Here is a 71,336-nt window from a genome sequence, read left to right as displayed (position 1 = left end):
AGTTCGAACCCGGGAACTCCGGATCAGTAGCCGAGCGCCCTAACCACTGAGCCACCGCGGCGCACAACCGGCTCCATGGGTCAGTGGAGACCTAAATCTCGCTTTCATGCATGTGGCGCTGGTGTCGAACTGCAAAAGAATGCTTTGAATGCGTTCCCCACATTGGATAGGCAGCGCGCCCTCCCTGCCACCCTGGGAGGTGGCACGCAGTTAATGGTTGATCGCGAGATATTGATCAGCAAACGAACGCAGCGGCTTAGCTATTGCTGCAGTGCCGCATGTCAGCCACAACGCTGTCAGCGCTATTGCATTCAGGCCACATCTCTCTCCCACCACTGCCACATGCATAATAATAATTGAATGAGGCGTCCGCATATCCATATCCAGGCAGCCAGTTATGCGCCCTTCCTTTGTTCAACTCCATCGTCGTCTAGAACTTTGTCAACGCCAAGAACACAGTGAACGCCGACACCTTTCGCTTTGTATACCCTAGATTAACTGAGCTAATCCACATTAATTTTTTGCAGTTGCATGCCAACGCCACTTTACATGAAAGCGAAAGTGAGGTGTCCACTGACCCAGGGAGCCATTTGTGCGCCTTTCCTTTCGTAAAAATGAACGGCCTCCAGGTTTTCAACACCAATGCACCAAATGAGCGCCGGCGGCTCACTTGTTTTGCTCGGTTTTGAGGAAAGGAAATGGAGAAGCAACTGTCCATATCTCTCGGTGGACGCTAGATCGAATGGATAAAGGCGGGATGGAAACAAGAAAAAAGAAAACTTGAAAATGAATTTTTAAGAAAGGTGTGGCGCGACGCAGCGGCGGAACACCTATGGCTCGGTGCAACTAGTGGTTCATGCGCAGTAGTGACTAGACACGCTTACCCGAAATGGGCCGCTGGCTATAGTCTAGCGTAGCTCTCACTACAAAAGATTCCATCCGCCTTTGACACAACACCACATCACTCAGCAAAACGCATAGGTGGCGCATTACACAAGGAAGGGAGGCGGCCGTCTGCGGGGACAATCCGGCATAAAACAAAAATATTAAAGACAGATATAACACAGGATATGAGCACAGCAGGCGGCTCTCCCTCCCCTGTGTTCATGTCATTTGTCACTCGTTTTACGTAGTGACTCGCTGGAGAGATTGTGTTCTGTAGCCGAGTACAATGCGAGCCATGACTTGTTGAATTGTTTGCAGACGTGAACATATATTTTCAAATTCTTTCATCCGTCGCATTATCGGAAACTTCCGCAAGCTGTTAACTTCAACTGTGTTGAGCGTTGCTTATCTCTCTACTCGGTACCTCCACCAAGCAGCATAAGTATAGTTTTTTCCGCCCAGTGCATGGCTTTCTTTCTACATGAATAATTCCAATAAGTTCGTTGTGTCGCCTCCCAGCCTCCACGTGGCCAATGAAACGCTGAGCAGTATAATTCAATATATGCAAATATTCATTGTTTGTTCTTCTTGTGATATTTAGCGTGCTTATAGAGAACTGTACTATTGTTGTTTTTGATAGTGCCACGTTTATTTGGTGTACTAGCTTTAACAAAATATTTTCAAATAATGTATTGTAATTGCAGTTGGTAATTTTCACCTGTATTCTAGTGCATTCTTATGGTGTTGTATTGCCTTAAGTATTTTGTATATTTGTTGCATATTTTCAGAGTAACGTGTGTAACGATTACTGCAGTCTGATGCTTGAATTTTAATAAAGAATGTTTTGGATACAACCATGTGTCTCCTCACGGGATTAAACTTAGTGATGCAAACGAAGCCTAGCTTCAGAAGGATCGACATCTGAGCTGCGTTGTCTTTTCTACGTTCTTGTTCGTTTTGAGTGCACTAAACTTTTCCTTAAAGCCTAGCCTTTGCTGAAACGAGAATGCAGATATTAATCACAAAGTGAACATATATGTTGGTGTTTACAACCGCACGCGTTTCATCAAGTTTTGTTGTTTTCCTCATAATAATAACAACAATAATAATCCCGTTGATCGCACTTCGTTCTTTTTAATTTGGTGGAATTAAAATGAAATGGCATATTTTCCAGTAGCGCAGCAGGCTACAGGGTGTTGTCGGTATAGGGAAAGGGGGCCTGCATGCGCATTAGCCCAGGGCCCCATTTTTCTTATTCCGGCCCTGGAATCGCACACAGCGCTCCACAACCCACCCAATGGACCACCGGTGTCCAAAGAATGAACGAAGGGCGTCTGCTACCAAACGTTAGGACTTCCGATGGAGGCCTATAGTTTTATCCCGAATACGAACTACAGACATCCCTGGGACCATCCCATGCAAAATAAAGGCGGCCGAATGAACGTCCTACGTACGTCCACGCCGGACATTCAGACGTCCTTCGGATCCCAAAATTAGGATATAAGTTCCCGGATACGTCTATAGAACGTCCCTTCCCGCATTTGACGCGCGCATGACATCCACTAGTACGTCACCACAGTTCGGATGCTCATACCACCATCGATGAACCCAATTCCTACCGTCATCAGCCAGACGGCCGGAAACGAACATTTCTTGGACCATTTTATGGCAGCTGCTAAAACAAATACGGTTGAAAGCTGTAATTCCTTGGCATTAGCTGAACACCCAAGGAAGAATTAACATGCATACAACTTTCTCAAAAACTCTGAGACGACTGCAGTCTGCTGCATTGAAGAAATGCGAAAGCATTAGCGGTGGTGGCTGCTGGTGCGTTTAGGTGCTTCGTTTGTACCACTAAGTACTTTCTTTGTACGACTAGGTGGTTCCTTTGTACGACAAGGTGATTCTTTTTTACAACTATTCGCTTCTGTTTCTTCTCCTCTTTCTTCTACTTCTGCTTCTATGCCTTTGAGTTGAATATGAAGTCATTTTTATAAGTTCCGTTAGAAGGGTCCCCAAAACTCACGCGTAAGCTTGAAGGTTCAACACGACTTTAATGTGCAGCGAAACGGGCGTAAGTACGAGAGTGGCAATATATGTGCTTTTTCCAAATTAAGATTCTATCCGCAGTTGCTACACCGCAGAACACAACGCCCCACATCACTCCAGCAAAACGGGTATGTGACATATTAATGACTGGATGTAGTCCTCAGCGGGAGAAATCTGGCAGAGTGCAAAAAAAATTAGGACAGCGATAAAAGATGGGTACTGCAGAGAGCCTCCTTCTGTCCTCGTCTTGTCTGCCACATAGCTCTTTTACCAGAGTGACTTAGTGCCGAGATTGAGTTCTGAAGGCCGAGTGAAACATAGCCATCACTTGTTATAGTCTTTACATGCCTGAAAACTAATTAAATTAATTCGCACGCAACAGCATCCTAATATTATCCAAACTTAACTTTACCTATGAAATGCGGTGTTTATCCCCCTATTGGCTATGGCCATCAGGCCACTTAAGTCAATTTTTGTTGCCTTTCTGGCTGCTGTGTGAAGTGTGTTTGGATAGTGGCTTTCCTTTATTGCATATTCCAGTACTGATTTTCTTCAGAATACAGTTTGTGCAAGTATACGCCTTTCACAACCTGCCCCTTCAGGTCAGAGTGGTGCTGGCAACAACTGGGCCAAGGGCCACTACACCGAGGGTGCTGAACTGGTGGACTCGGTGCTCGACGTTGTGCGCAAGGAGGCGGAATCCTGCGACTGCATGCAGGGATTCCAGCTGACCCACTCCCTGGGCGGTGGTACTGGATCTGGCATGGGCACACTGCTCATCTCGAAGATCCGTGAAGAGTACCCCGATCGCATCATGAACACCTACAGTGTAGTGCCCTCTCCAAAGGTGTGTGACATTATCTGCAGGACCCAATTTCAGCATCTTTGAAACAAAGCAAACATGACATTTCGGCCTTGCTTTATAAGGCGCCTTCCTTGAATTTTGATTAGTCGGTATGCACAAAGTTCTGATTCTCTTGCTGCGGCTACCTCTAGGTTTCGGACACTGTCGTCGAGCCCTACAATGCTACTTTGTCAATGCATCAGCTTGTGGAGAACACCGACGAGACCTACTGCATCGACAACGAAGCACTCTACGACATTTGCTTCCGGACGCTGAAGCTCACGACTCCCACCTACGGAGACCTTAACCACTTGGTTTCTGCAACGATGTCGGGTGTGACCACATGCCTGAGGTAAGTATTTCTCAGCTTCGTTCAAGGGGTCACTTAAGCGCCTCATGCATGTTCATAAAGAGCCCAAAGAGGTCGACACCATCCGCCGAATTGCTAGTTCCGACGGCAGTGATCGGTTCAATATGGAACAAGCACTGCAAAGACTGCGGTCGCCAAGGTCTTTTACAAAATATTTAGAGTAATACATTACAGCTAATCTCCATGTATGAAGTGCATGTGGTGGCAATATTTTCAGAAAATACAATGACGAGCAAGAAAGCAAATAAAAGCACCCTCACCGTCCGCATAAAAACTAACAAACACCGCACCTGCTATAGCCAGCCAAGCAGCTGCTCAAGGAAGCTTTGAAAAGCACTTCAAGGAAAGTGAATTCGGCAGCGGCAGCAATAACGAGAAGGCGGCTGTCGTCGGGAATAATGGAGCGGCGCCTAATCTACGGCATGCGATTGCACACATTGGGAATAAAATGGCCGTGTTTAACCACTGTACCTCAAAAAACCCATGAGGCGAAAAGGTAAATTAAGGCCTCGCGCTGTAAATGATGAAAAACTACTCTGTTCAAAAGCAAACATCTCAAATCTCTTGGAAATAATTTAGGTGTGTGTCAGTGGAGAATACTTTTTGAACTTTTTCTCCTTTATAAAGCGCACATTTATCTCGTTCAGCTCCTTAATCCTAGCGTACAGGACCTCCATATAAAGCATCACGTACATTGAAATCAGTTATCCCCGTTTTCTCTTTGGGAAAAGGGAATACAAATTCCCACGTTTTGGTATGGAAGTTTTCCTTCGATAAATAGTGGCACTTTCTGAGGACGTTGGGAGCAGAGTACAACATTAGCCTGCTGAGCAGTCAGTATGGAATAAATACTGGTTGCCATTGTTGGGAGATGGTGGTTTAGGGCCTGGAGAACGATCACATAATTCTAAAGTGCCACGACAACCGGCAGACCGGTGAAGTTAATACCCATCGATGTTCTCCTAATGTAGTAATTTGTATAACCTTTGAAGCTGGATACGAAGCAGTGACCACGTGAAGAATCCATTTTTATTTTTTGTGATTTTGCCAATGAATCGAAACCAGCAACCGAAGAAATCATGTTATCTTACTGAAGCTGGTTTGTTTCTCCGCCGTTGTAATTTGGCTGAGGCAAATAACAGGCATGCAGTTTTAATGTTCTCTAGAACAGACTGGCAAAGTGTAAACTATGTCACTTCTGAAATTTTCATGAGTTCGTTCTTTCATTGGGCTTCGTTGTCTGCACTGGCGTGAAGAGAACTGAATTTCAAATTTGATGACCCGATATTCAAAAGCTTTGAATGAACAGCGCGCAACAATCGCGACATTCTACAAGATGCCTCCACTGACCGTTGTAGCTGCTCCACAATCTTACCACAATCTTGTTCTGACTGTTCCCAAACAAGAGCGCCCAACATACCTCTAAATTCTCTCTCCCCTTGTGAATTAAGCGGGCTTCTAATCAGCACCGTCCCATTCCTCACAGATTTCCTGGGCAGCTGAATGCTGATCTTCGCAAGCTGGCCGTTAACATGGTGCCCTTCCCTCGCTTCCACTTCTTCCTGACTGGATTCGCTCCACTCACGTCCCGCGGCTGCCAGGAGTACCGGGCTCTGACTGTGCCGGAGCTGACGCAACAGATGTTTGATGCCAAAAACATGATGGCTGCTTGCGACCCCCGCCACGGTCGTTACCTGACAGTTGCTGCAGTCTTCAGAGGCCAAATGAGCATGCGGGAAGTCGATGACCAGATGCTCAACATCCAGAACAAGCAGTCGAGTCACTTCGTTGAATGGATCCCGAACAGCGTAAAGACAGCTGTCTGTGACATACCGCCTCGAGGTCTGAAGATGTCTGCTACTTTCATTGGGAACAGCACAGCCATTCAAGAGATTTTCAGGCGGATCTCCGAGCAGTTTACAGGTGACCATCGTGTTTGATTTGAAAGTGCTTCTTAAAAGCACATGCTTTCATTGTAGGTACCCATTGCTGTCGAGTTTCTGGGACAGCGCATTTTCGGGGACAGTTCTAGGAGTGTGACCCGGCCTGCTTGATATATTATTTTTTTTTTGCAGCTATGTTCCGCCGCAAGGCCTTTCTGCATTGGTATACTGGAGAGGGCATGGACGAGTATGAGTTCATCGAGGCAGAGTCCAACTTGAACGACCTGGTGTCAGAATACCAACAGTACCAGGAGTCCACACCTGAGGACGAGGGGGAATTCGAGGAGACCCAGGCAGAGGCCTAGTTTTTTGTGTGCAGCGCTTTTTTCTTTCGCTTTACAATAAAGTGTTTGTTTGTCATGGATCCTTCTTTTTGAGCCAGGTGCTTGTGCACTTTAGTATGTCGTAGGCCCGGACTGCGTCACAAGGATGGTCTTGCAAAGCAGCTAACCCTTACTGTATTGCAATGTGCGCACATCTGTAAATAGCCGTGTGACTGGCGTTTTCGACATTTTGACAAACTCTAAACTCTGTTAAAAGCTTCTCATCGAACCACTTTTAGAGCGAACGCAAGGTGATCTTAAGGAAAACAAGTTTTGATGAGCTATTATTGGTCTCGGATACTTCCTGTCAGATGATGTGGCAAATTCTCTGTGCTGTCGAAACTGATATGAGACGAGCCGGTTTTTAGAACATCGCTTCGGAGAATACATTTTGCTTATTATTCTCAGTGTTATTTGACTGAGTTTTTTTGTCGTATTATCTAGCCATCATCTTTTGTTTCATATTTTTACGATTTTTAACAAAAACATCAGTGACGGGATCTTCGTCAATACTAGGACGATCGTATCACTTTCCTTGAGAGGCTCTTCTACTTGAGGGAAGGAAAACACGATGAGAAGACGCCGACAGGACATCGAGTAGCATTTGAGGCTGCTTGAACAATTCATTGTTCAGCGATAGTCGAGCTCCTCGGGGCTGCTGAACCTGTAGCGATCGAACCACAAGGCCCATATCTCGTTCTTCTGTGAGCGGCATAGCCCTAACCCGGGACGCAGCGCAGAAAGGTTCGTCGCCAAAGGCTTTGGCGATTCGCCACTGTGAGGAGCCCTCAATCCTTAATACTCAACGAACATTACCCGTGTTGAATTCGGCGCTATTGATTCAGAATCCCTTAGCGTGGTGTCCACAGAAACTGAGGGTAGGTGCTTTGGAAGCCACGCGAGCTTTCGTGATCTGAAAGCCCTATGGTTGGAAGCGGGAGCGATATTTCCGGCGAGGGCCTGGCGTAAACAGCTCTTTGTCTCTATAGCAGTTTAGCGTCAGCATCACCAGCTCTTAACGCGATAGCGGTAAAGGCCCCGTTCACCCGAAAATCCAGTGCCGATGTTCGTGTTTTCGGTGTTGTGAGTGAAAAATCGCAAGATCTTGATTGCCCAGGTATTGAATGCCCAGGTATTTTTGGATGCAAAGTAGAGAACGACCGTTTGCATATATGGTAATTAACCGATTGCGCTACCGCGTTATACCCTTAGGGCGGAGCTTAAGTGATCCTTCCAAGTTTTGCATGGCAGGTATGAAAGCGCTTCCTGATGTCCCTGAGGGGCGCAAGTATGTCTCCGTAGTATGTTTGCATTACAGGATAGGTTCCCACTTCGTCGACTACCGCTTGGTTTTATGACCGCGAGCTGTGGCGTTCGTGATTTGATTCCCGGTGTGTAGAGCCCATGTCATGGTAAGTGGTTCTCAGCTGGTAACCCCATGGCGGAATATTTGGGAAGCCTTCTCGATGGGGCTACCGCTGGTGTAATTACGACTGATTGTCTGCGACTCGACGTTACTGTGAAGGATCTGTACCATCTGTTGTCGTCGGCGACTGCGAGGATTTTCGTGGTCAAATAGCATCCAGGTCGCGGCAGTGTAACGCGAAATTCGGCGACAACTCGTGCACTGCTGGATTGGAACTCGTTGCATTTTTATCGCCTTACCGTAATATCCGGTATACAGTCCGCACGCAGTGTATAGTCCGCAACGCACAATTTTGGCTGCATATGGATTGTAAAACTTTTATTTCCAACAGTTTGAGAGGCTTTAGGACCCTCGCCTAAACGACAGCCAGAATGTCCTGACTTGTGGCGGCGTATTCGGCCAGTTGTACGACACTTGTCTGAATCATCAGATCGGTGCTGAATAGGAGAGCCTCCCATTGGTCAAGCGACAGACATTTTTTTCCCTCCAGGGGGGCAAAAGGGCATTTCCAATATATATGGTTGAGATCCGCGTTGTGGTGACATAGCTTGCACACATTTGAATATTGTGACGGATAATCAAGTCTACACATAACTGGGTTCTGGAATGTATGAGTCTGGAGACGGCTGCCAAGAAGAAAAATACTAGACTTTCCGCACCCGTTACATACACTATCAGAATCAGGCGTGCGAACAGCTCATAAAATTATATTTGGCGCAGTTCAAGTATCACAAAACGTGTCAATAGAGTAAGCTACGCGAATTTTGTGCCACATTCAGCGATGCTGAAAAAGAAAAAAATGCTGTGCAGTGCATATATACAGATGGTCTGCAAAGCGCAAAATATAAATTTTTTTATCATGTATAACTCGCAGACTGTATACCAGAAACAATAGTATATGTTACAGAATTTCTTCTGCCCCTCCCCCTAAAAGAGCCGCTTTCTATATATATATATATATATATATATATATATATATATATATATATATATATATATATATATATATATATATATATATATATATATATATATATATATATATATCAAATTCTTTCTCAGTATACAGGAAATGTTAGGCATCTCATGGCAAGGAAATATGCTACAGATTAGAAATTACGACCTACACTGCGCTCATCATCCTCGTCCGTAGCGTTTTCCTCGTTCCATTCACTGACAAGCAGAAGGCACTCCGAGCGTATGTAAGTTCTAAAGCTTCATTTGGGTAAGCACAACGATTTAATGACTCAAATAACATTTATTTACTTACATTCAGCCGCATAAACGAACTGTTCGATCAGTGTTTATATTTTTTACCGGCAAGCTCATGATTCACCCAAAGATGAGGAAGAGCAGGTTTGCGACGATCCGCGATGTGTTCATCTCTAAAAACTCAAATTTCCTTTAAATAATATAAGGTACACTTTTTACGCACTTCTTGGCCTTCGACGGATTCTGAGCTGACCCCTCTTTATGGGAGTGAGTCATTAACCTTGCGAGACCAACGACAACCAAAGACGGTTGACCACAAATCACCTACTCCTTCAGTGCAGATGCCCGCCGCGGTGGCTCAGTGGTTAGGGCGCTCGACTACTAATCCGGAGTTCCCGGGTTCGAACCCGACCGGGCCGGCTGCGTTTTTATGGAGGAAAAACGCTAAGGCGCCCGTGTGCTGTGCGATGTCAGTGCACGTTAAAGATCCCCAGGTGGCCGAAATTATTTCGGAGCCCTCCACTACGGCGCCTATTCATTTCTTCTTTCACTCCCTCCTTTATTCCTTCCCTTATGGCGCGGTTCAGGTGTCCAACGATATATGAGACAGATACTGCGCCATTTCCTTTCCCCCAAAAAACCAATTATTATAATTATTCAGCGCAGATCGGGTTTTGGGTAGGTGTCGCATTTATAAATATACCACCGCAGAACGTAAGCCCATGTTACGGCAGAAGGGAAGACATTACGACAAATCCATTGCTCTCCTCACTGTAGTCGCGTCTCTTTTTGTGTACTCACTTCGTTTTTACAATTCGTGAGTATCGTTACAACAGATCCTGGTTGGACGAGCGTAATGGAAACGCCTGCTCGATGCTGCGGCACCTTGGATGCCTTAACCCGGGAAGCAATGCGCAAGCTGTGCAACATACTCTGAAAAGCTGTTAAAATTGTATGTACTGAATTTCGCGAGAGAGGGGTCACAGTCGTGTTCTCACAAAAAAATACTCAGCATATTTAATCCAGGTAATGAACAATTTCGAACGTAAGGAGGCCCGTACCAAATCGCACTCAGCTTGCCACCGTTACAAATGCTGGTAAGGAATTGTCTGGTTTGCTGCTGGGGCCTGATGTTTAATTCACAGGAAGTTATTTTAAACACCTGTTTTGATGCACAGCACGGAAAAGGCGCAAATGCAACCATTTTTCGCTTAATTCTGTACACTAGGTATGCGGATATCCATGGCTATTGAGGAAGGCTCCAATTTTGTTCCTCTTACGTTATGTTAAGGTCTGTTTACACGATGAACCCCATATCGGAGACGCCGCAGTGCCTTTGGCGGTCGTCTGCTGATACCAAGGTCGCCAGTTCGATTCCTGCCGCGGCGGCCATATTTCGATGGAAGCGTAATACAAAAATACCCGTGTGCTGCAGTGACATGTGGCGCATGTTAAGATCCCCATTTGGGCTAAATTATTCTCCAGCTCTCCACTACGGTGTTCCTCATACCCCATGTGTCGGTTCGAGACGTTAAACTCGACAATTACTAAAAAGAAAATCTGGAGACCAGTTTTTGTGTCTCGAAACAGGCTTCGCGTGACTTTCTACTTTCAGTTCGTTAAGTTCGCGCCTGGCCCGTATCTGGCCTGGCCCCGGTTGATGATGATGATGATTTTGGCCTCTGGTTGAATGGTACGTACCCACGGTGGGGGAGTGAGTGGACAGGGTACATTGGCCCCGGTTATCTGCGCACCAGGGGTTCCAGCAGAAATTCCGATATCCTTTTTTCTGACGGCGGACCCCGGATCCTTGGCTGCCATGTTGGTGAACGTCGCACAGTGAAAGGTGATGCGCATGTCTAATCCTGTTATCAGCACCTGTGATGCTGGAGGTCGGAGCAAGCGGCTGTAAGTGGATTAGGCATACGCACGGCCTGTCGCCGTGCTACGTTCACCAACATCAGGCAACTGTCCGCGGGCAGTGTGCATGCCTAACGCACCGAAAGCAGAACTCCGCCCGGACCAAGGAACGGCAAGAGGCCCGTATTGTGAATCCACATTTACTAAAGAATTGCATGATCCATCAAAAGTATCGAACATTACACCTAGTAAAATCACTGCCCGGATGAACAATTTCTGCGCAAATTGTCTGTGTTAATCGCTTGCTGTTCACCAGGCATATATTGGCGCATAGCCACCCAATCTGAACCTGGCAACGTTTGGCAGAAGGTTAGGTGGGCGGATGAGATTAAGAAGTTTGCAGGCATAAGGTGGGCGCCGCTGGCAAAGGACAGGAATAATTGGAGAGCCATGGGAGAAGCCTTTCTCCTGCAGTGAGCGTAGTCGGGCTGATGACGACAATGATGATAATGACCCACCCAAACCCCCAACCCAACCTCTCATACCACACCCAACCCCTTGCTCCCAATGGGAAGCCACTGTTTCGAGAGCTCAAACCAGGATGACCAGCGCAGACTGATCGACCAGGCAACCCCGATTGGAACAGATAATGAGGCCCTGGACTCAGGTCCCTAACCTCTTGGGGCTACAGTCAGGCTGCTGCTGCTGCTGATGATGATGAAGTAAAGTTTTCCAATCGGTCGGTAACATTCAAACTTTAGAACCGACCGCACGCGCACAAATCGAAAGGCTAGAAAAGTGAAAAGATTATGCTGCAGAATGCACATTAGTTCTTTCGAGCGAAATCAACTTCGAGCACCGAGAAAAGAAAGTAGAAGAGGCCGAGTTCGCCCCTGGAGCCAGTTGAGAGAACCCCGTTGTGCCGGAAGCTTTGCGAAACGAAAAATAGTTCGCGTTGTATGGCGCATATCCTTTACACGGCATCCTGTACGTGAACTGAAGGCCTTATATATAAGCTCTGAAACGCATTTACCATGGCAGGAACAGGCTGCGGCACTACTTTATGCGCTATTGAGTTGACACGCGTGCACATAGGAACAGAGTTGAGGAAGAAGTGAGCGTTGATGCGGCGCAAGGCTACAAATACGTGGACCCTTGACCCGGGCAGGCAGTCGGCATCTTGACAGCTTAGTCTCGGAGTGGCATCGAACATGCGCGAGATAGTCCACATTCAGACAGGCCAGTGTGGCAACCAGATTGGGGCGAAGGTAAGCCACCTCTACCACCTCGCGGGTTATTTCACGGCTCAGGGGATCGCGGTTGCCTTTCGGTCCCAGTGCCGGTCCCGGCGCTTTTTACGTTGGTGATTACGTTGCGTCCTAAACGCCACGTACTGGAATCTCGTTTCAGGATACGGGCGAAAGCAGTTGCCTGTAAAGCAGTCGCGGCTTTTAGCAGACGTACTGCTTTCGTTCTAAGTTGTGGCCTTTTTGCGTTGGACAATGTTGAGCCCTAGCTAATGCTCATCGAAGGCTCTTGTTCTTGACCACTCCTTTCGCTCTGACCTTTTAATTACTGCTCGCGCTTTGAGAGCGTTGAGATATTGTTGTGTTATGGCATATAGCTCAGACTTTATTCCCGGTTGTAAAAAATTCGAGACAATCGGTCTTGGCGGTGAGGTGACATGGAACAGTTTTATGGCAAATGACTGCCGCAAAGCGATCGGCGAAGATTCTTTGCCGGAATTTTTTTTCGCGCGACCTAGTTTTCGCGTATGATGCAATCCAAAAGCCTCAAGCGATCTTAGGCCCTTCCGGTTTTCCGCCATCAGCAAGACACATGGCGGGTGAGAATCGATGGCAGTTGACGAGTTGACTACAAAAACCAGTTGACAAGTGGAACTGTAGCAGTTATATGTTGCTTTCGCTGTGAATTACAGCCTCTAAATATGATTTGACTGCCGCCACTGCGCGATGTGACGCCACTCTAATTACTGAAATCTTTTCCCGTCTGCAGTTTTGGGAGGTGATTTCCGATGAGCATGGCATCGATCCGAGCGGGGCGTACCATGGTGATTCGGACCTCCAGTTGGAGCGCATCAATGTCTACTACAATGAGGCCTCCGGTACGCGTCTGGCTGTATTTCGGTTGATAATTTCACTTTGAAGCTTCCCCGTCGAGTTTATCTTGCCTTGCGGCTGTTTCGCACTGCTAAGCATTAGGGAAATTTTCCGGGCCGTTTGGCACATGACTTCAACAGAAACAGCAAGCGAAAGACAAAACCGAACGCTGTGTGTATGGTTGTCCCTTATTCTCGCTCCTGCCTTAATAGCGCTGTTTGTGCTGTTAAGCTGATATCTGGCCTGTCAATGGAGCTTCTTCAACGGCAGGCCTTTGCTCTTCAAGCTTTAAATTCTACAACCGACCGCGCAAATCTAGTCAGGTCAAAGTGCAACGCCTAGTGACCTCTTCTGCTTGCGGCATGTTATGCTAGGCCATTGCAGCTTTTGACGTTGCATTGCCACAAGTCCCGCAGGGATTAGATTGAAGGTTCTTGACCAAAGCCTTTTTTCTCATAGGCAATGAATGTTCACAACGCGAATGAGTTTGGAATAATAATAATAATAATAATCATAATTGGTTTTGGGGGAAGGAAATGGCGCAGTGTCGGTCTCATATATCGGCGGACACTTGAACCGCGCCGCAAGGGAACGGATAAAGGTGGGAGTGAAAGAAGAAAGGAAGAGAGAGGTGCCGTAGTGGAGGGCTCCGGAAAAATTTCGGCCACCTGGGGATCTTTAACGGGCACTGACATCGCACAGCACACGGGCGCCTTAGCGTTTTTCCTCCATAAAAACGCAGCCGCCGCGGGGGGGTTCGAACGCTGGTTCTGAATTCCCTCGTCAGGTTTGACGAGGACATAGTACGTCTCCCCTCTACTACGTTTCCTCTTGCTGCAGTGAGTTTGTAAGGAGTTTTTAACTCTATGTATGCTAATACCGCCGCTGTGCTTCATTTGGAAGGGACTCGATCATGACATCCATGATTCGGCGGACGCATTTCTATGGAGGCGAGACCATAAAGAGCCGTGTGTTCTGCGATCTTATTGCGCGTAAAGTAACCCGAGGTGGTGCAAATTTATCCAGAGGCCGGCACTACTGCGTTGATGACAGCCCATGTACAGAATTCGGAATGTTAATCCCATATAGGACACCGTTTGTTTAGTAATACGGAACAGAATCGAAACAGGAGTCGCAACAGGACGTTAATGTAGTGACATCATTTTGATCCATCTCAATTTATCTATCAACATTTCACCTTCTGTTTTTCTGCTGAAAGATATTTAAATATTTTATTATTAAATATAACTGGATCATCTGTTTAAAGGCCGGGAGGTGGCGGAAGGGCCTAGTAGTGCCGCTTTTATTTGCTATGACACCTACAGTTGGTGCGCTCCATTTCCTTTCTTTAACTGGCTTTGTTGTGACGCAGGTACTTGTAATAACTACACGGTATCTTTGTTGCCGCTAAGTGATATTTATTTTTTGTTTCAGAAGGTAAATACGTGCCTCGGGCCATCCTGGTTGACTTGGAGCCGGGAACCATGGACGCCGTCCGATCGGGACAGTTTGGACAACTCTTCCGGCCGGATAACTTTGTGTTCGGTAAGGGGCTTCTCGGCTTAAAATCTACTACATAAACGCACCCACAAGAGCGCACAGTGCAGACTAATCTTTAAAGCGCACAACTGGCTAAATTTGTACCCACATCTCTGTACGCACAGCGAATCCTCGCTCAGTATAATCCAGTCCGAGTGGCAGTCAGTTTAATACAGCCACGCAATCAAGTACTTCGAGTGTGATCTATGAGCATTCTCATCAGTTCCTTGCGAAACCTAGGCCGCCAAGATAGAGACGCAAGCTTGGTGCTTCATCAAGAATGTAGTGCGCCGTGAAAAGAGCATATTACGAGGGAGGCAACACATGGGCCATTTCGAAAATAAATTGAATCGGAATTAGCTCCGTTAATCGAGGATATACAAGGCAAAAGCTGTCGGCGTTCAATGTGTTCATTGACGTGGACACCGTTCTAGACGCTTAAGGAAGTGCGTAAACTGGCTCCCCGGGTCAGTGGACGCTTCACTCGCCCTTCGAGTTACGTGACGATGGTGAAGACATGTGGGCTGCATACATTAATAATAATTGGTTTTTGGGTAAAGGAAATAGCGCAGTATCTGTCTCATATATCGTTGAACACCGAACCGCGCTGTAAGGGAAGGGATAAGGGTGGGAGTGAAGAAGAAAGGAAGAAAGAGATGCCGTAGTGGAGGGCTCCGGAATATTTTCGACCACCTGGGGATCTTTAGCGTGCACTGACATCGCACAGCCCATTGGCGCCTTAGCGTTTTGCCTCAGTAAAAACTCAGCCGCCACGGTCGGGTTCGAACCCGCGAACTCCGGAGCAGTAGCTGAGCGCCCTAACCACTGAGTCACCGCGGCGGGTCTCTGAATACATTAGCACTGATAACTTCGTGGTGGACACGCGGCACTGCAGTAATAGGCCGCAGCGTTCATTGGGTGATCAACCTCTCGCGATCATCAACTGCAACCTGCCACAGAGGAAGGGTGGACGCGCTGCATATCCAAAGTGCGGAAGGCAATCAAATTGGGTTTTAAAGTGAAGGCTTTACTGGCCGCAAACTTGCTATTTCGCCGTGGCGATGCTCCGAGGAAGCACATAACGTCACAACGCGCGGTTCACCGCGCATATTTCTCTCTTTCTCGCTCCCTAGTCACTACTGAGCATGCGCCACTAGTAGCACCGAGCCACAGGTGTTCCGCCGCTGCGCAGCGCCATGCCTTTCCTCAAAATCCAACTTTCAATTTTCAGTTTTCTCTTTTTTCTTTCCCTCCCTCCTTTATCGCTTCCTTTACGGCGCGGTTCGGGTGTCCACCGAGATATGTGAGACTGTTACTGTGTCATTTCCTTTCCTCAAAAACCAAAAAAATCTAGTCAGCCGACGGCGTTCATAGTTCATTGGCGTTGACAACTTTGAAAAGGCCGTTCATTTTCACGAAAGAAAAGGCGTAATAATAAATGTAATAATTAGTTTTGGGGGAAAGGAAATTGCGCAGTATCTGTCCCGTATATCGTTGGACACCTGAACCGAGTTGTAAGGGAAGGGATAAACGAGGGAGTGAAAGAAGAGGTGCCGTAGTGGTTGGCTCCGGAATAATTTCGACCACTTGGGGATCTTTAACGTGCACTGACATCGCACAAGACGCGGGCACCTTAGCGTTTTTCCACCATAAAAACGCAGCCGCCGCGGTCAAGTTCGAACCCGGGAACTCCGGATCAGTAGCCGAGCGCCCTAACCACTGAGCCACCGCGGCGCACAACCGGCTCCATGGGTCAGTGGAGACCTAAATCTCGCTTTCATGCATGTGGCGCTGGTGTCGAACTGCAAAAGAATGCTTTGAATGCGTTCCCCACATTGGATAGGCAGCGCGCCCTCCCTGCCACCCTGGGAGGTGGCACGCAGTTAATGGTTGATCGCGAGATATTGATCAGCAAACGAACGCAGCGGCTTAGCTATTGCTGCAGTGCCGCATGTCAGCCACAACGCTGTCAGCGCTATTGCATTCAGGCCACATCTCTCTCCCACCACTGCCACATGCATAATAATAATTGAATGAGGCGTCCGCATATCCATATCCAGGCAGCCAGTTATGCGCCCTTCCTTTGTTCAACTCCATCGTCGTCTAGAACTTTGTCAACGCCAAGAACACAGTGAACGCCGACACCTTTCGCTTTGTATACCCTAGATTAACTGAGCTAATCCACATTAATTTTTTGCAGTTGCATGCCAACGCCACTTTACATGAAAGCGAAAGTGAGGTGTCCACTGACCCAGGGAGCCATTTGTGCGCCTTTCCTTTCGTAAAAATGAACGGCCTCTAGGTTTTCAACACCAATGCACCAAATGAGCGCCGGCGGCTCACTTGTTTTGCTCGGTTTTGAGGAAAGGAAATGGAGAAGCAACTGTCCATATCTCTCGGTGGACGCTAGATCGAATGGATAAAGGCGGGATGGAAACCAGAAAAAAGAAAACTTGAAAATGAATTTTTAAGAAAGGTGTGGCGCGACGCAGCGGCGGAACACCTATGGCTCGGTGCAACTAGTGGTTCATGCGCAGTAGTGACTAGACACGCTTACCCGAAATGGGCCGCTGGCTATAGTCTAGCGTAGCTCTCGCTACAAAAGATTCCATCCGCCTTTGACACAACACCACATCACTCAGCAAAACGCATAGGTGGCGCATTACACAAGGAAGGGAGGCGGCCGTCTGCGGGGACAATCCGGCATAAAACAAAAATATTAGAGACAGATATAACACAGGATATGAGCACAGCAGGCGGCTCTCCCTCCCCTGTGTTCATGTCATTTGTCACTCGTTTTACGTAGTGACTCGCTGGAGAGATTGTGTTCTGTAGCCGAGTACAATGCGAGCCATGACTTGTTTAATTGTTTGCAGACGTGAACATATATTTTCAAATTCTTTCATCCGTCGCATTATCGGAAACTTCCGCAAGCTGTTAACTTCAACTGTGTTGAGCGTTGCTTATCTCTCTACTCGCTACCTCCACCAAGCAGCATAAGTATAGTTTTTTCCGCCCAGTGCATGGCTTTCTTTCTACATGAATAATTCCAATAAGTTCGTTGTGTCGCCTCCCAGCCTCCACGTTGCCAATGAAACGCTGAGCAGTATAATTCAATATATGCAAATATTCATTGTTTGTTCTTCTTGTGATAATTAGCGTGCTTATAGAGAACTGTACTATTGTTGTTTTTGATAGTGCCACGTTTATTTGGTGTACTAGCTTTAACAAAATATTTTCAAATAATGTATTGTAATTGCAGTTGGTAATTTTCACCTGTATTCTAGTGCATTCTTATGGTGTTGTATTGCCTTAAGTATTGTGTATATTTGTTGCATATTTTCAGAGTAACGTGTGTAACGATTACTGCAGTCTGATGCTTGAATTTTAATAAAGAATGTTTTGGATACAACCATGTGTCTCCTCACGGGATTAAACTTAGTGATGCAAACGAAGCCTAGCTTCAGAAGGATCGACATCTGAGCTGCGTTGTCTTTTCTACGTTCTTGTTCGTTTTGAGTGCACTAAACTTTTCCTTAAAGCCTAGCCTTTGCTGAAACGAGAATGCAGATATTAATCACAAAGTGAACATATATGTTGGTGTTTACAACCGCACGCGTTTCATCAAGTTTTGTTGTTTTCCTCATAATAATAACAACAATAATAATCCCGTTGATCGCACTTCGTTCTTTTTAATTTGGTGGAATTAAAATGAAATGGCATATTTTCCAGTAGCGCAGCAGGCTACAGGGTGTTGTCGGTATAGGGAAAGGGGGCCTGCATGCGCATTAGCCCAGGGCCCCATTTTTCTTATTCCGGCCCTGGAATCGCACATAGCGCTCCACAACCCACCCAATGGACCACCGGTGTCCAAAGAATGAACGAAGGGCGTCTGCTACCAAACGTTAGGACTTCCGATGGAGGCCTATAGTTTTATCCCGAATACGAACTACAGACATCCCTGGGACCATCCCATGCAAAATAAAGGCGGCCGAATGAACGTCCTACGTACGTCCACGCCGGACATTCAGACGTCCTTCGGATCCCAAAATTAGGATATAAGTTCCCGGATACGTCTATAGAACGTCCCTTCCCGCATTTGACGCGCGCATGACATCTACTAGTACGTCACCACAGTTCGGATGCTCATACCACCATCGATGAACCCAATTCTTACCGTCATCAGCCAGACGGCCGGAAACGAACATTTCTTGGACCATTTTATGGCAGCTGCTAAAACAAATACGGTTGAAAGCTGTAATTCCTTGGCATTAGCTGAACACCCAAGGAAGAATTAACATGCATACAACTTTCTCAAAAACTCTGAGACGACTGCAGTCTGCTGCATTGAAGAAATGCGAAAGCATTAGCGGTGGTAGCTGCTGGTGCGTTTAGGTGCTTCGTTTGTACCACTAAGTACTTTCTTTGTACGACTAGGTGGTTCCTTTGTACGACAAGGTGATTCTTTTTTACAACTATTCGCTTCTGTTTCTTCTCCTCTTTCTTCTACTTCTGCTTCTATGCCTTTGAGTTGAATATGAAGTCATTTTTATAAGTTCCGTTAGAAGGGTCCCCAAAACTCACGCGTAAGCTTGAAGGTTCAACACGACTTTAATGTGCAGCGAAACGGGCGTAAGTACGAGAGTGGCAATATATGTGCTTTTTCCAAATTAAGATTCTATCCGCAGTTGCTACACCGCAGAACACAACGCCCCACATCACTCCAGCAAAACGGGTAGGTGACATATTAATGACTGGATGTAGTCCTCAGCGGGAGAAATCTGGCAGAGTGCAAAAAAAATTAGGACAGCGATAAAAGATGGGTACTGCAGAGAGCCTCCTTCTGTCCTCGTCTTGTCTGCCACATAGCTCTTTTACCAGAGTGACTTAGTGCCGAGATTGAGTTCTGAAGGCCGAGTGAAACATAGCCATCACTTGTTATAGTCTTTACATGCCTGAAAACTAATTAAATTAATTCACACGTAACAGCATCCTAATATTATCCAAACTTAACTTTACCTATGAAATGCGGTGTTTATCCCCCTATTGGCTATGGCCATCAGGCCACTTAAGTCAATTTTTGTTGCCTTTCTGGCTGCTGTGTGAAGTGTGTTTGGATAGTGGCTTTCCTTTATTGCATATTCCAGTACTGATTTTCTTCAGAATACAGTTTGTGCAAGTATACGCCTTTCACAACCTGCCCCTTCAGGTCAGAGTGGTGCTGGCAACAACTGGGCCAAGGGCCACTACACCGAGGGTGCTGAACTGGTGGACTCGGTGCTCGACGTTGTGCGCAAGGAGGCGGAATCCTGCGACTGCATGCAGGGATTCCAGCTGACCCACTCCCTGGGCGGTGGTACTGGATCTGGCATGGGCACACTGCTCATCTCGAAGATCCGTGAAGAGTACCCCGATCGCATCATGAACACCTACAGTGTAGTGCCCTCTCCAAAGGTGTGTGACATTATCTGCAGGACCCAATTTCAGCATCTTTGAAACAAAGCAAACATGACATTTCGGCCTTGATTTATAAGGCGCCTTCCTTGAATTTTGATTAGTCGGTATGCACAAAGTTCTCATTCTCTTCCTGCGGCTACCTCTAGGTTTCGGACACTGTCGTCGAGCCCTACAATGCTACTTTGTCAATGCATCAGCTTGTGGAGAACACCGACGAGACCTACTGCATCGACAACGAAGCACTCTACGACATTTGCTTCCGGACGCTGAAGCTCACGACTCCCACCTACGGAGACCTTAACCACTTGGTTTCTGCAACGATGTCGGGTGTGACCACATGCCTGAGGTAAGTATTTCTCAGCTTCGTTCAAGGGGTCACTTAAGCGCCTCATGCATGTTCATAAAGAGCCCAAAGAGGTCGACACCATCCGCCGAATTGCTAGTTCCGACGGCAGTTATCGGTTCAATATGGAACAAGCACTGCAAAGACTGCGGTCGCCAAGGTCTTTTACAAAATATTTAGAGTAATACATTACAGCTAATCTCCATGTATGAAGTGCATGTGGTGGCAATATTTTCGGAAAATACAATGACGAGCAAGAAAGCAAATAAAAGCACCCTCACCGTCCGCATAAAAACTAACAAACACCGCACCTGCTATAGCCAGCCAAGCAGCTGCTCAAGGAAGCTTTTAAAGCACTTCAAGGAAAGAGAATTCGGCAGCGGCAGCAATAACGAGAAGGCGGCTGTCGTCGGGAATAATGGAGCGGCGCCTAATCTACGGCATGCGATTGCACACATTGGGAATAAAATGGCCGTGTTTAACCACTGTACCTCAAAAAACCCATGAGGCGAAAAGGTAAATTAAGGCCTCGCGCTGTAAATGATGAAAAACTACTCTGTTCAAAAGCAAACATCTCAAATCTCTTGGAAATAATTTAGGTGTGTGTCAGTGGAGAATACTTTTTGAACTTTTTCTCCTTTATAAAGCGCACATTTATCTCGTTCAGCTCCTTAATCCTAGCGTACAGGACCTCCATATAAAGCATCACGTACATTGAAATCAGTTATCCCCGTTTTCTCTTTGGGAAAAGGGAATACAAATTCCCACGTTTTGGTATGGAAGTTTTTCTTCGATAAATAGTGGCACTTTCTGAGGACGTTGGGAGCAGAGTACAACATTAGCCTGCTGAGCAGTCAGTATTTAATAAATACTGGTTGCCATTGTTGGGAGATGGTGGTTTAGGGCCTGGAGAACGATCACATAATTCTAAAGTGCCACGACAACCGGCAGACCGGTGAAGTTAATACCCATCGATGTTCTCCTAATGTAGTAATTTGTATAACCTTTGAAGCTGGATACGAAGCAGTGACCACGTGAAGAATCCATTTTTATTTTTTGTGATTTTGCCAATGAATCGAAACCAGCAACCGAAGAAATCATGTTATCTTACTGGAGCTGGTTTGTTTCTCCGCCGTTGTAATTTGGCTGAGGCACATAACAGGCATGCAGTTTTAATGTTCTCTAGAACAGACTGGCAAAGTGTAAACTATGTCACTTCTGAAATTTTCATGAGTTCGTTCTTTCATTGGGCTTCGTTGTCTGCACTGGCGTGAAGAGAACTGAATTTCAAATTTGATGACCCGATATTCAAAAGCTTTGAATGAACACCGCGCAACAATCGCGATATTCTACAAGATGCCTCCACTGACCGTTGTAGCTGCTCCACAATCTTACCACAATCTTGTTCTGACTGTTCCCAAACAAGAGCGCCCAACATACCTCTAAATTCTCTCTCCCCTTGTGAATTAAGCGGGCTTCTAATCAAGCACCGTCCCATTCCTCACAGATTTCCTGGGCAGCTGAATGCTGATCTTCGCAAGCTGGCCGTTAACATGGTGCCCTTCCCTCGCTTCCACTTCTTCCTGACTGGATTCGCTCCACTCACGTCCCGCGGCTGCCAGGAGTACCGGGCTCTGACTGTGCTGGAGCTGACGCAACAGATGTTTGATGCCAAAAACATGATGGCTGCTTGCGACCCCCGCCACGGTCGTTACCTGACAGTTGCTGCAGTCTTCAGAGGCCAAATGAGCATGCGGGAAGTCGATGACCAGATGCTCAACATCCAGAACAAGCAGTCGAGTCACTTCGTTGAATGGATCCCGAACAGCGTAAAGACAGCTGTCTGTGACATACCGCCTCGAGGTCTGAAGATGTCTGCTACTTTCATTGGGAACAGCACAGCCATTCAAGAGATTTTCAGGCGGATCTCCGAGCAGTTTACAGGTGACCATCGTGTTTGATTTGAAAGTGCTTCTTAAAAGCACATGCTTTCATTGTAGGTACCCATTGCTGTCGAGTTTCTGGGACAGCGCATTTTCGGGGACAGTTCTAGGAGTGTGACCCGGCCTGCTTGATATATGATTTTTTTTTGCAGCTATGTTCCGCCGCAAGGCCTTTCTGCATTGGTATACTGGAGAGGGCATGGACGAGTATGAGTTCATCGAGGCAGAGTCCAACTTGAACAACCTGGTGTCAGAATACCAACAGTACCAGGAGTCCACACCTGAGGACGAGGGGGAATTCGAGGAGACCCAGGCAGAGGCCTAGTTTTTTGTGTGCAGCGCTTTTTTCTTTCGCTTTACAATAAAGTGTTTGTTTGTCATGGATCCTTCTTTTTGAGCCAGGTGCTTGTGCACTTTAGTATGTCGTAGGCCCGGACTGCGTCACAAGGATGGTCTTGCAAAGCAGCTGAACCTTACTGTATTGCAATGTGCGCACATCTGTAAATAGCCGTGTGACTGGCGTTATCGACATTTTGACGAAACTCTAAAATCTGTTAAAAGCTTCTCATCGAACCACTTTTAGAGCGAACGCAAGGTGATCTTAAGGAAAACAAGTTTTGATGAGCTATTATTGGTCTCGGATACTTCCTGTCAGATGATGTGGCAAATTCTCTGTGCTGTCGAAACTGATATGAGACGAGCCGGTTTTTAGAACATCGCTTCGGAGAATACATTTTGCTTATTATTCTCAGTGTTATTTGACTGAGTTTTTTTGGCGTATTATCTAGCCATCATCTTTTGTTTCATATTTTTACGATTTTTAACAAAAACATCAGTGACGGGATCTTCGTCAATACTAGGACGATCGTATCACTTTCCTTGAGAGGCTCTTCTACTTGAGGGAAGGAAAACACGATGAGAAGACGCCGACAGGACATCGAGTAGCATTTGAGGCTGCTTGACCAATTCATTGTTCAGCGATAGTCGAGCTCCTCGGGGCTGCTGAACCTGTAGCGATCGAACCACAAGGCCCATATCTCGTTCTTCTGTGAGCGGCATAGCCCTAACCCGGGACGCAGCGCAGAAAGGTTCGTCGCCAAAGGCTTTGGCGATTCGCCACTGTGAGGAGCCCTCAATCCTTAATACTCAACGAACATTACCCGTGTTGAATTCGGCGCTATTGATTCAGAATCCCTTAGCGTGGTGTCCACAGAAACAGAGGGTAGGTGCTTTGGAAGCCACGCGAGCTTTCGTGATCTGAAAGCCCTATGGTTGGAAGCGGGAGCGATATTTCCGGCGAGGGCCTGGCGTAAACAGCTCTTTGTCTCTATAGCAGTTTAGCGTCAGCATCACCAACTCTTAACGCGATAGCGGTAAAGGCCCCGTTCACCCGAAAATCCAGTGCCGATGTTCGTGTTTTCGGTGTTGTGAGTGAAAAATCGCAAGATCTTGATTGCCCAGGTATTGAATGCCCAGGTATTTTTGGATGCAAAGTAGAGAACGACCGTTTGCATATATGGTAATTAACCGATTGCGCTACCGCGTTATACCCTTAGGGCGGAGCTTAAGTGATCCTTCCAAGTTTTGCATGGCAGGTATGAAAGCGCTTCCTGATGTCCCTGAGGGGCGCAAGTATGTCTCCGTAGTACGTTTGCATTACAGGATAGGTTCCCACTTCGTCGACTACCGCTTGGTTTTATGACCGCGAGCTGTGGCGTTCGTGATTTGATTCCCGGTGTTTAGAGCCCATGTCATGGTAAGTGGTTCTCAGCTGGTAACCCCATGGCGGAATATTTGGGAAGCCTTCTCGATGGGGCTACCGCTGGTGTAATTACGACTGATTGTCTGCGACTCGACGTTACTGTGAAGGATCTGTACCATCTGTTGTCGTCGGCGACTGCGAGGATTTTCGTGGTCAAAAAGCATCCAGGTCGCGGCAGTGTAACGCGAAATTCGGCGACAACTCGTGAACTGCTGGATTGGAACTCGTTGCATTTTTATCGCCTTACCGTAATATCCGGTATACAGTCCGCACGCAGTGTATAGTCCGCAACGCACAATTTTGGCTGCATATGGATTGTAAAACTTTTATTTCCAACAGTTTGAGAGGCTTTAGGCCCCTCGCCTAAACGACAGCCAGAATGTCCTGACTTGTGGCGGCGTCTTCGGCCAGTTGTACGACACTTGTCTGAATCATCAGATCGGTGCTGAATAGGAGAGCCTCCCATTGGTCAAGCGACAGACATTTTTTTCCCTCCAGGGGGGCAAAAGGGCATTTCCAATATATATGGTTGAGATCCGCGTTGTGGTGACATAGCTTGCACACATTTGAATATTGTGACGGATAATCAAGTCTACACATAACTGGGTTCTGGAATGTATGAGTCTGGAGACGGCTGCCAAGAAGAAAAATACTAGACTTTCCGCACCCGTTACATACACTATCAGAATCAGGCGTGCGAACAGCTCATAAAATTATATTTGGCGCAGTTCAAGTATCACAAAACGTGTCAATAGAGTAAGCTACGCGAATTTTGTGCCACATTCAGCGATGCTGAAAAAGAAAAAATGCTGTGCAGTGCATATATACAGATGGTCTGCAAAGCGCAAAATATAAATTTTTTATCATGTATAACTCGCAGACTGTATACCAGAAACAATAGTATATGTTACAGAATTTCTGCCCCTCCCCCTAAAAGAGCCGCTTTCTATATATATATATATATATATATATATATATATATATATATATATATATATATATATATATATATATATATATATATATATATATATATATATATATATATATATATATATATAACTCGCAGACTGTATACCAGAAACAATAGTATATGTTACAGAATTTCTGCCCCTCCCCCTAAAAGAGCCGCTTTCTATATATATATATATATATATATATATATATATATATATATATATATATATATATATATATATATATATATATATATATATATATATATATATATATATCAAATTCTTTCTCAGTATACAGGAAATGTTAGGCATCTCATGGCAAGGAAATATGCTACAGATTAGAAATTACGACCTACACTGCGCTCATCATCCTCGTCCGTAGCGTTTTCCTCGTTCCATTCACTGACAAGCACAAGGCACTCCGAGCGTATGTAAGTTCTAAAGCTTCATTTGGGTAAGCACAACGAATTAATGACTCAAATAACATTTATTTACTTACATTCAACCGCATAAACGAACTGTTCGATCAGTGTTTATATTTTTTAACGGCAAGCTCATGATTCACCCAAAGATTAGGAAGAGGAGGTTTGCGACGTTCCGCGATGTGTTCATCTCTAAAAACTCAAATTTCCTTTAAATAATATAAGGTACACTTTTTACGCACTTCTTGGCCTTCGACGGATTCTGAGCTGACCCCTCTTTATGGGAGTGAGTCATTAACCTTGCGAGACCAACGACAACCAAAGACGGTTGACCACAAATCACCTACTCCTTCAGTGCAGATGCCCGCCGCGGTGGCTCAGTGGTTAGGGCGCTCGACTACTAATCCGGAGTTCCCGGGTTCGAACCCGACCGGGCCGGCTGCGTTTTTATGGAGGAAAAACGCTAAGGCGCTCGTGTGCTGTGCGATGTCAGTGCACGTTAAAGATCCCCAGGTGGTCGAAATTATTTCGGAGCCCTCCACTACGGCGCCTATTCATTTCTTCTTTCACTCCCTCCTTTATTCCTTCCCTTATGGCGCGGTTCAGGTGTCCAACGATATATGAGACAGATACTGCGCCATTTCCTTTCCCCCAAAAAACCAATTATTATAATTATTCAGCGCAGATCGGGTTTTGGGTAGGTGTCGCATTTATAAATATACCACCGCAAAACGTAAGCCCATGTTGCGGCAGAAGGGAAGACATTACGACAAATCCATTGCTCTCCTCACTGTAGTCGCGTCTCTTTTTGTGTACTCACTTCGTTTTTACAATTCGTGAGTATCGTTACAACAGATCCTGGTTGGACGAGCGTAATGGAAACGCCTGCTCGATACTGCGGCACCTTGGAAGCCTTAACCCGGGAAGCAATGCGCAAGCTGTGCAACATACTCTGAAAAGCTGTTAAAATTGTATGTACTGAATTTCGCGAGAGAGGGGTCACAGTCGTGTTGTCACAAAAAAATACTCAGGATATTTAATCCAGTTAATGAACAATTTCGAACGTAAGGAGGCCCGTACCAAATCGCACTCAGCTTGCCACCGTTACAAATGCTGGTAAGGAATTGTCTGGTTTGCTGCTGGGGCCTGATGTTTAATTCACAGGAAGTTATTTTAAACACCTGTTTTGATGCACAGCACGGGGAAGGCGCAAATGCAACCATTTTTCGCTTAATTCTGTACACTAGGTATGCGGATATCCATGGCTATTGAGGAAGGCTCCAATTTTGTTCCTCTTACGTTATGTTAAGGTCTGTTTACACGATGAACCCCATATCGGAGACGCCGCAGTGCCTTTGGCTGTCGTCTGCTGATACCAAGGTCGCCAGTTCGATTCCTGCCGCGGCGGCCATATTTCGATGGAAGCGTAATACAAAAATACCCGTGTGCTGCAGTGACATGTGGCGCATGTTAAGATCCCCATTTGGGCTAAATTATTCTCCAGCTCTCCACTACGGTGTTCCTCATACCCCATGTGTCGGTTCGAGACGTTAAACTCGACAATTACTAAAACGAAAATCTGGAGACCAGTTTTTGTGTCTCGAAACAGGCTTCGCGTGACTTTCTACTTTCAGTTCGTTAAGTTCGCGCCTGGCCCGTATCTGGCCTGGCCCCGGTTGATGATGATGATGATTTTGGCCTCTGGTTGAATGGTACGTACCCACGGTGGGGGAGTGAGTGGACAGGGTACATTGGCCCCGGTTATCTGCGCACCAGGGGTTCCAGCAGAAATTCCGATATCCTTTTTTCTGACGGCGGACCCCGGATCCTTGGCTGCCATGTTGGTGAACGTCGCACAGTGAAAGGTGATGCGCATGTCTAATCCTGTTATCAGCACCTGTGATGCTGGAGGTCGGAGCAAGCGGCTGTAAGTGGATTAGGCATACGCACGGCCTGTCGCCGTGCTACGTTCACCAACATCAGGCAGTTGTCCGCGGGCAGTGTGCATGCCTAACGCACCGAAAGCAGAACTCCGCCCGGACCAAGGAACGGCAAGAGGCCCGTATTGTGAATCCACATTTACTAAAGAATTGCATGATCCATCAAAAGTATCGAACATTACACCTAGTAAAATCACTGCCCGGATGAACAATTTCTGCGCAAATTGTCTGTGTTAATCGCTTGCTGTTCACCAGGCATATATTGGCGCATAGCCACCCAATCTGAACCTGGCAACGTTTGGCAGAAGGTTAGGTGGGCGGATGAGATTAAGAAGTTTGCAGGCATAAGGTGGGCGCCGCTGGCAAAGGACAGGAATAATTGGAGAGCCATGGGAGAAGCCTTTCTCCTGCAGTGAGCGTAGTCGGGCTGATGACGACGATGATGATAATGACCCACCCAAACCCCCAACCCAACCTCCCATACCACACCCAACCCCTTGCTCCCAATGGGAAGCCACTGTTTCGAGAGCTCAAACCAGGATGACCAGCGCAGACTGATCGACCAGGCAACCCCGATTGGAACAGATAATGAGGCCCTGGACTCAGGTCCCTAACCTCTTGGGGCTACAGTCAGGCTGCTGCTGCTGCTGATGATGATGACGAAGTAAAGTTTTCCAATCGGTCGGTAACATTCAAACTTTAGAACCGACCGCACGCGCACAAATCGAAAGGCTAGAAAAGTGAAAAGATTATGCTGCAGAATGCACATTAGTTCTTGCGAGCGAAATCAACTTCGAGCACTGAGAAAAGAAAGTAGAAGAGGCCGAGTTCGCCCCTGGAGCCAGTTGAGAGAACCCCGTTGTGCCGGAAGCTTTGCGAAACGAAAAATAGTTCGCGTTGTACGGCGCATATCCTTTACACGGCATCCTGTACGTGAACTGAAGGCCTTATATATAAGCTCTGAAACGCATTTACCATGGCAGGAACAGGCTGCGGCACTACTTTATGCGCTATTGAGTTGACACGCGTGCACATAGGAACAGAGTTGAGGAAGAAGTGAGCGTTGATGCGGCGCAAGGCTACAAATACGTGGACCCTTGACCCGGGCAGGCAGTCGGCATCTTGACAGCTTAGTCTCGGAGTGGCATCGAACATGCGCGAGATAGTCCACATTCAGACAGGCCAGTGTGGCAACCAGATTGGGGCGAAGGTAAGCCACCTCTACCACCTCGCGGGTTATTTCACGGCTCAGGGGATCGCGGTTGCCTTTCGGTCCCAGTGCCGGTCCCGGCGCTTTTTACGTGGGTGATTACGTTGCGTCCTAAACGCCACGTACTAGAATCTCGTTTCAGGATACGGGCGAAAGCAGTTGCCTGTAAAGCAGTCGCGGCTTTTAGCAGACGTACTGCTTTCGTTCTAAGTTGTGGCCTTTTTGCGTTGGACAATGTTGAGCCCTAGCTAATGCTCATCGAAGGCTCTTGTTCTTGACCACTCCTTTCGCTCTGACCTTTTAATTACTGCTCGCGCTTTGAGAGCGTTGAGATATTGTTGTGTTATGGCATATAGCTCAGACTTTATTCCCGGTTGTAAAAAATTCGAGACAATCGGTCTTGGCGGTGAGGTGACATGGAACAGTTTTATGGCAAATGACTGCCGCAAAGCGATCGGCGAAGATTCTTTGCCGGAATTTTTTTTCGCGCGACCTAGTTTTCGCGTATGATGCAATCCAAAAGCCTCAAGCGATCTTAGGCCCTTCCGGTTTTCCCGCCATCAGCAAGACACATGGCGGGTGAGAATCGATGGCAGTTGACGAGTTGACTACAAAAACCAGTTGACAAGTGGAACTGTAGCAGTTATATGTTGCTTTCGCTGTGAATTACAGCCTCTAAATATGATTTGACTGCCGCCACTGCGCGATGTGACGCCACTCTAATTACTGAAATCTTTTCCCGTCTGCAGTTTTGGGAGGTGATTTCCGATGAGCATGGCATCGATCCGAGCGGGGCGTACCATGGTGATTCGGACCTCCAGTTGGAGCGCATCAATGTCTACTACAATGAGGCCTCCGGTTCGCGTCTGGCTGTATTTCGGTTGATAATTTCACTTTGAAGCTTCCCCGTCGAGTTTATCTTGCCTTGCGGCTGTTTCGCACTGCTAAGCATTAGGGAAATTTTCCGGGCCGTTTGGCACATGACTTCAACAGAAACAGCAAGCGAAAGACAAAACCGAACGCTGTGTGTATGGTTGTCCCTTATTCTCGCTCCTGCCTTAATAGCGCTGTTTGTGCTGTTAAGCTGATATCTGGCCTGTCAATGGAGCTTCTTCAACGGCAGGCCTTTGCTCTTCAAGCTTTAAATTCTACAACCGATCGCGCACATCTAGTCAGGTCAAAGTGCAACGCCTAGTGACCTCTTCTGCTTGCGGCATGTTATGCTAGGCCATTGCAGCTTTTGAGGTTGCATTGCCACAAGTCCCGCAGGGATTAGATTGAAGGTTCTTGACCAAAGCCTTTTTTCTCATAGGCAATGAATGTTCACAACGCGAATGAGTTTGGAATAATAATAATAATAATCATCATAATTGGTTTTGGGGGAAGGAAATGGCGCAGTGTCGGTCTCATATATCGGCGGACACTTGAACCGCGCCGCAAGGGAACGGATAAAGGTGGGAGTGAAAGAAGAAAGGAAGAGAGGTGCCGTAGTGGAGGGCTCCGGAAAAATTTCGGCCACCTGGGGATCTTTAACGGGCACTGACATCGCACAGCACACGGGCGCCTTAGCGTTTTTCCTCCATAAAAACGCAGCCGCCGCGGTGGGGTTCGAACGCTGGTTCTGAATTCCCTCGTCAGGTTTGACGAGGACATAGTACGTCTCCCCTCTACTACGTTTCCTCTTGCTGCAGTGAGTTTGTAAGGAGTTTTTAACTCTATGTATGCTAATACCGCCGCTGTGCTTCATTTGGAAGGGACTCGATCATGACATCCATGATTCGGCGGACGCATTTCTATGGAGGCGAGACCATAAAGAGCCGTGTGTTCTGCGATCTTATTGCGCGTAAAGTAACCCGAGGTGGTGCAAATTTATCCAGAGGCCGGCACTACTGCGTTGATGACAGCCCATGTACAGAATTCGGAATGTTAATCCCATATAGGACACCGTTTGTTTAGTAATACGGAACAGAATCGAAACAGGAGTCGCAACAGGACGTTAATGTAGTGACATCATTTTGATCCATCTCAATTTATCTATCAACATTTCACCTTCTGTTTTTCTGCTGAAAGATATTTAAATATTTTATTATTAAATATAACTGGATCATCTGTTTAAAGGCCGGGAGGTGGCGGAAGGGCCTAGTAGTGCCGCTTTTATTTGCTATGACACCTACAGTTGGTGCGCTCCATTTCCTTTCTTTAACTGGCTTTGTTGTGACGCAGGTACTTGTAATAACTACACGGTATCTTTGTTGCCGCTAAGTGATACTTATTTTTTGTTTCAGAAGGTAAATACGTGCCTCGGGCCATCCTGGTTGACTTGGAGCCGGGAACCATGGACGCCGTCCGATCGGGACAGTTTGGACAACTCTTCCGGCCGGATAACTTTGTGTTCGGTAAGGGGCTTCTCGGCTTAAAATCTACTACATAAACGCACCCACAAGAGCGCACAGTGCAGACTAATCTTTAAAGCGCACAACTGGCTAAATTTGTACCCACATCTCTGTACGCACAGCGAATCCTCGCTCAGTATAATCCAGTCCGAGTGGCAGTCAGTTTAATACAGCCACGCAATCAAGTACTTCGAGTGTGATCTATGAGCATTCTCATCAGTTCCTTGCGAAACCTAGGCCGCCAAGATTGAGACGCAAGCTTGGTGCTTCATCAAGAATGTAGTGCGCCGTGAAAAGAGCATATTACGAGGGAGGCAACACATGGGCCATTTCGAAAATAAATTGAATCGGAATTAGCTGCGTTAATCGAGGATATACAAGGCAAAAGCTGTCGGCGTTCAATGTGTTCATTGACGTGGACACCGTTCTAGACGCTTAAGGAAGTGCGTAAACTGGCTCCCCGGGTCAGTGGACGCTTCACTCGCCCTTCGAGTTACGTGACGATGGTGAAGACATGTGGGCTGCATACATTAATTATAAATGGTTTTTGGGTAAAGGAAATAGCGCAGTATCTGTCTCATATATCGTTGAACACCTGAACCGCGCTGTAAGGGAAGGGATAAGGGTGGGAGTGAAGAAGAAAGGAAGAAAGAGATGCCGTAGTGGAGGGCTCCGGAATATTTTCGACCACCTGGGGATCTTTAGCATGCACTGACATCGCACAGCCCATTGGCGCCTTAGCGTTTTGCCTCAGTAAAAACTCAGCCGCCACGGTCGGGTTCGAACCCGCGAACTCCGGAGCAGTAGCTGAGCGCCCTAACCACTGAGTCACCGCGGCGGGTCTCTGAATACATTAGCACTGATAACTTCGTGGTGGACACGCGGCACTGCAGTAATAGGCCGCAGCGTTCATTGGGTGATCAACCTCTCGCGATCATCAACTGCAACCTGCCACAGAGGCAGGGTGGACGCGCTGCATATCCAAAGTGCGGAAGGCAATCAAATGGGGTTTTAAAGTGAAGGCTTTACTGGCCGCAAACTTGCTATTTCGCCGTGGCGATGCTCCGAGGAAGCACATAACGTCACAACGCGCGGTTCACCGCGCATATTTCTCTCTTTCTCGCTCCCTAGTCACTACTGAGCATGCGCCACTAGTAGCACCGAGCCACAGGTGTTCCGCCGCTGCGCAGCGCCATGCCTTTCCTCAAAATCCAACTTTCAATTTTCAGTTTTCTCTTTTTTCTTTCCCTCCCTCCTTTATCGCTTCCTTTACGGCGCGGTTCGGGTGTCCACCGAGATATGTGAGACTGTTACTGTGTCATTTCCTTTCCTCAAAAACCAAACAAAACTAGCCAGCCGACGGCGTTCATAGTTCATTGGCGTTGACAACTTTGAAAAGGCCGTTCATTTTCACGAAAGGAAAGGCGTAATAATAAATGTAAAAATTAGTTTTGGGGGAAAGGAAATTGCGCAGTATCTGTCCCGTATATCGTTGGACACCTGAACCGAGTTGTAAGGGAAGGGATAAACGAGGGAGTGAAAGAAGAGGTGCCGTAGTGGTTGGCTCCGGAATAATTTCGACCGCTTGGGGATCTTTAACGTGCACTGACATCGCACAAGACGCGGGCACCTTAGCGTTTTTCCACCATAAAAACGCAGCCGCCGCGGTCAAGTTCGAACCCGGGAACTCCGGATTAGTAGCCGAGCGCCCTAACCACTGAGCCACCGCGGCGCACAACCGGCTCCATGGGTCAGTGGAGACCTAAATCTCGCTTTCATGCATGTGGCGCTGGTGTCGAACTGCAAAAGAATGCTTTGAATGCGTTCCCCACATTGGATAGGCAGCGCGCCCTCCCTGCCACCCTGGGAGGTGGCACGCAGTTAATGGTTGATCGCGAGATATTGATCAGCAAACGAACGCAGCGGCTTAGCTATTGCTGCAGTGCCGCATGTCAGCCACAACGCTGTCAGCGCTATTGCATTCAGGCCACATCTCTCTCCCACCACTGCCACATGCATAATAATAATTGAATGAGGCGTCCGCATATCCATATCCAGGCAGCCAGTTATGCGCCCTTCCTTTGTTCAACTCCATCGTCGTCTAGAACTTTGTCAACGCCAAGAACACAGTGAACGCCGACACCTTTCGCTTTGTATACCCTAGATTAACTGAGCTAATCCACATTAATTTTTTGCAGTTGCATGCCAACGCCACTTTACATGAAAGCGAAAGTGAGGTGTCCACTGACCCAGGGAGCCATTTGTGCGCCTTTCCTTTCGTAAAAATGAACGGCCTCTAGGTTTTCAACACCAATGCACCAAATGAGCGCCGGCGGCTCACTTGTTTTGCTCGGTTTTGAGGAAAGGAAATGGAGAAGCAACTGTCCATATCTCTCGGTGGACGCTAGATCGAATGGATAAAGGCGGGATGGAAACAAGAAAAAAGAAAACTTGAAAATGAATTTTTAAGAAAGGTGTGGCGCGACGCAGCGGCGGAACACCTATGGCTCGGTGCAACTAGTGGTTCATGCGCAGTAGTGACTAGACACGCTTACCCGAAATGGGCCGCTGGCTATAGTCTAGCGTAGCTCTCGCTACAAAAGATTCCATCCGCCTTTGACACAACACCACATCACTCAGCAAAACGCATAGGTGGCGCATTACACAAGGAAGGGAGGCGGCCGTCTGCGGGGACAATCCGGCATAAAACAAAAATATTAAAGACAGATATAACACAGGATATGAGCACAGCAGGCGGCTCTCCCTCCCCTGTGTTCATGTCATTTGTCACTCGTTTTACGTAGTGACTCGCTGGAGAGATTGTGTTCTGTAGCCGAGTACAATGCGAGCCATGACTTGTTGAATTGTTTGCAGACGTGAACATATATTTTCAAATTCTTTCATCCGTCGCATTATCGGAAACTTCCGCAAGCTGTTAGCTTCAACTGTGTTGAGCGTTGCTTATCTCTCTGCTCGCTACCTCCACCAAGCAGCATAAGTATAGTTTTTTCCGCCCAGTGCATGGCTTTCTTTCTACATGAATAATTCCAATAAGTTCGTTGTGTCGCCTCCCAGCCTCCACGTGGCCAATGAAACGCTGAGCAGTATAATTCAATATATGCAAATATTCATTGTTTGTTCTTCTTGTGATATTTAACGTGCTTATAGAGAACTGTACTATTGTTGTTTTTGATTGTGCCACGTTTATTTGGTGCACTAGCTTTAACAAAATATTTTCAAATAATGTATTGTAATTGCAGTTGGTAATTTTCACCTGTATTCTAGTGCATTCTTATGGTGTTGTATTGCCTTAAGTATTGTGTATATTTGTTGCATATTTTCAGAGTAACGTGTGTAACGATTACTGCAGTCTGATGCTTGAATTTTAATAAAGAATGTTTTGGATACAACCATGTGTCTCCTCACGGGATTAAACTTAGTGATGCAAACGAAGCCTAGCTTCAGAAGGATCGACATCTAAGCTGCGTTGTCTTTTCTACGTTCTTGTTCGTTTTGAGTGCACTAAACTTTTCCTTAAAGCCTAGCCTTTGCTGAAACGAGAATGCAGATATTAATCACAAAGTGAACATATATGTTGGTGTTTACAACCGCACGCGTTTCATCAAGTTTTGTTGTTTTCCTCATAATAATAACAACAATAATAATCCCGTTGATCGCACTTCGTTCTTTTTAATTTGGTGGAATTAAAATGAAATGGCATATTTTCCAGTAGCGCAGCAGGCTACAGGGTGTTGTCGGTATAGGGAAAGGGGGCCTGCATGCGCATTAGCCCAGGGCCCCATTTTTCTTATTCCGGCCCTGGAATCGCACACAGCGCTCCACAACCCACCCAATGGACCACCGGTGTCCAAAGAATGAACGAAGGGCGTCTGCTACCAAACGTTAGGACTTCCGATGGAGGCCTATAGTTTTATCCCGAATACGAAGTACAGACATCCCTGGGACCATCCCATGCAAAATAAAGGCGGCCGAATGAACGTCCTACGTACGTCCACGCCGGACATTCAGACGTCCTTCGGATCCCAAAATTAGGATATAAGTTCCCGGATACGTCTATAGAACGTCCCTTCCCGCATTTGACGCGCGCATGACATCCACTAGTACGTCACCACAGTTCGGATGCTCATACCACCATCGATGAACCCAATTCCTACCGTCATCAGCCAGACGGCCGGAAACGAACATTTCTTGGACCATTTTATGGCAGCTGCTAAAACAAATACGGTTGAAAGCTGTAATTCCTTGGCATTAGCTGAACACCCAAGGAAGAATTAACATGCATACAACTTTCTCAAAAACTCTGAGACGACTGCAGTCTGCTGCATTGAAGAAATGCGAAAGCATTAGCGGTGGTGGCTGCTGGTGCGTTTAGGTGCTTCGTTTGTACCACTAAGTACTTTCTTTGTACGACTAGGTGGTACCTTTGTACGACAAGGTGATTCTTTTTTACAACTATTCGCTTCTGTTTCTTCTCCTCTTTCTTCTACTTCTGCTTCTATGCCTTTGAGTTGAATATGAAGTCATTTTTATAAGTTCCGTTAGAAGCGTTCCCAAAACTCACGCGTAAGCTTGAAGGTTCAACACGACTTTAATGTGCAGCGAAACGGGCGTAAGTACGAGAGTGGCAATATATGTGCTTTTTCCAAATTAAGATTCTATCCGCAGTTGCTACACCGCAGAACACAACGCCCCACATCACTCCAGCAAAACGGGTATGTGACATATTAATGACTGGATGTAGTCCTCAGCGGGAGAAATCTGGCAGAGTGCAAAAAAAATTAGGACAGCGATAAAAGATGGGCACTGCAGAGAGCCTCCTTCTGTCCTCGTCTTGTCTGCCACATAGCTCTTTTACCAGAGTGACTTAGTGCCGAGATTGAGTTCTGAAGGCCGAGTGAAACATAGCCATCACTTGTTATAGTCTTTACATGCCTGAAAACTAATTAAATTAATTCACACGTAACAGCATCCTAATATTATCCAAACTTAACTTTACCTATGAAATGTGGTGTTTATCCCCCTATTGGCTATGGCCATCAGGCCACTTAAGTCAATTTTTGTTGCCTTTCTGGCTGCTGTGTGAAGTGTGTTTGGATAGTGGCTTTCCTTTATTGCATATTCCAGTACTGATTTTCTTCAGAATACAGTTTGTGCAAGTATACGCCTTTCACAACCTGCCCCTTCAGGTCAGAGTGGTGCTGGCAGCAACTGGGCCAAGGGCCACTACACCGAGGGTGCTGAACTGGTGGACTCGGTGCTCGACGTTGTGCGCAAGGAGGCGGAATCCTGCGACTGCATGCAGGGATTCCAGCTGACCCACTCCCTGGGCGGTGGTACTGGATCTGGCATGGGCACACTGCTCATCTCGAAGATCCGTGAAGAGTACCCCGATCGCATCATGAACACCTACAGTGTAGTGCCCTCTCCAAAGGTGTGTGACATTATCTGCAGGACCCAATTTCAGCATCTTTGAAACAAAGCAAACATGACATTTCGGCCTTGATTTATAAGGCGCCTTCCTTGAATTTTGATTAGTCGGTATGCACAAAGTTCTCATTCTCTTCCTGCGGCTACCTCTAGGTTTCGGACACTGTCGTCGAGCCCTACAATGCTACTTTGTCAATGCATCAGCTTGTGGAGAACACCGACGAGACCTACTGCATCGACAACGAAGCACTCTACGACATTTGCTTCCGGACGCTGAAGCTCACGACTCCCACCTACGGAGACCTTAACCACTTGGTTTCTGCAACGATGTCGGGTGTGACCACATGCCTGAGGTAAGTATTTCTCAGCTTCGTTCAAGGGGTCACTTAAGCGCCTCATGCATGTTCATAAAGAGCCCAAAGAGGTCGACACCATCCGCCGAATTGCTAGTTCCGACGGCAGTTATCGGTTCAATATGGAACAAGCACTGCAAAGACTGCGGTCGCCAAGGTCTTTTACAAAATATTTAGAGTAATACATTACAGCTAATCTCCATGTATGAAGTGCATGTGGTGGCAATATTTTCGGAAAATACAATGACGAGCAAGAAAGCAAATAAAAGCACCCTCACCGTCCGCATAAAAACTAACAAACACCGCACCTGCTATAGCCAGCCAAGCAGCTGCTCAAGGAAGCTTTGAAAAGCACTTCAAGGAAAGTGAATTCGGCAGCGGCAGCAATAACGAGAAGGCGGCTGTCGTCGGGAATAATGGAGCGGCGCCTAATCTACGGCATGCGATTGCACACATTGGGAATAAAATGGCCGTGTTTAACCACTGTACCTCAAAAAACCCATGAGGCGAAAAGGTAAATTAAGGCCTCGCGCTGTAAATGATGAAAAACTACTCTGTTCAAAAGCAAACATCTCAAATCTCTTGGAAATAATTTAGGTGTGTGTCAGTGGAGAATACTTTTTGAACTTTTTCTCCTTTATAAAGCGCACATTTATCTCGTTCAGCTCCTTAATCCTAGCGTACAGGACCTCCATATAAAGCATCACGTACATTGAAATCAGTTATCCCCGTTTTCTCTTTGGGAAAAGGGAATACAAATTCCCACGTTTTGGTATGGAAGTTTTTCTTCGATAAATAGTGGCACTTTCTGAGGACGTTGGGAGCAGAGTACAACATTAGCCTGCTGAGCAGTCAGTATTTAATAAATACTGGTTGCCATTGTTGGGAGATGGTGGTTTAGGGCCTGGAGAACGATCACATAATTCTAAAGTGCCACGACAACCGGCAGACCGGTGAAGTTAATACCCATCGATGTTCTCCTAATGTAGTAATTTGTATAACCTTTGAAGCTGGATACGAAGCAGTGACCACGTGAAGAATCCATTTTTATTTTTTGTGATTTTGCCAATGAATCGAAACCAGCAACCGAAGAAATCATGTTATCTTACTGGAGCTGGTTTGTTTCTCCGCCGTTGTAATTTGGCTGAGGCAGATAACAGGCATGCAGTTTGAATGTTCTCTAGAACAGACTGGCAAAGTGTAAACTATGTCACTTCTGAAATTTTCATGAGTTCGTTCTTTCATTGGGCTTCGTTTTCTGCACTGGCGTGAAGAGAACTGAATTTAAAATTTGATGACCCGATATTCAAAAGCTTTGAATGAACAGCGCGCAACAATCGCGACATTCTACAAGATGCCTCCACTGACCGTTGTAGCTGCTCCATAATCTTACCACAATTTTGTTCTGACTTCTCCCAAACAAGAGCGCCCAACATACTTCTGTAAATTCTCTCTCCCCTTGTGAATTAAGCGGGCTTCTAATCAAGCACCGTCCCATTCCTCACAGATTTCCTGGGCAGCTGAATGCTGATCTTCGCAAGCTGGCCGTTAACATGGTGCCCTTCCCTCGCTTCCACTTCTTCCTGACTGGATTTGCTCCACTCACGTCCCGCGGCTGCCAGGAGTACCGGGCTCTGACTGTGCCGGAGCTGACGCAACAGATGTTCGATGCCAAAAACATGATGGCTGCTTGCGACCCCCGCCACGGTCGTTACCTGACAGTTGCTGCAGTCTTCAGAGGCCAAATGAGCATGCGGGAAGTCGATGACCAGATGCTCAACATCCAGAACAAGCAGTCGAGTCACTTCGTTGAATGGATCCCGAACAGCGTAAAGACAGCTGTCTGTGACATACCGCCTCGAGGTCTGAAGATGTCTGCTACTTTCATTGGGAACAGCACAGCCATTCAAGAGATTTTCAGGCGGATCTCCGAGCAGTTTACAGGTGACCATCGTGTTTGATTTGAAAGTGCTTCTTAAAAGCACATGCTTTCATTGTAGGTACCCATTGCTGTCGAGTTTCTGGGACAGCGCATTTTCGGGGACAGTTCTAGGAGTGTGACCCGGCCTGCTTGATATATTTTTTTTGCAGCTATGTTCCGCCGCAAGGCCTTTCTGCATTGGTATACTGGAGAGGGCATGGACGAGTATGAGTTCATCGAGGCAGAGTCCAACTTGAACGACCTGGTGTCAGAATACCAACAGTACCAGGAGGCCACACCTGAGGACGAGGGGGAATTCGAGGAGACCCAGGCAGAGGCCTAGTTTTTTGTGTGCAGCGCTTTTTTCTTTCGCTTTACAGTAAAGTGTTTGTTTGTCATGGATCCTTCTTTTTGAGCCAGGTGCTTGTGCACTTTAGTATGTCGTAGGCCCGGACTGCGTCACAAGGATGGTCTTGCAAAGCAGCTAAACCTTACTGTATTGCAATGTGCGCACATCTGTAAATAGCCGTGTGACTGGCGTTTTCGACATTTTGACTAAACTCTAAAATCTGTTAAAAGCTTCTCATCGAACCACTTTTAGAGCGAACGCAAGGTGATCTTAAGGAAAACAAGTTTTGATGAGCTATTATTGGTCTCGGATACTTCCTGTCTGATGATGTGGCAAATTCTCTGTGCTGTCGAAACTGATATGAGACGAGCCGGTTTTTAGAACATCGCTTCGGAGAATACATTTTGCTTATTATTCTCAGGGTTATTTGACTGAGTTTTTTTGGCGTATTATCTAGCCATCATCTTTTGTTTCATACTTTTACGATTTTTAACAAAAACATCAGTGACGGGATCTTCGTCAATACTAGGACGATCGTATCACTTTCCTTGAGAGGCTCTTCTACTTGAGGGAAGGAAAACACGATGAGAAGACGCCGACAGGACATCAAGTAGCATTTGAGGCTGCTTGACCAATTCATTGTTCAGCGATAGTCGAGCTCCTCGGGGCTGCTGAAACTGTAGCGATCGAACCACAAGGCCCATATCTCGTTCTTCTGGGAGCGGCATAGCCCTAACCCGGGACGCAGCGCAGAAAGGTTCGTCGCCAAAGGCTTTGGCGATTCGCCACTGTGATGAGCCCTCAATCCTTAATACTCAACGAATATTACCCGTGTTGAATTCGGCGCTATTGATTCAGAATCCCTTAGCGTGGTGTCCACAGAAACAGAGGGTAGGTGCTTTGGAAGCCACGCGAGCTTTCGTGATCTGAAAGCCCTATGGTTGGAAGCGGGAGCGATATTTCCGGCGAGGGCCTGGCGTAAACAGCTCTTTGTCTCTATAGCAGTTTAGCGTCAGCATCACGAGCTCTTAACGCGATAGCGGTAAAGGCCCCGTTCACCCGAAAATCTAGTGCCGATGTTCGTGTTTTCGGTGTTGTGAGTGAAAAATCGCAAGATCTTGATTGCCCAGGTATTGAATGCCCAGGTATTTTTGGATGCAAAGTAGAGAACGACCGTTTGCATATATGGTAATTAACCGATTGCGCTACCGCGTTATACCCTTAGGGCGGAGCTTAAGTGATCCTTCCAAGTTTTGCATGGCAGGTATGAAAGCGCTTCCTGATGTCCCTGAGGGGCGCAAGTATGTCTCCGTAGTACGTTTGCATTACAGGATAGGTTCCCACTTCGTCGACTACCGCTTGGTTTTATGACCGCGAGCTGTGGCGTTCGTGATTTGATTCCCGGTGTGTAGAGCCCATGTCATGGTAAGTGGTTCTCAGCTGGTAACCCCATGGCGGAATATTTGGGAAGCCTTCTCGATGGGGCTACCGCTGGTGTAATTACGACTGATTGTCTGCGACTCGACGTTACTGTGAAGGATCTGTACCATCTGTTGTCGTCGGCGACTGCGAGGATTTTCGTGGTCAAAAAGCATCCAGGTCGCGGCAGTGTAACGCGAAATTCGGCGACAACTCGTGAACTGCTGGATTGGAACTCGTTGCATTTTTATCGCCTTACCGTAATATCCGGTATACAGTCCGCACGCAGTGTATAGTCCGCAACGCACAATTTTGGCTGCATATGGATTGTAAAACTTTTATTTCCAACAGTTTGAGAGGCTTTAGGCCCCTCGCCTAAACGACAGCCAGAATGTCCTGACTTGTGGTGGCGTCTTCGGCCAGTTGTACGACCCTTGTCTGAATCATCAGATCGGTGCTGAAACGGAGAGCCTCCCATTGGTCAAGCGACAGACATTTTTTTCCCTCCAGGGGGGCAAAAGGGCATTTCCAATATATATGGTTGAGATCCGCGTTGTGGTGACATAGCTTGCACACATTTGAATATTGTGGCGGATAATCAAGTCTACACATAACTGGGTTCTGGAATGTATGAGTCTGGAGACGGCTGCCAAGAAGAAAAATACTAGACTTTCCGCACCCGTTACATACACTATCAGAATCAGGCGTGCGAACAGCTCATAAAATTATATTTGGTGCAGTTCAAGTATCACAAAACGTGTCAATAGAGTAAGCTACGCGAATTTTGTGCCACATTCAGCGATGCTGAAAAAGAAAAAAATGCTGTTCAGTGCATATATACAGATGGTCTGCAAAGCGCAAAATATAAATTTTTTATCATGTATAACTCGCAGACTGTATACCAGAAACAATAGTATATGTTACAGAATTTCTGCCCCTCCCCCTAGAAGAGCCGCTTTCTATATATATATATATATATATATATATATATATATATATATATATATATATATATATATATATATATATATATATATATATATATATATATATATATATATATATATATATATATATATATATATATATATATATATATATATATATATCAAATTCTTTCTCAGTATACAAGAAATGTTAGGCATCTCATGGCAAGGAAATATGCTACAGATTAGAAATTACGACCTACACTGCGCTCATCATCCTCGTCCGTAGCGTTTTCCTCGTTCCATTCACTGACAAGCACAAGGCACTCCGAGCGTATGCAAGTTCTAAAGCTTCATTTGGGTAAGCACAACGAATTAATGACTCAAATAACATTTATTTACTTACATTCAACCGCATAAACGAACTGTTCGATCAGTGTTTATATTTTTTAACGGCAAGCTCATGATTCACCCAAAGATGAGGAAGAGGAGGTTTGCGACGTTCCGCGATGTGTTCATCTCTAAAAACTCAAATTTCCTTTAAATAATATAAAGTACACTTTTTACGCACTTCTTGGCCTTCGACGGATTCTGAGCTGACCCCTCTTTATGGGAGTGAGTCATTAACCTTGCGAGACCAACGAGAACCAAAGACGGTTGACCACAAATCACCTACTCCTTCAGTGCAGATGCCCGCCGCGGTGGCTCAGTGGTTAGGGCGCTCGACTACTAATCCGGAGTTCCCGGGTTCGAACCCGACCGGGCCGGCTGCGTTTTTATGGAGGAAAAACGCTAAGGCGCCCGTGTGCTGTGCGATGTCAGTGCACGTTAAAGATCCCCAGGTGGTCGAAATTATTTCGGAGCCCTCCACTACGGCGCCTATTCATTTCTTCTTTCACTCCCTCCTTTATTCCTTCCCTTATGGCGCGGTTCAGGTGTCCAACGATATATGAGACAGATACTGCGCCATTTCCTTTCCCCCAAAAAATCAATTATTATAATTATTCAGCGCAGATCGGGTTTGGGGTAGGTGTCGCATTTATAAATATACCACCGCAAAACGTAAGCCCATGTTACGGCAGAAGGGAAGACATTACGACAAATCCATTGCTCTCCTCACTGTAGTCGCGTATCTTTTTGTGTACTCACTTCGTTTTTACAATTCGTGAGTATCGTTACAACTGATCCTGGTTGGACGAGCGTAATGGAAACGCCTGCTCGATGCTGCGGCACCTTGGAAGCCTTAACGCGGGAAGCAATGCGCAAGCTTTGCAACATACTCTGAAAAGCTGTTAAAATTGTATGTACTGAATTTCGCGAGAGAGGGGTCAGAGTCGTGTTCTCACAAAAAAATACTCAGCATATTTAATCCAGTTAATGAACAATTTCGAACGTAAGGAGGCCCGTACCAAATCGCACTCAGCTTGCCACCGTTACAAATGCTGGTAAGGAATTGTCTGGTTTGCTGCTGGGGCCTGATGTTTAATTCACAGGAAGTTATTTTAAACACCTGTTTTGATGCACAGCACGGGGAAGGCGCAAATGCAACCATTTTTCGCTTAATTCTGTACACTAGGTATGCGGATATCCATGGCTATTGAGGAAGGCTCCAATTTTGTTCCTCTTACGTTATGTTAAGGTCTGTTTACACGATGAACCCCATATCGGAGACGCCGCAGTGCCTTTGGCGGTCGTCTGTTGATACCAAGGTCGCCAGTTCGATTCCTGCCGCGGCGGCCATATTTTGATGGAAGCGTAATACAAAAATACCCGTGTGCTGCAGTGACAAGTGGCGCATGTTAAGATCCCCATTTGGGCTAAATTATTCTGCAGCTCTCCACTACGGTGTTCCTCATACCCCATGTGTCGGTTCGAGACGTTAAACTCGACAATTACTAAAAAGAAAATCTGGAGACCAGTTTTTGTGTCTCGAAACAGGCTTCGCGTGACGTTCTACTTTCAGTTCGTTAAGTTCGCGCCTGGCCCGTATCTGGCCTGGCCCCGGTTGATGATGATGATGATTTTGGCCTCTGGTTGAATGGTACGTACCCACGGTGGGGGAGTGAGTGGACAGGGTACATTGGCCCCGGTTATCTGCGCACCAGGGGTTCCAGCAGAAATTCCGATATCCTTTTTTCTGACGGCGGACCCCGGATCCTTGGCTGCCATGTTGGTGAACGTCGCACAGTGAAAGGTGATGAGCATGTCTAATCCTGTTATCAGCACCTGTGATGCTGGAGGTCGGAGCAAGCGGCTGTAAGTGGATTAGGCATACGCACGGCCTGTCGCCGTGCTACGTTCACCAACATCAGGCAATTGTCCGCGGGCAGTGTGCATGCCTAACGCACCGAAAGCAGAACTCCGCCCGGACCAAGGAACGGCAAGAGGCCCGTATTGTGAATCCCCATTTACTAAAGAATTGCATGATCCATCAAAAGTATCGAACATTACACCTAGTAAAATCACTGCCCGGATGAACAATTTCTGCGCAAATTGTCTGTGTTAATCGCTTGCTGTTCACCAGGCATATATTGGCGCATAGCCACCCAATCTGAACCTGGCAACGTTTGGCAGAAGGTTAGGTGGGCGGATGAGATTAAGAAGTTTGCAGGCATAAGGTGGGCGCCGCTGGCAAAGGACAGGAATAATTGGAGAGCCATGGGAGAAGCCTTTCTCCTGCAGTGAGCGTAGTCGGGATGATGACGACGATGATGATAATGACCCACCCAAACCCCCAACCCAACCTCCCATACCACACCCAACCCCTTGCTCCCAATGGGAAGCCACTGTTTCGAGAGCTCAAACCAGGATGACCAGCGCAGACTGATCGACCAGGCAACCCCGATTGGAACAGATAATGAGGCCCTGGACTCAGGTCCCTAACCTCTTGGGGCTACAGTCAGGCTGCTGCTGCTGCTGCTGATGATGACGAAGTAAAGTTTTCCAATCGGTCGGTAACATTCAAACTTTAGAACCGACCGCACGCGCACAAATCGAAAGGCTAGAAAAGTGAAAAGATTATGCTGCAGAATGTACGTTAGTTCTTTCGAGCGAAATCAACTTCGAGCACCGAGAAAAGAAAGTAGAAGAGGCCGGGTTCGCCCCTGGAGCCAGTTGAGAGAACCCCGTTGTGCCGGAAGCTTTGCGAAACGAAAAATAGTTCGCGTTGTACGGCGCATATCCTTTACACGGCATCCTGTACGTGAACTGAAGGCCTTATATATAAGCTCTGAAACGCATTTACCATGGCAGGAACAGGCTGCGGCACTACTTTATGCGCTATTGAGTTGACACGCGTGCACATAGGAACAGAGTTGAGGAAGAAGTGAGCGTTGATGCGGCGCAAGGCTACAAATACGTGGACCCTTGACCCGGGCAGGCAGTCGGCATCTTGACAGCTTAGTCTCGGAGTGGCATCGAACATGCGCGAGATAGTCCACATTCAGACAGGCCAGTGTGGCAACCAGATTGGGGCGAAGGTAAGCCACCTCTACCACCTCGCGGGTTATTTCACGGCTCAGGGGATCGCGGTTGCCTTTCGGTCCCAGTGCCGGTCCCGGCGCTTTTTACGTTGGTGATTACGTTGCGTCCTAAACGCCACGTACTAGAATCTCGTTTCAGGATACGGGCGAAAGCAGTTGCCTGTAAAGCAGTCGCGGCTTTTAGCAGACGTACTGCTTTCGTTCTAAGTTGTGGCCTTTTTGCGTTGGACAATGTTGAGCCCTAGCTAATGCTCATCGAAGGCTCTTGTTCTTGACCACTCCTTTCGCTCTGACCTTTTAATTACTGCTCGCGCTTTGAGAGCGTTGAGATATTGTTGTGTTATGGCATATAGCTCAGACATTATTCCCGGTTGTAAAAAATTCGAGACAATCGGTCTTGGCGGTGAGGTGACATGGAACAGTTTTATGGCAAATGACTGCCGCAAAGCGATCGGCGAAGATTCTTTGCCGGAATTTTTTTTCGCGCGACCTAGTTTTCGCGTATGATGCAATCCAAAAGCCTCAAGCGATCTTAGGCCCTTCCGGTTTTCCGCCATCAGCAAGACACATGGCGGGTGAGAATCGATGGCAGTTGACGAGTTGACTACAAAAACCAGTTGACAAGTGGAACTGTAGCAGTTATATGTTGCTTTCGCTGTGAATTACAGCCTCTAAATATGATTTGACTGCCGCCACTGCGCGATGTGACGCCACTCTAATTACTGAAATCTTTTCCCGTCTGCAGTTTTGGGAGGTGATTTCCGATGAGCATGGCATCGATCCGAGCGGGGCGTACCATGGTGATTCGGACCTCCAGTTGGAGCGCATCAATGTCTACTACAATGAGGCCTCCGGTACGCGTCTGGCTGTATTTCGGTTAATAATTTCACTTTGAAGCTTCCCCGTCGAGTTTATCTTGCCTTGCGGCTGTTTCGCACTGCTAAGCATTAGGGAAATTTTCCGGGCCGTTTGGCACATGACTTCAACAGAAACAGCAAGCGAAAGACAAAACCGAACGCTGTGTGTATGGTTGGCCCTTATTCTCGCTCCTGCCTTAATAGCGCTGTTTGTGCTGTTAAGCTGATATCTGGCCTGTCAATGGAGCTTCTTCAACGGCAGGCCTTTGCTCTTCAAGCTTTAAATTCTACAACCGATCGCGCAACTCTAGTCAGATCAAAGTGCAACGTCTAGTGACCTCTTCTGCTTACGGCATGTTATGCTAGGCCATTGCAGCTCTTGAGGTTGCATTGCCACAAGTCCCGCAGGGATTAGCTTGAAGGTTCTTGACCAAAGCCTTTTTTCTCATAGGCAATGAATGTTCACAACGCGAATGAGTTTGGAATATATAATAATTATTTATAATTGGTTTTGGGGGAAGGAAATGGCGCAGTGTCGGTCTCATATATCGGCGGACACTTGAACCGCGCCGCAAGGGAACGGATAAAGGTGGGAGTGAAAGAAGAAAGGAAGAGAGAGGTGCCGTAGTGGAGGGCTCCGGAAAAATTTCGGCCACCTGGGGATCTTTAACGTGCACTGACATCGCACAGCACACGGGCGCCTTAGCGTTTTTCCTCCATAAAAACGCAGCCGCCGCGGTGGGGTTCGAACGCTGGTTCTGAATTCCCTCATCAGGTTTGACGAGGACATAGTACGTCTCCCCTCTACTACGTTTCCTCTTGCTGCAGTGAGTTTGTAAGGAGTTTTAACTCTATGTTTGCTAATACCGCCGCTGTGCTTCATTTGGAAGGGACTCGATCATGACATCCATGATTCGGCGGACGCATTTCTATGGAGGCGAGACCATAAAGAGCCGTGTGTTCTGCGATCTTATTGCGCGTAAAGTAACCCGAGGTGGTGCAAATTTATCCAGAGGCCGGCACTACTGCGTTGATGACAGCCCATGTACAGAATTCGGAATGTTAATCCCATATAGGACACCGTTTGTTTAGTAATACGGAACAGAATCGAAACAGGAGTCGCAACAGGACGTTAATGTAGTGACATCATTTTGATCCATCTCAATTTATCTATCAACATTTCACCTTCTGTTTTTCTGCTGAAAGATATTTAAATATTTTATTATTAAATATAACTGGATCATCTGTTTAAAGGCCGGGAGGTGGCGGAAGGGCCTAGTAGTGCCGCTTTTATTTGCTATGACACCTACAGTTGGTGCGCTCCATTTCCTTTCTTTAACAGGCTTTGTTGTGACGCAGGTACTTGTAATAACTACACGGTATCTTTGTTGCCGCTAAGTGATATTTATTTTTTGTTTCAGAAGGTAAATACGTGCCTCGGGCCATCCTGGTTGACTTGGAGCCGGGAACCATGGACGCCGTCCGCTCGGGACAGTTTGGACAACTCTTCCGGCCGGATAACTTTGTGTTCGGTAAGGGGCTTCTCGGCTTAAAATCTACTACATAAACGCACCCACAAGAGCGCACAGTGCAGACTAATCTTTAAAGCGCACAGCTGGCTAAATTTGTACCCTCATCTCTGTACGCACAGCGAATCCTCGCTCAGTATAATCCAGTCCGAGTGGCAGTCAGTTTAATACAGCCACGCAATCAAGTACTTCGAGTTTGATCTATGAGCATTCTCATCAGTTGCTTGCGAAACCTAGGCCGCCAAGATTGAGACGCAAGCTTGGTGGTTCATCAAGAATGTAGTGCGCCGTGAAAAGAGCATATTACGAGAGAGGCAACACATGGGCCATTTCTAAAATAAATTGAATCGGAATTAGCTCCGTTAATCGAGGATATACAAGGCAAAAGCTGTCGGCGTTCAATGTGTTCATTGACGTGGACACCGTTCTAGACGCTTAAGGAAGTGCGTAAACTGGCTCCCCGGGTCAGTGGACGCTTCACTCGCCCTTCGAGTTACGTGACGATGGTGAAGACATGTGGGCTGCATGCATTAATAATAATTGGTTTTTGGGTAAAGGAAATGGCGCAGTATCTGTCTCATATATCGTTGAACACCTGAACCGCGCTGTAAGGGAAGGGATAAGGGTGGGAGTGAAGAAGAAAGGAAGAAAGAGATGCCGTAGTGGAGGGCTCCGGAATATTTTCGACCACCTGGGGATCTTTAGCGTGCACTGACATCGCACAGCCCATTGGCGCCTTAGCGTTTTGCCTCAGTAAAAACTCAGCCGCCACGGTCGGGTTCGAACCCGCGAACTCCGGAGCAGTAGCTGAGCGCCCTAACCACTGAGTCACCGCGGCGGGTCTCTGAATACATTAGCACTGATAACTTCGTGGTGGACACGCGGCACTGCAGTAATAGGCCGCAGCGTTCATTGGGTGATCAACCTCTCGCGATCATCAACTGCAACCTGCCACAGAGGCAGGGTGGACGCGCTGCATATCCAAAGTGCGGAAGGCAATCAAATGGGGTTTTAAAGTGAAGGCTTTACTGGCCGCAAACTTGCTATTTCGCCGTGGCGATGCTCCGAGGAAGCACATAACGTCACAACGCGCGGCTCACCGCGCATATTTCTCTCTTTATCGCTCCCTAGTCACTACTGAGCATGCGCCACTAGTAGCACCGAGCCACAGGTGTTCCGCCGCTGCGCAGCGCCATGCCTTTCCTCTTTTCTCTTTTTTCTTTCCCTCCCTCCTTTATCGCTTCCTTTACGGCGCGGTTCGGGTGTCCACCGAGATATGTGAGACGGTTACTGTGTCATTTCCTTTCCTCAAAAACCAAACAAAACTAGTCAGCCGACGGCGTTCATAGTTCATTGGCGTTGACAACTTTGAAAAGGCCGTTCATTTTCACGAAAGGAAAGGCGTAATAATAAATGTAATAATTAGTTTTTGGGGAAAGGAAATTGCGCAGTATCTGTCCCGTATATCGTTGGACACCTGAACCGAGTTGTAAGGGAAGGGATAAACGAGGGAGCGAAAGAAGAAAGAGGTGCCGTAGTGGTTGGCTCCGGAATAATTTCGACCACTTGGGGATCTTTAACGTGCACTGACATCGCACAAGACGCGGGCACCTTAGCGTTTTATATCTGCCTCACTCCCCTCCATAGTTAGCTCAGGTCGAGCACAAAGAGCTCAGCGGACAATTACCTTTCTGCAAGATGCTGCTGAGAGCTCTGTATTCTCGGTGTGCACTACTGCTCCTGCCAGACAGCCGTCTCCTTGGTGGACGGAGGAGTGTGAGAAAGCTTATCGTCGTAGAAAAGCAGCCTGGAAAAGCCTTTCCTATAATCAGAGCCCAGCTAATTGGATAAATTATAAGTTCTTCTCTGCATGTTTCAAAAGAACTGTTAAAAAGGCAAAGGAGGATTATAATCAAAATTTAAACACGTATCTCTCAAATCCCCAGAATAAGAAGGCTCTCTATAGATTCATGGCGCAGAATAACAGCTCTCCGGCCTCCAATCGCATAAGGTCAATGGTAATGTCTCCGCAGGAGGCTAAGCAAAACCTTGAACGCATCGCGCAGGGGCTGGCCTTCCGTTTCCAGGTACAGAAAGCAGAACCTTTGCACACTCTCACCCCCAGCTCGGACTATCCTGAGGTCAACGTGTTGGAGCTCCTGCAGTTTGTTTCCTCGATGCACTCTGCTGCTCCGGGATCTGACGGAATTACTGTGGGCATGTTAAAGATTTTAGCGCACGACTTTCCAACTCACCTTCTAGATATTGTAAATGCGTCATTGGAAACCTCTTGGATTCCTCACAGTTGGAAAATTGCGAAAATAATTTTACTTTTAAAAAATGCAGACAATGGATTTCAATTAGACAATATTCGGCCGATTGCTTTAACCTCAAATTTAGTAAAGCTAATAGAAAGAGTAGTACACAGTCGCCTCACAAAGCATGTTCATCATATTAACGGCCTCAGCCCCGCACAGATTGGCTTTCGTCGCGGTTGTTCCATATGGTCCGCGCATGTGGATCTCGAGAGCCGAATACGACTCTCAAGCGCCAGAGAGAAGTTTCGGCCTTGGTGACGCTTGACGTTGCGAAGGCCTATGACAGCGTGGAGCACACAGTCCTCATTAACAAGCTTGCTCAACTAACCACAGCATTACCTCTACGCCTGGATTTGTGAATTTCTAAAAGATAGATTTTTCTTCTGTACAGACGGATCTTTTTGTTCTAATACCTATGGTCAATCAAGAGGTGTGCCGCAAGGCTCTGTTCTTTCTCCGCTGCTTTTCAACATATTAGTTCGGGACATCCCCATTCATCCTAACGTTACAGTTTATGTATACGCAGATGATATAGCTTTTTTCGTATCAGCAAAGGATATTCATGTGCTCTACGGGTATTTGCAGGCATATCTGAATGCTCTTGAAGTCTGGTTGGACCAAATCAATTTATCACTTAATGTCAGCAAATGTGGCGTGCTGGTATTTCCACCCGACGCTCCTATGTACATCTCGCTAGCCTACCGCTCCACTCCAATTCCGCAGGTGGAGTCGGTTAAATACCTAGGTGTTACTTATGACCAAAATTTGGACTGGCGACACCATATTAAGAATAATGTTATTAAAGGGGAACGTGCACTGGGCCGTTTGACCCGAGTTGCCAATAAAAAGTTTGGCATGCGTCGTGACACGTTACTGTTGCTCTATAAGGCTTATATGAGACCGCTCCTGGAATTTGGTTGCCCCTTGTTCTCTGGTAGCGCGAACTACAAGCTGCAGCCATTAGCCTTACTGGAAAGACGTGCCCTTCGGCTATGCCTCGGGCTCCCAAAATCAGCTTCCAACGCTGTCCTTTATCTGGAAGCCCGTATCCCCAACCTCTATTCCCGCTTCCAACTTCTAACAGTGCGTACTTTCCTCAAGTCTTTTGACCCGGCCCCAGGCGTTAGTATTCCAATTTTTGTATCCCAACCACACCTTTTTTTGACTAATCACTGGACACGTTATCAGCTTCCGCAAGTTAGGTTCACGCAGCATCTGTTAGCTCCGCTTCAGGTTGATCTGATCTCCTTGCAACGAGTTGCTGACACGCAGGCTGATCCCGTCTTCTATTACGACTTTATTTTCACGTCCCATGCGAAGCATATGCCCGCACATACCCTAAATGGCCTTCTTTCTGAACACCTACAGAATTTTCCACATCATACTGTTCTCTCCACTGATGCCTCCGGCAGCTGTGAGAAGGCGGCGATTGGCATATATTCGCAGGATCTAGCTTGGAGCTACTCCGTTCGTATCCCTGATTATACTCCTATATTCTTCGCAGAGTTTTTGGCCATTGGTTTGGCTCTTCTCAAAATTTCCAGACATGTCGCACGGGTTCTTATTCTTACAGACTGCCTTTCAGTTATTGTCTCTCTCCAAAATTCGGAAAAAAACTTTCTTGACTCGTTCACTTAGGTTTTTTGTTCCGAGCACAGTGCGCGAGATCCGTTTGGTCTGGGTACCTGGGCATTCAGGCGTCTATTTTAACGAGGTGGCTGATTTATTGGCAAGGTCAGCTCTCAGCGCATCTGTAATATATCCCGTCCCTCACCTCATTCTGTTAGCAGCTTCACGTATCCAGCGGTTCCAACATATTTCAGCCACTTTGAGTGATCCGTTGCTCAATACCGTGGACTTTCAACACCTAAAGTACCCATGGAATATCCGGTGGTGTAAGTCAAGGCTTTCTGAAGTGTCCATGACACTCCTGCGATGTAGAATCCCTCACTTAAACTTGTACTTATGCAGGTGCGGGTTCGCTGCGACAAACCTTTGTGTATCATCTGGGCAAGTTGAATCAATCGATCATTATCTCCTCTCTTGCCGGCGGTTCGCGGTTCAGAGAAAGCAATATCTGGAGGTTCCTCTTTCGAGACTAGGACTGCCTCTGTCTCTTACAGTTCTTCTATCGTTCGGTGCGAGTGCCAAGGGATTCCCGTTAAGCAGTGTATGCGGCTACCTGTACGATTACATAAGTGCAACTAATCGATTATCTTGTTAGCTATATACAAAATTGTTTCGCATGTCCAAAAAAGGCTAGATTGATTCTATTCCGGATGACTCATACCTCTTGAATTCATTTTATTTTTCCCAATTTTTTTTATCTTGATTCAGTCTTCTGACGTTTCCTTCCCCGCGCAAATGCTTCATTGGCATTCTACTCTATACCTTGGCCAATCCTCCCCACGTGGGTATGTGCCATATTACTTGAGGAGGAGAAGAAGAAGAAGAAGAAGCTGGAACTCGGCTCACAGCAGCCTCGCCTCGACCGGTCTCCAGTGCCGGTCTCCAGTGGCTACAATCGCTGCTCTGCTGGGAACGATCGGCTAAGTTTCGGGTGGCTGGTTGTAGCATTTTCTCTCTGTCTTTGCGCGGTAAGGCAGTAAGCCCGGGCTATGTCCACCCAGTCTCCTAGCCAGGGGAGTTCCCTCTGGTCGGCTTCTCTGTCCACTGATCTCCTACCGTTGGAAGCTTTTTTGCGCAGTGGTGTCGGCAGTATCCCTGTCGCGCTGGTGTCTAAGGATGGTGGTGCAATCAAGATGAACAACCCTGGTGCTGTTCGGGCTGCTCTCCAGTCGGCGACTTCTCATTATGAGTCAATCTCAGAGGTTCGCCAGTTTGGACGCGGCGGGATTCTGTGCAGATCGCCAGACCTCGCCTATGTAGGAGATTTACTAAACTCCTCATCCTTTGCCTCCCCTCGGGAAAGTTCCTTCATCCCTTCACATCTGGCGTGCACGAAAGGTATTGTACGAGGCGTAGACTCTTCCCTGTCTCCGGCAGAGACTCTTGAGCTTCTGTCGGCTGCAGGTGTTGTTGCTGTGCACCGCTGTAGCCGGGATGTAAACAACTTGTGGATGCCCGCTGAATCAGTGATTGCTACCTTTGCCGGCACTTCCTGCCCCTCTGAAATCAAGGCATGGCCTCTAATTTTTCGGGTAGACTCGTTATCATCTCGGCTTCTGCAGTGTAACAACTGCTGGCGCTATGGACATAGCGCCGGCGGTTGCAAATCCAACTTGAGGTGTTGCAACTGTGGGGATGGTCATTCAACGAGCAGCTGCACTGAGAAGAATGAGAAGTGTTGCTTTTGCGGTGGTGCTCACTCTGCAAACTACTCAAATTGTCCCTCTCGAGCTCAGGAAATCCAAATTCTGGAGATAATTGACAGGAAACGCTGTTCGCGCCGTGACGCTATTTCAGAGGTCAAAGAACGTGCCCACGGTTATGCCGGTGTGACCGCTCGGCAAGGTGTCATGTTAGACTAAACGCTGTCCCAGGCAATTGCGGCTGCTGTGGAGGCTTCAATGTCAAAAATGGTAGAAAAGATTGTCGCAAGTGTGGCGTAGTGCCTTACAAATGTTCTAGCGACTCAGCTTACACATGCCGTGCATGCCAGTTTGGCACCTCTTTCGACAGCAATTCCCTCTCCTCTTATCCGGTCTCGAATTCCAGTAGCATTACAACCCCAGGAACAAACTTCTGTCCCTTCCGCTGTACCTACCTCGGGTACTTCGAGGGATGTTGATATGATGTATGATTCCGAGATGGTGGAGCCTAATGCGCGGCTTCTTAAGCGCAGTGGGTCCCCCATGTCTCATTCGCTGTCTTCTCTAGGCACCCAGCCCAAATCAAAGAAGAAGCAACTTGGCACTAAACCCAAGGATACCATTTTGGAGCAGGCAGTTGCTGCTGCTAGACTTTCGCAAACATAGCGTCGTTGCGAGTTCTGCAGTGGAACTGTCGCTCTATTCTTTCCGCTTCCACAGGTTTACACTGCATTCCTACCCAGCTTAATCCGGATGCCATAATTCTGCAAGAAACGTGGCTTTCAACCGACAAACATTTTCATATCAAAAATTACCGTTCATTTCGCCTAGGCCGCCAGTCAAGAGGCGGGGGTTTACTAACTTTAGTCTCTTCAAAATTTTGCCACAGGGCTGTGGTATCTTTTCAACAAATGTCTCCTGACTGTGAGATTTTGGTACTAGACTTTGTACTTCCTGGGTGCTCTCCATTTTCAATAGCAAATTGTTATTTCCCGAATGGAGTCCAGGATGTTAGACCTCTGGACTTTTTACTCGCTAACTGTAAAAACCCAGTTCTCGTGGCTGGGGACTTCAATTCTCACCATGTGTCGTGGGGTTGTAGGACTAATACATGCGGCAAGCGCCTTTGGGACTGGGTTTCTGATCACAACCTGATGTGCTTAAATACAGGATCGGCCACTTATTTTCGCTCACACACTCAATCTGTTTTAGATCTCACGTTCATTAGTCCTGGAATTGGCATAACGAATTGGTCGACTGTTGATAGCGGCACCTCAAGTGACCATATACCTATTCATTTTGATATCATATGTCGTGTTACTCCGGCGTCTTCTCAGTTGCGGTCACATGTAAATTATGACAGATTTCAGATGGCGTTGCGCTCTGCCCTTGCTTCAGTGTCTAACATCGCCGAGATTCACCAGTCAGCAAGCATATGTCTGGCTATAGAGGAAAGCCGTAAAAAGTCGGAGTTCCTGGTGTGGCCAACAAAAGGGAATTCTTCTAACGGGTAGAATGCGGACTGTACAAGAGATTACAGGCGGAGGAAGGCAGCATGGAAAAAGTTTCTTCATAACCAATGTCCCAAAAACTGGAGTGATTATAAATTTATTGCAGCCACCTTTAAACGCACAGTTTCTCGCGCGAAGGAAATATATGACTCAGAATACTTCGATTATCTTTCAAAGGCGGGCAACCGACGTGCACTATCTGGTTTTCTACGGTCTAGGAAACAGCTCATGTCCTCTCATAATTTTCAGTCATTGCTTATGTCACCTGTAGAAGCTATCCAGACGGTTGAATTAATAGCCACAGGCCTGCAAAAGCGGTTCTCGTCTTTACTACCTTTGCGACCATTGTTGTTTGCACCAGTCGTGCCAAATGATAATGCCTCACAAGTAAATCTATCAGAGCTTTCACAAGTTGTCCAGAGATTGCCAGCTGCTGCTCCTGGTCCTGATGGTGTTACTACAAAGATGCTCACGATTCTATTTGAAGAGTCTCCCAACTCCTTATTACACCTAATAAACTACTCTCTCAAACACGCTTGGATACCTTCTGAGTGTAAGCTGTCCAAGGTGATCCCTTTACCTAAAAATCAGGGTGGAGGCTATGAATTGGATAATATTAGGCCAATTTCTTTAACATCAAACGTGGTAAAGTTGATAGAAAGGGTGTTTCTAATTCGGGTGTCAGCCATTGTGGACCGCAAAACTATACTCAGCCCGTGCCAACTCAGTTTCCGGCCACGGTGTTGGATATGGAATGTACATGCTGATCTTGAGAGCAGAATTCTCCTTGCTCGTCATCAACGCCTGGTCGCGGCTTTGGTCACGTTAGACGTCGCCAAAGCTTACGACAGTGTAGAACACTCCATCCTGATACATAGGCTACAGTCTCCTCAATTTCCAGATTATATAGTTGCATGGATATCTGCATTTCTTCATAACAGGGAATTCTTTTGCGTCCATAATGGTGTTCATTCAGAGAGGTACAGAGAGGAAGACGACGCTGCTCTATCTGTTGTCACCTCAGCTCAGTAATTTTCCCTTGTTTTCTAGTTATTAACTTGGTTATTTCCATCCTTGAAAGACGGCCGCGTCTTTAAGGTGGTACTGTCCCTACGGGAAGAGTACGGCAGCTCCGGCGCCGGTATCCTTAAAGGGACAGCGCCATCCAAAGGAGCCCAGTGGGGCGGAGGCGGCCATGGCATCACATGGCGGGGATCTGCCAGTCATCAGGGACGTCCATCAGTGCAGTGCGTCATCATCGCTCAGTGGTGACGACTCAACTATCGTCGCCTCTGACGAGGAAGTGGCTGACATGGCGGAAATGGACAACGATGGCTTCAAAGTGGTGAGTCATCGGAAGCACCGGACAGTCGGCATCCCAGTGATAGTTCAGCCAAGCGATGCAGCCTGGCACTTTGAAGAACTTTATACAGCTGGTGCTTTCCTTTGAGACCTTGATCACTGCCTTCGCAGAGAACTTCAACTCCTAGATGGCTTGTTTTCTTCAACCTGTTGCAACTAAAAACCCTAGAAAAGTGCCGTTTATCATGCAATGGAACTGCGCTGGGATTATAAGTCGATTAGCAGAACTAAAATTGTTCTTGAAAGAGACCTGTGTTCCAGTACTGGCCCTCTCGGAGGCTGGCTTGCCAAGCGGGAGGTCTTTTCCGGGATACGTCGCCCACAAGAATTGCAGCATAAAGTCTTTTCCCGCAGGAAGTGCCGCCCTTTACATACGAAGGGAGATTCCTCATGTGGCTTTGAACGTCACCGATCTTTGCACCGACAGTATTGAGGTATTGGCTGTGAGGATTCGGCTCGCCTTCCGAACTCTGTCCATTGCATCAGTATACGTGTCCCCGCGGAAGAAGGTCGATTTGGCTTTGTTCCTCCAGCAACTTTGTGACCGCTGCCCAGCACCCAGAATCATCTGCGGTGACTTCAACGCCCACCACCCTGCCTGGGGTGACAGGAACACATATCCTCGCGGACGCCAACTTGTAGAAGTCATCGACAGTTAGGACCTGTGTGTGTCCAATGACGGAAGTCCCACTTTCTTTCGGCCTCCAACCTCACCCACATCTATAGACCTAACCTTGCATTCACCTGACGTCCGTGTGCAGTGGTCAACTAGAGCTGACCGAATGGGAAGTGATCACTACCCGATATTTCTGTTTACTGCCGACTTCCATCTGCGTGGTCCTAAAATTTGCCATGTTGTTAATTGGGACAAATACAGGGAGCACTTAGCCCGTGTTTCCGGTGATGTGACAGACAAAATGATTTATGCTAAGATGGCTGCTACCACGGCGCTCAAGCTACCTGATCATTTTCCGACTCCGGATTTAAAACTCAGGAACTTCTACTCAGTGCGCAGAAGGGCGGAGCGACAACTGTTGCGGAAGAAGGACGACAGAGCCTTGAAGACAACTTTCAACAGGCTCAACTCTGCCATTAGACGTCATGCGAACAAGCTCTGTAGGTCCCAGTGGGCATCCTTTTGCGCTAGTTTGACTGTTTTCTCACCGATAACGAGAATTTGGCTTGTCGTTGGCAGTCTTGCTGGTGGCTCTCGTCCGAGTAAACCTTTCGAGGCGCTTGCATCGCGCACGCAGAAACATCTCGTGTGCTTAGCAGAGGAATTTGCGGATGCATTTGTAAATTCCAGACCAGGCATTCATCCCTGCGCTCTGCCTGCTACGTCTCCGTCTGTTATGGACGCCCCGTTCACACTTCGAGAACTACAGACAGCGCTCCGCAGCCTGCGGCGTCGCTGTGCACCAGTTCCTGACGGCATTACCAATCAAATGTTACAGAACCTGCCTCTGGAACACCGGAAGATGATCCTAACCTATCTCAATCGAGTGTGGTTGTCTGGTGACGTTCCCCCTTCATGGAAAGTGGCTTGTGTAGTCCCACTGCTGAAGGCCAGCCAAGAGATGACAGACGCGGCCTCGTCTCGTCCCGTATCGCTGACGTCGTGTGTGGCTAAGCTCATGGAGAAGATGGCAAGTAAGCGTTTGTCTTGGTGGCTTGAGGATAGAAGGGCACTACCAACATGCATGACTGGATTCCGCACAGGTTTAAGCGCGCAAGATAGCGTCCTGGACTTGATAAGCCACATTGAACATCAGAGTACTTTTGGACTTTCAACACTAGCTATTTTCCTAGACGTATCAAAGGCTTATGATAGCGTCCTCCAGAGCTCAATACTGAATAGCCTGCAGGTCATAGGCGTACAGGGCTATCTTCTGCGATTCATTCACTCATTTCTCAGTGATCGTAAATTTCGAGTGCGGTTAGGCAGTACAATGAGCTCCGAAAGGGCGGTATCGCGAGGGGTACCTCAGGGTAGTGTCCTGTCCCCAACGCTCTTTAATGTTGTCATGGCTGGTCTTCCCGCAAAAGTGCAAAAACATTGTAGGCATGTCCATATGTCGATATATGCAGACGACATTTGTCTTTGGTTAACCGGATATCAACACAAACGCTTAGCTCTATTAGCGCGACAGGCCGTGCTTTCAGTTAAAAGTTACCTTCAAGGTGTTGGGTTGACTCTCTCGGTGGAAAAATCTGGCTTCGTCCTGTTTCCAGGTAGGGGACGACGGTATGCGCGGCTGAGCATAGACCTTGATCAGTCTTGCCTTCGTCAGGTTAACCACATACGTTTTTTGGGCGCCACTATTGACTCACGTCCACAGTGGCGGCGAGCTGTGGACTCGATTGTGGCTTCACTATCTTTGCGTCTCAATGTGCTTCGTAGAGTTGCTAGTGAGCAATGAGGAAACCATCCTGCTTCAATGATCAGGCTTCACGATGCCCTGGTGACAAGTTGCATAATGTACCAGCTCCCTTTAATTTCCCCCTCGGTATCGCAGCTGGAACGCCTTGAGGTTTTGCACAGAATGGGACTAAGGAGGGCTCTCGGCGTTCCGCAGGCTGCTCCAAACAATGCAGTACTGTATGACTCTCAATCGAAACCTCTTCGGCTAGCCTCTTAACAAAGACTTTTGCTGCAAATTGGCCGCCTCAGAGAGACTGTTGCCGGGAGAGCGCTTCTACAGCGCCTTCGAAAGAGATCTGAGTCCCGGGCGTACTTGGCTTTAAATACTCTTCGTTCTCTGGGTCTCGACCTTCGAGATCGACCTAAGACGTTGAAGCCACCTTGGTCCTTTCCGAGCCTCGATTGTTCCTTGGCAATTCCCCACGTTCGCGCTAAGCGGAATTCTCCTTTAGCGGCAATGAGTTCGCTCGTACTGGAACATCTTGAGACCGAATATGCCAGTCATCTTCAAATTTTTACAGACGGCTCTGTGGACAAGGTCAGAGGATCTAGCGCAGCTGCTTTTCATATTCCGTCTTTGAAGTATGATTGGTCTGTTCGTTTTACTAAAGTCGTGTCCTCCACAATGGCCGAAAGCGTTGCCATTGAGGCAGCTCTAAAGAAGCTACGGTGTTGTACGCCTCAACCTACTGTCATAATTACGAATTCAAAATCTGCCCTTCAAAGGTTAGAGTAAGGGTTCCACACTGATGCCTTGAGTCTTAGATCCTTACGTTTGGTGCAGAATCTACATAGCAAAGGCTTCTCTATACGTTTTCAATGGGTGCCCTCGCACATAGGTGTCTTAGGCAACGAGATAGCAGACAACCTCGCCCATACAGCTCTCTCCGGGATTCCAGTACATGGAGTCCCTCATGAAGTCAAACAAATGTTCAGAGATGTGGTGTTGTGCCACTTCAGTTCTTTGTGGACCTCTCCTCATCAGGTCTCAAAAGGTACCAAGCCACTTTGCTGCACCGCGTTCGCACGGATTCTGCTCGTACGCCGGCGTGGATGTATAAGACTGGCCTAGCGTTGTCACCATTGTGTTCAACGTGTGGTGTGTGTGGTGACATAGAACATTACCTCTTGTGCTGTACTTTGTACAACGCGGAACGGGCTGTGTTATTCGGATCCCTCAAGAAGGCAGGAGTTCCTCACAGTTCTCTTCAGGACATTGTTTTCCCGCGCGGGAGCCAGTCGAGTAGAAGGGTTGCTTCTCGCCTTCTTCTACTTTACCTGCAGGACACGGATTTGGCCTCCACATGGTGACCTCAGGAGTGTCTATTTGGGTTTTTGCGGACAGTGTTTCTGTGATTTCTATTTAAGTGTCGCTACGGCGGAGCAATTGCCGGCAGCAACTGCAAGGCTAATCCCGCCGGTAGTTTACAACCACTCAACTCAACTCAGAGGTACAGACAAACGCGAGGTGTACCGCAAGGAGCTGTTCTTTCTCCTGTGCTCTTTAATATTCTGTTGAGCTCAATTCCTCTCCACCGCCATGTACGCACTTACGTCTATGCGGACGACATTGCGTTTTTTGCTGCTGCGCCGGATATACATTCTCTGTATGGTCTGTTGCAGTCATATTTGCATACACTTGAGCACTGGTTGAGCGCATTACACCTGAAGTTAAATGTTCGCAAGTGCGCCACTCTTGTTTTCCCTCTATTCACTCCTGTAGCGGTCTCTCTCACTTGCCAGTTAACAATAATACCGCAGGTTCAATCCCTAAATACCTAGGGGTCATTTATGACAACAAGCTCACCTGGCGACCTCACATTGACCATGACGCGGCGAAAGGGGCTCGTGCCGTGGGCATGTTACGGAGATTATGTCATCACCGGTACGGCATGCGCAGAGATGCGCTATTAATGATCTACATAATGTATGTCAGGCCAATTTTAGAATTTGGATCAGTGTTGTTTTCAGGCTCGGCTACATATAAACTTCGCCCTCTCGTCCTTTTAGAGAGGGAAGCACTTCGCATGTGCCTCGGCCTTCCAAAATTTGTGGCCATCAATGTGCTGTACCTTGAAGCCCGCATTCCGTCTCTCTTATCACGACTTCAATTTTTAACTGTGCAAACTTACCTCAGGATCTATGAATCCCATTTCCACCGTTCCCAAAGCATTTTCTGTTCTCAGCCGACCTCTTTTTTTGGTGTTCCCTGGTCTCGTTTCAATTCCCCTCAGGTAGTGTTTGTGCAAAGATTACTTCAGCCTTTAGATGTAAACATTTATGATATCCTTCCTGCGCTTCGCAATGGGCCCGCTATCCACATTGTTTTCGACGACATATTCCCAAAAAATGCAAAACTTTTGCCACCGAGTATTCTAAATGGTCTTCTAGAAGATCATCTGAGGGCCCTACCTACAGGTATAGCAATAGCCACTGATGCATCGCAATGCAATGAAAAAGCAGGTGTGGGAATATTTTGCTCGCATTTAGGCCTTTTCACTGCGCCTTCCAGATTTCACCCCTATTTTTCAAGCAGAATTTCTAGCAGTTGTGCGTGCTCTACGCAAGCTAGACCCCTCTATTACAGCAGTTGCAGTAATTACTGATTCTTTATCTATGTGTTCGTCCCTCGGTGCACATGTTGACGGTCCCATTTTAACAACTTTCTTATCCCTACTTCCTCCGCATTTGAGCCTTGTTCATTTAGTATGGGTTCCCGGTCACAGCAGTGTGACAGTAAATGAGATTGCTGATAATCTCGCAAAGGCTTCCCTCATCGGCCCCGTGTTGCCAATCATCCCGGCTACAGCCTATATTACAGCATCTAGATTTCGGCGACGTGCGTCTTTAAGCACGCAAGACACATCACTTTTAACATCGGCGGATTATGAGCACCTTAAATATTATTGGAACAGGAAAATTTGTTGCTCTCGGCAGCTTGAAGTATCACTGACGAGGCTGCTCTGCCGCATCCCCCCTCTAAATTTATATTTACACAAGTCGGGTTTGGCGCTCTCTCCCCTTTGTGCATATTGCCGTGAGCCTGAATCTATTGAACATTTTTGGCTGTATTGTCGCCGATTCAACTCTCTGAGAAAAAGGTTGCTGGAGGAGCCCTTGCAGCATCTTGGCCTTAGTTTGAGCAGCCCGCTCTTGCTATCATTTGGCGCCACCACATTTGGGTTCAGCCACAGATCTGTTTGTACCGCTGTTCTAAATTTCCTGATAGAATCTCACCGACTGCCTTGCTAAGTGTTCCAACCTTTTCTTTTCTATCAATTATTACATTTTGACAAAATCATTATTATTTAATCCCTCTCTATATTATTATTCTTAAAATTTTAAAATCAAAACACTCATTCCTTTTCTGTTCATGACAAAAAATTCACCGGTGTTGCGCTCCCACGTGCTTTTCCTTTTTGTTAACTGCGTTCAGGTGAATAGCCACCCGATTCTTGGCCGATCCCCCAGTGTGGGTATGTGCCATCTTTTGATAGGCTAACAACAACAACAACAACAACAACAGTTGAGAGAACCCCGTTGTGCCGGAAGCTTTGCAAAACGAAAAATAGTTCGCGTTGTACGGCGCATATCCTTTACACGGCATCCTGTACGTGAACTGAAGGCCTTATATATAAGCTCTGAAACGCATATACCATGGCAGGAACAGGCTGCGGCACTACTTTATGCGCTATTGAGTTGACACGCGTACACATAGGAACAGAGTTGAGGAAGAAGTGAGCGTTGATGCGGCGAAGGCTACAAATACGTGGACCCTTTACCCGGGCAGGCAGTCGGCATCTTGACAGCTGAGTCTCGGAGTGGCATCGAACATGCGCGAGAGAGTCCAAATCCAGACAGGCCAGTGTGGCAACCAGATTGGGGCGAAGGTAAGCCACCTCTACCACCTCGCGGGTTATTTCACGGCTCAGGGGATCGCGGTTGCCATTCGGTCCCAGTGCCGGTCCCGGCGCGTTTTGCTTGGTGATTACGTTGCGTCCTAAACACCACGTACTAGAATCTCGTTTCAGGACACGGGCGAAAGCAATTGCCTGTGAAGCAGTCGTGGCTAACAACAAGGAAAGATTGTAGGTCGCTCTATCACCATTACCCGATGACATTGTGATAGCACTGGGTCTTCTGAATTTCACTGCTTCCAATCTTACGCCGCTTCGCGAGGTTTGCTGCATGCTCGACTGACGACGCTTCCACGCCGATGGATGGAAGATTAAGAGGGTTTGAAATTGGGCTAGTAGGTAGTTAATATGGTATAACATAATTGCGCTTTTGAACTGACTTGAGACAACACAGGTACGACACAAACACTGGTGCACAAACTGTCAACTGAAGTTTATTGCGGCGTGCACACATATTTAAGCTTCACATGTAAAAACATAAATAAAAAACACATTTAAAGCAGCAACTTTGCTATTGTATCAACAAGCATAAAAAAAGGCTTTGTCCCAGCAGATCGGTTTACCTTTGGTATTACTTTTCCAAGAATTGCTTTTCTTGTTTGGAAAGCAAAACTGAAGGATCACTTATACACGTCCCTTATTTTCCCGATTCCAAGCAATAATCTTCCCACAGAAGATGATGCAGACTATGCTTTCAAACTACATTGTGAGACACTGGCAGTTTAGCACGTGTGAACACAGGTGCGTCAAGAAGACGACATTGTAAGCACAGCTTGAAAGCTTGGCCTGTGGCAGGACCACCTAAGGTCCTTTCCCTCTCATGTTCTTATTGCTGCCGATGCCTCGCAGGATCGCGAAAAGGCAGGTGTGGGAATTTTTTCGCCTTCACTGGATTAGTCTTTTTCTCTCGGTCTTCCTGAATTCACTCCAATTTTTCTGGCTGAATTATTAGCAGTAATCTTAGCCTTTCGAAAATTAGAAACTACCGTTTCCCAGGTCCTGGTTATGACAGACTCTGTCCATTGGCTCTTCATTATCCTCGCCCACTGAGTCTCGGGCATTACGCCTCTTTAATTCCTGATTCCGCTCCATCTAAATTCGGTAAGGTGCTTTGGGTACCAGGCCACATGGGCTTTCACTTAAATTAGGTTGCAGATTCCTTAGCAAGAGCCTCTCTCTGCGGCCCAATTGTTGCTGTCCTGCCAGCGTGTGCATATACAGCGGCGGTTTTTGCAGCTACACAATATTTCAGGAATTTGCTGCCTCGGCTCTTACATCATCTCCCGAATATCAGCATCTTCTGCCTCCTTGGAGTAGCAAAGACTGGCGCTCACGCAGACTAGAGGTCTCTTTCACCCGTTTTGCGTTGCCGGGTTCCCCTTCTAAATTTCTACCTTCACAGATCTGGCCTAGCGGCTTCCCCATTGTGCCCTTTTTGTGCCGAAGCTGAGACAATAGATCACTTCCTGCTGTTCTCCCGGCGCTTCTGTCATTTGAGGAAGCGTCTTTTGCAAATTCCATTTCATCAACTGAGCTTGCCTGTGTCCTCCGCGCGGTTGTTCTTTCCATTGGCGCTTCTTTGCTTGGACGAAGGGACAGGAGTGTGCGCTCTGCTGTGCAAAATTTTCTTCAAGAAACGCAGCGGCTCCCATTCTAATTTCTTTTTCCCGCTCTCAGTCAGTACGACATTGAAACATTACAGGCATTTTATACTATTATGCACATTAAGCTTTTGTCCCGTCCTCGATCTCCAAGTTAACAGGACCCCTGTCCTTCCGTCTTCCAATCTATCAGACTACATACTATTACCACTCCTTTTCCCATCCAAACTTTCCTGTATCCAGCAATTAACCGCCTGTGTCTTGGCCACTCCCCCGTAGTGGGTATGTGCCAGCAATGTCTGAAGCCTTCCTTCCTTGAAAGCTTGGCAGTTCGTATACACGCAGGATGTTAAGATTTCTCCCGACTGATTGTACAACTGTGGGAAGTGTATGAACCGACGGACTTTAAACCGGAGTGACACTCCCTCTTAGTGATGTGCTCAGCCTTACCTCCCATCTAGCGCTCTGTTGCTCTGCCTTTCTGCGATGTGTTTCAAGGCGGTTCCTAGAAGCTTTGCAAATAATTTAGTGAATGTAAATAGGTTATATTTTCAATTTAGTAAATACCATGCTTTAAAAAAGTTGGGGCGATGGCGTGGTGGTCTGAAGCAGCGGCCAGCGGAACTGATTTTTTGCGCCACCGCGGGTTCGAATCCTGTTTCCCCGGCTATGAAGTTTATTTCCTTAGTGTCTTCCCTCAGTGCGATGCCGGCTTTCCGCTGCCGTGAGGCTCTTATGTTGTCGCTTAAAATAAAACATTACTAAGGTCACTTGAAAATCAAACGGGTCGCTAAAATGCAGCATTTGGATGAATAATGGTAATCACTTTAACCTCGAGTCTGGAGTAAACGATTCCTGTGGTTGCCATTTTAGTTCCCTAGCGCTTCCACTCCGCCGAAAAGCAGTTGTCTGCGTGTCCGAAGCCTGCTCCTAGCACGTGGGCCACCTTGGTAACATGACGTTGTGACGACATCACGAGCCGCCCAAAGGATTGCGAGCAAACTGCCTGTAGGATTTCAATTGATTATTGGTCGCGAGAGATTCCTCAGGAACAACATGGGTCTCATAAGCCCCGCCGATGGCAGCACCTGCCATCGCAAGGCAGTGGCGCGTAGCTTAACCGCAACACTTCTGCACAAAGAGAGGAATCAGGACACCCACGGATCTGTGAATGTAGAGAATGACCAATTCTACCGCAACAAGTTTAAAATAGCGCAATATCACGCACTTTCATTATTTGATATTTCAACCAAAGTAAGCCAATTTAGTTCAAGCAAAAGCATAGAAAGTCCAGATTAACCATGCATAATCAGGGCTGACGGTGCTAGCGCACGATAATTCGTGGTTAACTCCAAGCTAAACCGCCCATGATATTTTTGCTTGCACGTCTACGCATTACCCAAACGCCGAGTGTCTATTCCCTGACATGACTGCAAGAAATTTGGTGCACAAAATCAGGCTCATGATCTCACCAGGGACAGAAATAAACCAAAATATGTTTCTGTTATTTGGAGAGCAGTACAACTTTTTCTTTTTTAGCACATCGTACAATGCAAGGCGGAGCGAGTGATTATTCAGACCAAGGTGGTTAAGCTGCTGCTTCATTTCCATGGTAAGACTACACTGGTTGGCTTTGCCCACCACAATGCGGCACCGCTTTCCTATACTGCAATTCCAGTGAAAAGAGAAAATAGAAAGAAGATGTGGCTGTACTGAACTACTCACAGTGTGAATGAAAAACTCCTGCACCAACGTCGCCAAAAGGCTTTGATTTGACAGTGGAATTTTGTAGAATTTTTTTTTCCCTGCAGCCAGTTCTTGGAAACCTCACTGAGCTGAAATCGGACTTCGTTCCGGGAAGTAAGGCTGAGAACTTGGGAATTCAACAGCCTTACTAGTTATAATTTCTACATGTTTTATTTCACACACTGATCATCTGACTGACTCGGGGCTGATAATGAAAATGTTGACAGCGGTACCAAGGTTCCTGTTGCACCGGCGGCCACCCGCACGGCGCAGCCAGTTCCCCCTTGTTAGCGCACCATACAGGATGTGTCACCTAGGACGTTACATATTTTTTTAATAGGCTTTTTGAGCTCGAAGAGCGCTTTTTTCGGCATAGCACTGTCAGCGTTTGTAGTGCATCGCGGCGACGGAGAAGGCGTGCGGCTACCCACCTTTAGTGTTCGCCTCGTGTACCTCCAGACTCCAGTTTCGTGATCGAAATCCACTCCGTAGCACGGACTGCATACCGTGCCTTGAATGGGAGTGCGCTAGAGGACAGCGTACTTTTTTCTTTCCTTGCATGGAGGCTTATCTGTGTTTAGATCTAGTGTAGGGGGGAGTTTCCCGCTGCGCGCGCCTATGCTGCGAATATTTCTGCCGCGGAAAGCCGGCTTATCCAGGTCTGCATGCACTTGGCGCTTTGACACTCATTGCACAGCAATTGGATGCATCCCCTAAGGTGTACACAGGCGTTCTTGTCTCAGTGGCGTACTCACGAGAGGAACGAGGATGGCGGAGGGAGCTATGACCACTACGTTGCTAAGACTTGACCATAAATTCTGCTTTGAACCTCTTCAACAGAGGAGTGCGGCAGAGCTGTCGATGATGATTCCAAACCGGAGCGCCTATGGTAGCGGAGGAAGATACTTTTATGTGAAGGAGGCTTCGGGGAGAGCAACAGGGGACACAGAAACGTTTAAGTTATTCGAAGCCCCCTCTTGACGAAAGGCAAGCCAGTGAGAAAAAAAATTACGGAGGGCGCCTAAGACTACTTAAGTGCTTTGAACGCGAAAGCATTGTCTCATCGTGAGTTCTGTTGCGAGCGTCACTAACGATTCCTTCCTTTCTGATGACACACTAACCCATTTGCGTACAGTCGTAAGGAAACGCATGCACTAGGTTCATCTTTATTCGCCAAGAAGTAATCTGCTTCTGTGGCCTGTGGCTTGCGTGCTCACCTCGCAATCTGAAGGACATCGCTCAATTCCTCCCACCTTAGGAAGAACTTTGCTGTTGAGGTCACCGGGTTTCTGGGCGCCGCTCTATCTTATGGTCTACTGCTGACTTGACGCGAAACCACAGTGACGTCATCCGGGATTTCTTGGACTACAGCTGCTGGACAACGCCGGGTTTCGTTGCCAATGAGCCATATAATGCTTTAGCAGTAAGAAGATAAAAGAAGCGAGCATAGAGAAAGCATTCCGGTGCTTGTCCCCAGGGACTCCGGAACATTTATTTAGGGGAGGAGGGGGGGCAAAGCTTTGGGTTTATTTTGTTATTTATTTTTAATGCTCATGTGCATAATAAATTTTATATTTTTATTATTTTTTTTTACTTTTCAGTGCTCAAAGGTTGATGCAAATTGTCACCTTTTGGTGACGACACTCCAGCAGTCAGGAGGACAACAAAAAGGCTTCCAAAAGAAACTGTTTAAGTGGTTGACTCGCGCCCACTAAGTTCTGAATGACTCGGCGGCGGCGATAGCCGCAAGCGTGCTAGGCGGTCACCGAACTGAATGCCTGCAGTTCTTGGCCGTGCTCAATTTAAATCTAGCAAGAAACCTTCGATAAAGAACCATTAGCAACTGCAACAATCTAGAAAAATGTGGAAGCATTTGCACGCGGCCACTATCAATGGAGATAAGTCTGGTCGAATCTTGCATTACAAAACAAAATAATAAAGCCGCCTGCCGGCGGTTTTGAGTGCGAACGAACAAACGGGGCAAATATTCACGGCAATATAAAACTAAGTGAAATGGGAAGCTTTACACATGAGGAGCGATCAATTGCATTAAAAAAGTTTGTGCATAGTTTGTTTGAGCTCTGCTATTCATGATCATGTACACGGGTCAGGCAGTCAGTCGACTTCTATTGGGACATGACTAGTTTAGGTTACTACGAAATGCTTTACAACTGGCTACAAAGCGAAGTAGCTCAGCCCCACTGTGATTTGCATTAAGAGTCATACAACTGAAGTGTTTCAATTACAGAAATCTGACCAAAGTGCAAGCAATCGGAGAACGGGGGGGGGGGGGGCGCAAAAATTGGAGGGCGCTTAAGCTTCGCCTTTGAGAGTGGAACGCGACAGCGTGTTGCAGCACTGCCAGGGAGTCCACGGAACGCCATCCCCCGGTCGGCGCGACACCTTGCCCGCTTCGCTGTGCTACGTAAGGTGAAATGGACGCGCGGAGCGGCAAACCACGTTCTGCAGAGCCCCAGGGGGAGGGAGCGCGGGCGTCAGCAGCAGCGCGCAGGAGGGGGAGCGCCGGCTAGCCTCCCTCTGCGCGGTGGCAGGACTAGCCTCCCAGCAGGGCTCAACTCTAGTCGGGCAACGGCGGCGTAATGCTGTCGCGCGCTATCTGTTGGGGCAGTGGAGTACATTGCGATTAAGAGGAGGAGGAGTGCGAGGAGCACGATTTTTCGCTCACGGCCAACGCCGCCGACGCCGAAACCGGCTTTTCTACTACACGAGCTCCTTAACGCTGTCGCGTTAAAATGTTGGGGGGGGGGGGGGGGGCGACCGACCCCCTCGCCCCGCCCCCTGTTCTAGGGTCCCTGTTTGTCCCATCCATGCTTTCTCTGCTTACACCAACCGACAGATTTTCTGATTAGCTCTCTGTGTGCACGTGTTTCTTCCTGTCGCTGGTTTTATAATTCTGCAGCATTTAACAAACCTTCCTGCACACGACACTCCGCAAGCGGCATTGTTAACTGGAATGGTTGTTGCAGGTCGTAATTTATATTACAAGTATTAACATCACCAGCAGCAGAAAGCAAATTTACGTGCAATGCAAAGCAGTGACAATAACGGTGACGTATATATTCTTCATTTCTTACAGCGGGTGTTCAGAGCGCCTCAGTGCCATGTGCTTTAGTTCTTTAGCATTACGTAATGTTCGCCGCACTACTGCGCAGCGCAGCATTTTAGTCCACATAGCTACTGAGGAAATCATGCGGTGTAAAATGCATGCGATGAATACACAGTAGCGGCGAATCATGTGCACACGCCGATAAAGTCTCCTCATTTTCACCGCACTGCGCCTAAGCTGCATCATCCAGCCTTACGCACGCATAGGCACCAGGTTTTTAAAGGTAAGAGGCGACGTAATCATCGACTGCGCCTTGCTGCTTCGTGTGCGCCTGTCGTGGTATTCATCCAAGGACTGGACATCATTGCTGGTGCCTTGGACGATACCCCATATCAGCGCATTAAGCGGATCATTCTGGGCCGCACCGCGGCGTCCGAACGCGCGCGCCTCCAGCACCTGCTCACCGGCGAAGAGCTGGGCGATCGCCGACATCCACATGCGGCAGTTTCTAGGCGAGAGCGACGTCGACTCGAACGGTGCGCGTTGTTGAGGGAGCTGTTCCTGCAGCGTCTGACGCAGTCGGTTCGCCTCGTTTTCGCTGCTGCAGGGGGACAAGACTCTCGACCGCCTCGCCGAACTAGCCGATATAGGGTTCACGATGCGAATTCCCCTAGAGTCGTCACCCTCTCTTCGACGCCTGAGCCATGAGCCATATAACGCCTTTTGTCTGTCGCTGAAAACACTTCTTAGAATATGTATGTGAAAAGGGAATACGAACACGAATAGAAATCAGTTCGGTCGGGCAAAAATGTGTTAATGTCCATACATGCGGAATTGGTCATCCTAGACTTTGCATTCATAGATCCCTGGGAGTTATCATACCGTTCCTGGCGCAGTGGTTAAGCGATGCGCCACTGCCCTATGACGGCAGGTGCTGCCACCGGTGGGGCTTGTGCGACCCAGGTTGTTCTTACCGAGCAACCTCTCGATACCAGCGATTTATTGAACTGCCACCTGCCACGGTGGTCAGCTTGCTCACAAACTTGCGGGCAGGTTGTGATGACGCCACAAGGTCACGTGACATAGGTGGCCCACCTTGGCTGCTTCTCTGGGGATGCTTCGCTGACATCGCCGACCACGACGACGACGCCGGATTTTCTGCGGAACGGGCGGGTTAATCATTCTTGGAGTAAACTTCTCAATAATGGTCCTTATAAGGACCGAGGAGACGAGTGGTCCCCGCAAAATAAAAAATATGTATTCATAGTTGGCAATATATTTCAAATTGCGAGGAAGAAAAGAGAAGACAGACATACAAGAAAATTTTTCAAATCTCTGGAGTCTCACTTTGACGACAACCTCAGGAAAGGGACGTTAAGGGATAGGCTGCCGTTGGAAACTTCGTATATATAAAGTTGACTACTTTTTGTAAATCCGTAGGGCAGATATTGCCACCGCTTTTTACAACACCACATTCCTTCAAATACCAGGACTGCTGTCTCCTTGGCCCCTGCGTGGCGCTGCCGAAGGTCGCTGAAAGTACTTCACCATTCAATAGAAAACACTGGACAAGCCCTTAAACTTACTCCGAAGTAAGCTGATGACAGTGACGTAAACTTCATCGCTGCCACTGTTGAACACAACTTACTGGCTCGCCATCGCCCCGAGTAACCTTTACTAAACGCAAGAAAGCGCGAAAACCTTGAAATACACCTGATATACTGAAGCGGGTAAAAAAAAAACCCAAAACGGTTGTCTTTGGCAGATTTATATAAAACCAAATGTCAATCCTAGAACTGTAGAAAAAAGTTAGGAAAAGATTGGGTCCTGACTTCAAGAAAGCTAGCTCGCGAGAACGATGTCCGAAGAAATGATTATTACATACCAAAAATGACGCCTTTTTATTGACATAAACCAACCTACAACTTCAGAAAAGCCTCGCGAAACACGCATGCAGCATTTCTAAGACTAACAAAAATACGCGTACAACATTCCAGTGACATATTTGTTTTGATGAAGTAATATATTCCAAATGTGAGCTGGCAATAAAATATTGATTAAATGTATTAAGATGCAGTGGTGGATTTATTGCAACTCTTAGAAGGTGTGGTTCGAATGGGCGGTGCTATTCGAACAGTGTATCTCTTGGGCTGTTTTTTATGTCAAAAAAAAAATGAGGGCCTCAATAAATTTCTCACTTGGCAGGGGGGGGGGGAGGGGGGGTCAAGAAAAATCCATCCTTGTTAATGATAGGCGCCCCGCCGCGGTGGCTCAGTGGTTAGGGCGCTCGACTACTGATCCGGAGTTCCCGGGTTCGAACCCGACCGCGGCGGCTGCGTTTTTATGGAGGAAAAACGCTAAGGCGCCCGTGTGCTGTGCGATGTCAGTGCACGTTAAAGATCCCCAGGTGGTCGAAATTATTCCGGAGCCCTCCACTACGGCATCTCTCTCTTCCTTTCCTCTTTCACTCCCTCCTTTATCCCTTCCCTTACGGCGCGGTTCAGGTGTCCAAAGATATATGAGACAGATACTGCGCCATTTCCTTTCCCCCAAAACCAATTATTATTATTATATTAATGATAGGCTGCAGGATCTCGCCAACAAGATCACTTATATGCAAAACAAACGCCCCACACCCACCATCACCTTTGACAGCAATATATACAAAACCAAGCTATGCAGAACATTGGCAGAAGCGTGCACGCGCACAACGCAGGGTATTCCGCGCGAGCACGCAGTTTACATGTTATTCTTTAGGCGCGCAAAGCTGTTGTGTACGCCCTTGCCCAATGACACGGTACTACTATGGGCGTAGCTTCGCTGCGCTTCGAAAGTA

At 47.2% G+C, this 71,336-nt stretch overlaps 3 protein-coding genes and 1 pseudogene across 7 annotated transcripts in view; all 4 read left to right on the top strand.

The window, feature by feature from the left end:
* The window catches only part of LOC144132345 (tubulin beta-4 chain-like), a 10,655-nt gene extending 4,202 nt beyond the window's left edge, over window positions 1–6,453 (top strand). For all 3 annotated transcript variants that reach the window (XM_077664691.1, XM_077664682.1, XM_077664674.1), the window contains 4 exons: window positions 3,537–3,781; window positions 3,931–4,130; window positions 5,635–6,071; window positions 6,224–6,453. In XM_077664691.1, coding sequence (XP_077520817.1) covers window positions 3,537–3,781; window positions 3,931–4,130; window positions 5,635–6,071; window positions 6,224–6,396 — 1,055 coding nt within the window. In that variant the 3' untranslated portion in view covers window positions 6,397–6,453. The remainder of the gene's footprint in view (window positions 1–3,536; window positions 3,782–3,930; window positions 4,131–5,634; window positions 6,072–6,223) is intronic.
* Window positions 6,454–11,969: 5,516 nt separating this feature from the next.
* Window positions 11,970–22,696, top strand: LOC144132331 (tubulin beta-4 chain-like). Of its 3 annotated transcripts, none has more exons than XM_077664662.1 (7): window positions 11,970–12,180; window positions 12,929–13,037; window positions 14,470–14,577; window positions 19,781–20,025; window positions 20,175–20,374; window positions 21,879–22,315; window positions 22,467–22,696. In XM_077664662.1, exons 1-7 carry the CDS (start codon window positions 12,124–12,126, stop codon window positions 22,637–22,639), a joined length of 1,329 nt encoding a protein of 442 aa, XP_077520788.1. In that variant the 5' UTR covers window positions 11,970–12,123; the 3' UTR covers window positions 22,640–22,696. The 3 variants fall into 3 exon arrangements, with proteins under 3 accessions (XP_077520788.1, XP_077520785.1, XP_077520792.1); XM_077664659.1 differs by having other exon boundaries at window positions 11,971–12,180; window positions 14,467–14,577; XM_077664666.1 differs by lacking the exon at window positions 14,470–14,577 and having other exon boundaries at window positions 11,972–12,180.
* A 5,606-nt stretch (window positions 22,697–28,302) lies between these two features.
* Window positions 28,303–39,073, top strand: LOC144132324 (tubulin beta-4 chain-like). Its single transcript, XM_077664648.1, has 7 exons — window positions 28,303–28,607; window positions 29,357–29,465; window positions 30,893–31,003; window positions 36,208–36,452; window positions 36,602–36,801; window positions 38,309–38,745; window positions 38,893–39,073. The coding sequence occupies exons 1-7, from the start codon at window positions 28,551–28,553 to the stop codon at window positions 39,063–39,065; spliced, it is 1,332 nt and encodes a 443-aa protein (XP_077520774.1). The 5' UTR covers window positions 28,303–28,550; the 3' UTR covers window positions 39,066–39,073.
* Window positions 39,074–44,585: 5,512 nt separating this feature from the next.
* On the top strand, window positions 44,586–47,322 carry LOC144128545 (tubulin beta-4B chain pseudogene; annotated as a pseudogene).
* The last annotated feature ends 24,014 nt before the right edge of the window (window positions 47,323–71,336 follow it).

This window comes from Amblyomma americanum, chromosome 1, assembly GCF_052857255.1.
Source record: "Amblyomma americanum isolate KBUSLIRL-KWMA chromosome 1, ASM5285725v1, whole genome shotgun sequence".
Lineage (NCBI taxonomy): Eukaryota > Metazoa > Arthropoda > Arachnida > Ixodida > Ixodidae > Amblyomma > Amblyomma americanum.
This window is presented reverse-complemented; position numbering and strand designations above follow the sequence as displayed.

Coding starts and splice junctions, on each gene's coding strand:
- LOC144132331 (XM_077664659.1), top strand. CDS start 12,124: ATGCGCGAGATAGTCCACATTCAGACAGGCCAGTGTGGCAACCAGATT. Junction 20,375..21,878: donor GGTGTGACCACATGCCTGAG/GTAAGTATTTCT, acceptor CATTCCTCACAG/ATTTCCTGGGCAGCTGAATG. Junction 22,316..22,466: donor GATCTCCGAGCAGTTTACAG/GTGACCATCGTG, acceptor TTTTTTTTGCAG/CTATGTTCCGCCGCAAGGCC.
- LOC144132324 (XM_077664648.1), top strand. CDS start 28,551: ATGCGCGAGATAGTCCACATTCAGACAGGCCAGTGTGGCAACCAGATT. Junction 29,466..30,892: donor CTACTACAATGAGGCCTCCG/GTTCGCGTCTGG, acceptor TTTTTGTTTCAG/AAGGTAAATACGTGCCTCGG. Junction 38,746..38,892: donor GATCTCCGAGCAGTTTACAG/GTGACCATCGTG, acceptor TTTTTTTTGCAG/CTATGTTCCGCCGCAAGGCC.